General features: G+C 45.3%; 2 protein-coding genes across 2 annotated transcripts; both read left to right on the top strand.

Annotated features, from left to right (window-relative positions):
- The first annotated feature begins 778 nt into the window (after positions 1-778).
- On the top strand, positions 779-49,051 carry MTHFD1 (methylenetetrahydrofolate dehydrogenase, cyclohydrolase and formyltetrahydrofolate synthetase 1). Its single transcript, XM_074583760.1, has 28 exons — positions 779-1,063; positions 9,825-9,909; positions 12,108-12,167; positions 12,884-12,937; positions 13,306-13,442; positions 13,563-13,663; positions 13,996-14,132; positions 15,529-15,640; positions 21,157-21,284; positions 21,937-22,034; positions 22,749-22,922; positions 23,435-23,571; positions 27,077-27,123; positions 29,165-29,272; positions 29,374-29,448; positions 31,228-31,330; positions 32,520-32,596; positions 34,140-34,280; positions 37,262-37,330; positions 37,874-37,985; positions 38,179-38,318; positions 38,757-38,798; positions 39,861-39,961; positions 40,909-41,086; positions 42,240-42,347; positions 43,565-43,717; positions 47,829-47,937; positions 48,114-49,051. Exons 1-27 carry the CDS (start codon positions 1,023-1,025, stop codon positions 47,916-47,918), a joined length of 2,808 nt encoding a protein of 935 aa, XP_074439861.1. The 5' UTR covers positions 779-1,022; the 3' UTR covers positions 47,919-47,937; positions 48,114-49,051.
- Positions 49,052-52,099: 3,048 nt separating this feature from the next.
- On the top strand, positions 52,100-58,765 carry AKAP5 (A-kinase anchoring protein 5). Its single transcript, XM_074583761.1, has 2 exons — positions 52,100-52,221; positions 53,506-58,765. The coding sequence occupies exon 2, from the start codon at positions 54,160-54,162 to the stop codon at positions 55,555-55,557; it is 1,398 nt and encodes a 465-aa protein (XP_074439862.1). The 5' UTR covers positions 52,100-52,221; positions 53,506-54,159; the 3' UTR covers positions 55,558-58,765.
- The last annotated feature ends 6,566 nt before the right edge of the window (positions 58,766-65,331 follow it).

The raw sequence follows: 65,331 nt of genomic DNA on the forward strand, positions 1-65,331 counted from the left end.
ATCTCTAGCTCTGGCTGGACCCTGATCACTTATTTGACATACGTGTGAGAAGAACACTGAAAGCTGGCTCCCTCTGTCCTAAAACATCTGTGCTGGTCTGCGCAGGAAGGAACAGCCACGGTTATGTAAATAATAGTACACGTGGAGGACTGCATGGGCCTGAGCAGCTGCCCGACAGCAAACGACACCTTCATCAGTCCTAACACGATTACTTACTTCCTTACTTCAAGTACATCCCTCGGAAGCGACCATTAGGAAGCTGTTTCTCACCCTTGATGACTCCTATGACCTTTAGGCCACAATCCTGCCCTCTTCTTCACCGCTCTTTTTCCACACTGGCTAGCCATTGGTTTGGTGACTTTACGTTGGATAAACACCTTGAAATCCTGAAGAGTAAGAATTACTCTTAGCATAACCTCTCAAGAGTACCAAAGTACTACCCCAGGGCATGAAACACAGAGATTACTCTTACACAGATTTGCAATTTTCGCAAAGATACAGCCAGGAATTCCACATGCAGAGCCCACCACCAGCAGACCTGCGCTGCCAGCCTCTCGAGACTGGCGGGCAGCGTCCCAACAGGCCGCATTCCTCAGCCCGCGGAGGCAACTTTCCCTCTCCCCTGCCTGCCCAGGGCCCTTCTCGGCAGAGCGGGGTACCAGGAAAGGCCGGGGCCGGCGGCGGCGCTTCTGAGGCGTTTTGGCGGCCATTTCGCCGCGCGGCTCAGCCCCGCTCCCCTCGGCGGGCGGGTGCCAGGCGCCTCGGGTCGGCGGGAGGGACAGAGGAGGAGGAGGAGGAGGAGACACGGCACCACCACCGCCGGGAAAGGAGCCCACGGCCGCCCCTGGGTGCCCTTCTCCTCCCTCCTCCGGGGCGGGGAGAGCGCTTGCGCGGTGGGTCCGGCGGCCGCCGAAAGTTTGGGGGACACGTGGGGCGCGGAGTAGGGCAGCGGCGGGGGCGGCCCATCTCGCAGACGCTTCGGGAGCCCTGCCGTGCTCGGCCGCTACCTCCCCGCCCTCGCCATGGCCCCCGCCGAGATCCTCAGCGGCAAGATAGTCTCCGCGTACGTACCCCGGGGCCGGCCGCCCGCCCGCCCGCCCGCCCGCCCGCCCTTCCCGCCATGCGCCCAGAGCTGCCCTGGGCGGGGGTTTCTGCGGGCGGGGAGAGTCTGTGGGGAGCCCCGGGGGTTTTAACCTTCGGGATGGCTGCGAAGGAAAGGAAGGAAACCGGTGTGGCTGGTGGGCTGAGGGGTGCCCTGGGGGAGCCAGCCCGGCTGGCCGGGGGAGTGGGGCTGTAGCGACCTTTGCCCTGTCTCGGCCCCTGGGACAAAACGGTTGGAAGACACCTTAAGGCTTTTTCAATGCTTTGTATTCAAAGCTTGCTTCTTTCTGGCTGAAAACTGTGGTCGTTGTTAAATGAAGGTAGTATTAAAGATCTTAAGCAGGAAGTAAAGTGTGGTCACGGGTGCGTTGCCCCCCAGACACCCGGCGGTGCATGTGCTTGGTTCTTGTTGTCAGCATCCAGCATGAGCCCTGCAGAGCGGCCTGGGAGCGCTCGGCGCCTCTGCCCTGAGATTAGTGCCCGGGCAGGTGTGAAATAGCCAGCTGGCGTACGGTTCTGGTGTGTTTGTGCCGCGCTCTGGGGATGCTTCGCGAGCAGGAGTTGGGAACCAGTGCTTTAGGCATGGTCTCTGTGTTCATATTGTACAGGGATTGGTCATTCCTTTTTAAAGCAAGGTAAATTAATCCACGTTTTGGATAACATGAGGATGAATGTTCTCAGGTGTCTGGCCAAAGCTATTTTCCTGAAGGAAAATTTTCCTGACTTTCTTGTGCTTTTCAGCTTTTACTTAGCTGGCCAGCCCTGAGTATAGGTGAGCCTGTGTTGTGTCTTCCAGTTGGCTTATTTTTCCTGCTGCCACTATACGTACACATCCAGTAAGAAAGCTAAATACGTTTCCATAATCCTAGAAAAATAGTGTTTAGCAAAGGGTAATGCTTCCGTTATTTCTGTGCAAAGTGGGTTTGGTTAGGTAGGTTTGTTGGGTACCTCCTGTCTATAACCAGGGAATTAGAACAGAAAATGTAAATTTGAAATGGTCTAAAGTAATCTCTGAAGAGTTGTTAGACCCAGTCTTAGGTATTGCGATGTAGAACACATCTACATCTAACTGACAGTGAAGCGTTTATGAAAAGTAGGCCTAAAATGTCTTGAATCTGAATATCCATGATGAAAGGCAGCTTGCATATTTTTTATGCAGTGATTTTGGGCCAGTACCACTGAGTATTGCAGTCTCAATCTTGTGTGCTTCCTTACACACATCATGTGCTCTATAGGAATGGGACTTAAGTAGTTTTGCTTTTTCCTCGTGTGGTACTTGAAGGAGTTATGAGGAAATGGGCTATTTGCCCTGCAGATACCTGTGCCTTTCTTCCAGAGGTTCTAGAGAAGTGCTGGTCCAGAGAATTCTCCTTTTCCAGAGTCCGTCCCCTGGCCAAGAGTCTGGCAGAAGCGATAGGCATGTGTTTTTTCTAGGAATTTTCAAATGAATTGTCTGTTTTAGAAAGGGTGTGTTTCTGACTACGTCAGCTGCAAAGTCTTTTCAGATAGTATCTTTTAAGGATCGTTTTTTGTTACTTTGTCCTTTAATCAGGAAAAGTGTTTGTTTGTAAGTCAGTCAAATATTAACAAATGGGGTGAATCAATCAAATAGTGTTCTGTGTCTGTTTTAAATCAAAACTCCTAAGTATTGTGAACTTTGTTCTCCTACTACCAAGCACCCCTTCTGCAAAGGGATGTGAAAAAAAACAAACCCAAACCAAACCTAATTCAGTCATGTCAATTATTTAAACAAAAATCAGGTAGATAGTGACACTCTTATTTTTGTGAGACACTTGAAGAGAATAAATGCTTTGTGAGAGAGAGAACTTCCTTGTCCCTATAAATAAGGAAAACTCGATGAGGAGATAAAGTTAATTCACACCTAGAAAGTCTTGGAAGACTCAGAAGAGGTACAATGGAAAATAGACATTTTCAGTGGCTTTGAATATTATCTGTGAGGATAGTAAGTGTGGTTATATTGTGCATGGGAAGGAGAACAGGGTGGCAGGCATCATCGTGTATGTAGGATTTTGATGTTCAAATTAAGGCTTCTCTCACTAAGGCTTCTTCTTTCAGTAGAAACAAACTCTTAGACCTAGACAGTCTGTGGAAGATATTGAATATTGGATTGGTTTTGCATCAATTTGAACTGGCTAGTTGTCTCTGCGTGGCTTTCCTCTACTTCTCTAAGTGGCTGTTTAATAATTCAGCCTTAGATTTTGCTGCAAGTTAATTTTGTCTCATTGGGAAATGAGCTGCAAAAGATGAGTTATCACGTAGCAGTACAGTAAACAAATACCTAGTAAGAGGCAGAGAAACAGTGCTTCAAGTATGCAGAATACAGAGGGAATAAAAAAAAAAATCAAAGGTATTCTCAACCTTTTTTCATTACTATTATTCCCTTATAATAAAAACACTCTGTTTCTGTATCTGAAAGAGATACTCAGAGCAAAACATTGTAGTGGCTTTTCTGTATAGCTTATGTCTGCTGCAGTGATCTGTGTGTTAATTTGTTACCACCTGAAGTAGTCCAGTTTTGAAAACTCCTGCCTTGGTTTGAATTGGTAGATAGCACCAGGAATGGAGCAACGTTCCTGGTCTGGACAAGTGGCTGATGAGTTGTGATGGCAGGGAGGACTCAACACCCCTTGCAGCCCGTAGGGATGTGTCAGGTAGTGCTTTGATTTTAAAGCACCATTAAAGTACTGGATATAGCGATGATTGGGCTAAACTTACAACTGGAGGTAACAGTGCAGTAAAGACAACTCTTCAGCTTTTTCAGACTGGGCCTCAAAAGTTTTTTGGAGTTCCTATTGAAACTCCAGCTAAATCTAGCCTGAACTGAAAAAAATCCCCTGTCTGTGAGATCTCATTTACGAGATCCTACCCAGAAATTTTTCAGGCGTGTACCGAAGGGTAACACACTGCAGATGTGCTAAATTAAAGTGAACTCTGTAATCTGGTACTGCCCAGTGCCGCTGAGCCAGCCCCAAATATGAGCAAGAAACCCTTGTGTAAGGTGCTGTACAGACACAGAATTTAAAAATGGGACCCTGTTCCAAAGATATTACAGGCTAGGAGAAAACACTGTCTGGTGGACAACAGGGCCAAGGGGCTGTCTTCTGTGCACATCAGCACCAGGTTACGTGGAAAGGAGGAGTCCTAAGGGAGAGAATATGTAGGGGACTGGCTTGAGGAAGAATGGCTGGAAAGCTGCCTAGCAGAAAAGGACCTGGGGGTGCTGGTTGACAGCCAGCTGAATATGAGCCAGCCAGCAGCATGCCCAGGTGGCCAAGAAGGCCAATAGCATCCTGACCTGTATCAGGAATAGTGTGGTAAGCAGGACTAGGGAAGTGATTGTCTGCCTGTACTCGGCACTGGTGAGGCTGCACCTCAAATACTGTGTTCAGTTTTTGGTCCCTCGCTAAAAGAAAGGCATTGAGGCTCTGGAGTGTGTCCAGAGAAGGGCAATGAAGCTGGTGAGGGGTCTGGAGAACAAGCCTTATGAGGAGCAGCTGAGGCAGCTGGGGTTGTTTAGCCTGGAGAAAAGGCGGCTCAGGGGATACCTTGTTTGTCACTCTCTACAGCTACCTGAAAGGAGGTTGTAGAGAGGTAGGGGTTGGTATCTTCTCCCAAGTAACAAGTGATAGGACAAGAAGAAACAGCCTCAAGTTATGCCAGGGGATGTTTAGGATGGATATTAGGAACAATTTCTTCACTGAAAAGGTTATTAAGCATTGGAACATGCTGCCCAGAGAAGCAGTTGAGTGACAATCCCTGGAGGTATTTAAAAGATTGGTAGACATGGTGCTTAGGGACATGGCGTAGTGGTGGTTTTGGCAGTGTTAGGTTGATGGTTGGACTCAATGATCTTAAAAGGTCCCTTCCAACCTAGGCAATTCTGTGATTCTATGACTGCCATGTCCCCTTTGTGGAAAGAAGAAAATCATGATATTGCTGTTTGTGCAGACAGACCATTGTAGTTATGGCCTAGATTATGGTCTGCTTTGCTTGCAGCCCCACAAATGTGGATTGAGTCCTTATCCGTTTCTCTTACCTTGTCCTCTGATTAAATCACTTGATAGTTGGGTGTCGTACATGGTATCTGTTTTGAGATGCAGACCTGATTGGTGTGATTGATGTTGCAGCATAGGAAGCCGGTTGTAACAGTTCATGGTATTGTAACTCATATTTGCAGCAAACTCTTATGTGTAAGTTTTAAAGACTCAGCTTTATGTGAAGCTTAAACTCTGTCATTCTGTTGGCAGCCAGCCACATTTGAGAAGTTCCTTAAATGCTACCTCTCCCATCCTCTACAGGTGATTGCTTCTTCAGCTCAGCCATTTTGTGTCCCTCCTTGGATTAATGTTCTGGACATGATGAAACAACATCTGAAAAAGAAAAAGCACTGTCATATATTTATCTGTCCTGAAGAGTGCTCATGCAAGTATTTGAGCTGACACAACCAAAAGAATGGTTAAAAACCTTGTGAGTGTGGAAGTGGTAGAAAGTAACAGGCAGTTTTCCTAGGAGATAATGACAGTGTGCCAGGATCCTGCAGTGGTGGAGCATGAGACAAAGAAGGCAGGAAGGAGACTTGTGAACTCCTTCCAGCTCTGTTGTCTAAATGGTGTCTTCCCTCAACTGAAGACACCTGTTGAATTACCAGCAGCGTTCAGATAGATTTTCCCAAGGTATTTCCCATCCCAATGCGACTGGGGCAGCCAGCCTGTGATTCTCCATAGGAGAGACTCCTCTCTGTCTCTTCTTTGGGGTACCAGTAGGATATTTTGTGGCGTGCTTGCTTGTAGCTGCTTCACAGTATTTGAAGACAATGCAGTTGTCCTGCTAGCAAGGTCATGGTGCCATGGTGGTTTGGAAAAGGGGAAGCTTGTCTCTCCACACTGCAGTTGTTTGTTTGTCATGTGGGCAACAGAAAGTAAGCAGTGTCAGGGCTGCGGGCTCTAAGGAGGAATGGCTATAGGGACAACAGCTCTGACCAGGCTGGTGCAAGACCGGCAGAGGACCATCAGCCTTAATACAGCCATTTCTGGCAGGATGTAGTGAGAGCATTTCTGATGCATGTGTCTGAAAACCTTTGGGGAATCTGTGATCCAGGCAGTAAGGCCAAACCCTCTTCTTTGGGGGGCAGGTCTCTTCTGGAGCGTCACTGTCTCTGAGGAGATACTTGCCAGGTTGTATGTTCGGCATTATTCACATGGACCCTGGACCCTCTTACTCACGGAAGGGACAGAAACACAGCCTGGTGTCATCTTCAGTATGGTGATGTGTATGCTTGCCACCCAAACCATTGCGTGTACGTAATCCCATAGCAGGATGTGTGTGTGGGGGTGTCTGCCTGAGGAAGCACGGACATGGGAGCTGTGCTTCTCTTGCCATTTACAGTAGAGCTGGAGGAGTGTGGTTTGTCCTTCGCTGTTCTGGAAAATTCACTTAATGAATTGAAATTCAGCTCACTGTTGCAGTCTAGAGAAAGAAAAGCTAATAAGTTCTTTAATCTTTGGAGATGCCTTTGGCTCTGTATGCTTAGAGACATGTGCTGTCCTTAACCTGTGTGGACCCTGGACCCTTGTTTGAAGTGTGAGTTTGTTTGTGGAAGAGCATGTGGGCACAGGAGGGGTCTTAGCGTCAGAGGGAAGGCTTTTGGAGAAGCACCTATGTACAACTGCAAATTTATGTTTGAAGACTTAAAAGCATTTTCATACAGCTAGTAAAAATGCTGTTCATGTATCAATATGAACTTCTATCTTTGTGAAGACCTGAAGTCCACAATACAATTTTGTAAACTGTATCACTAAATAGCTGCTGGCTTGTAAAGATTATTTTCTAATGTATTTGTAAGTCTGCAGAGTTAAAACAAGGGATTTTTTTTTTTTTCTTAATTTTCCTCTCAAACCTTTGCACCTATGGCTTTTGTGGTAACTAGAGAACAGTGGTACTTAACACTAGGTGGCAGTCTAACAAGTGATTTCTTGATTCAAGGCTGCTAAGGCAAACCAGCGCTGGCAGCACCACTTTGTGTGCATATTACCTTTCTTTTGTAGCTGAAGGGGAAGTGAGCTAGTGACCAATTCCAGAAAATGACAGAAATATAACGTGTGAACAGTCATGGCTGCTGGAGGTGAAAGCGTGCCACAGCCTTGCCTCTCAGAGGACAGAAGAAAACTAGACCCTCGTGTGGGCTTATTTCTCCTCCACTGAGAAGACTGCATTAAAAGTAAAACCCAGACATGGGTCCCTTTCCTGTTGACTGTCCCTATGAGGGCTTTATTGGGTCATAAATTATGATATATTTCACATTTGTTTGCATTTCTTTTTGTTTGCAGGCCACAAACCAGTGCTGTGCCTTCCTTAGTGGAGCACCAGAGGCTGTTCTCAGAGCTAGCTCCCTCGCAGAGCTTGTCCACAGCACACGCAGTGGGTTTCTGACACTTCTTGAGCTTGCTGCCTTGTTGTTAGTGGCGGCTTGTGAGCTCAGGCCCTGTTTGTCTGCAGCTATAGATTTGGTACTTTCTCTAGAGGCTCACAGCTGGAGTGTAGGGAGAGGCAATTGGTGATTTTGCTACCCAGAAGATGAACTTTTGTCACTCCAGCATGAAGAATTGCTAGGACAAGGCTTGCTATGACACTGTTTTTTGAACTTATCAGCCAGTCTTAGTGTCAAGTCTTTTACAGAGGTGATAGCTAAAGGAAGCCTGGGAACTACTATTTAAGTAAGGTTTGAAAACAACCTCTTTTACCAAAGCTTAAGAGACTTTGAACAGCTTGGCCAGACACAAACACCTGTAAATACTCTGAACCCACTCCTCAGGTGCAGCGGAACTCTGACTGTGTGATTCGGGATGCAGCAGAAGAGGTGCATGATTTGGGACAGAGCAGGAGGCTGTGTGATTCCCCCAAGATGGGACTTAGGACAGCCTCAAGGCTGCTTCTGGCTGGACCAGCTGCAACCATCCCCTGGGATCAGTGCTGCTGGGTTGCAGCAGAGCCATGCGAGGCTCCCATTTCCCTTCTTGCCTCTGGCATTTCTGATTTGGAGCTCATAGTTGCTGGGTAGAGTTGGCTTCACTGACTATCTGTCATGCTGGAATTTCCCTATATGGCATGAATCGCAGCTTCCCAGCTGTCATCAGCTACTTACTCTGTCCCCATACCCTTGCTGTTCACATTTTCAATGAGCTGGCACCAACAGCACCTCCTCCAGTCTGGGAAGTCTAGTTCCACTTGAAGTCGCAGACCTTGTGATACTGATTTGAAGGTAGATGAGCACAAAAAGACCATCTGTGTTTTAAACGGTAGGGTGTTTGGAGCAGGGGAGATTCGCAAAGTGTGATGGTAGCACCTTTTCATCTCTTTGATAATAGTGGGTGGGACGTGGGCTGGAGATCATGTGGAGGAGGACAGACCTGTCAAGCCTCTAGTGTCCTTTGAGGTTTACTTATCTGGCTTTTGCCTCTCAGTGAGTATCTCCTACGTTTGCAGTGAAGGGCCACAGCCTCCTTCCAGCGCCTTGAGCCCATCAGTTGGGCACAACTGATTAGCTCTGTCTGAATCCCAACAGCCTTTGTGAAGAGACAGAGCAGTAGTGCTGGCCTCCGCACCCAGGCTTTTGTCAGAATTTCAAATTCGAAAGAGCATATTGGGCCTGGCACCGGGACCTCTTCCCCATTACCTTCCCTGGTGAAGGGTCATGCACGTGGGGCCAAACAGTGGTTGAGAGAGCAGTGCAAGGCTGGGGAGGGTGGTGACAGTGGCTTTTGAGCTGTCTGCGGCTAATTTATCAGTGATGGTACCCATTATCTCTAAAACGTTACATAGTAAACTGGGTATGAGTTGACATCTGAGCTAGATTAACTAATCAGTGAATCCTCTCATGCTTCCATTTCAAAGTTGTGTTTTAATAATTGTATCCTTAAACTTGTTGAAGAGTTGAAATTCGCTGAAGAGTTGACCTGAGCGGTGTACCAGGGTTTAGCAGATTTTCCTTGCTTGCTTCACCTCTATTCACCTCCCATGGGAAAATCTTTGCCTTGTTTGGAAGCCCTCAGGCTGGGGGCATCTTCTCACGTGTGTGTTGGCAAGCACAGAAGCAGACTGGAGGTAGAAAGGTGGGTGTAGGACTGCTGTCTACTCAGCCTGGGTTAGACCAAGCAGGCAGGACATAGAGACACATAGTATTGACCAACTGTAGAAGAGGTGTATCTTTGGGTACCTCCTGTTTGTTTAGCTATTTTCCAGAGTTTTGCTATTGTAGGTTCATTATCCTTTACCAAGACAGCATGTGTGACAGTGTTGACCGGTGCCTGTGGAAGACAGGTAGATTTTGTATGGTCTATGTGGAAAGAGGATTTGCTTTTGAGTAGGGAGTTTGAAATCCCAAGAATTCCCATGCCAAATTTTGTACCTTTTTTCTTTTTTCACTCTTGTATCCTATGAGACTGTGAAGAGGAGGGTGAAGAAGCACAATGTGGACTTTCAAAAAAAAAAAATTAAAAAAATTAAAATAAGTTTGAATGAAACTTCCGAAGTGTCTTAATGATTTATGGACATAAATCTTATTTGGAGATTGCTGGGACTTGTGAACTCAAGGCCTAAGTACATGTTTGCTAGTCTGCCCATCTACTCCTGACTTATCACTGTATGAGAATTCAGTCCCTCGGTTAACTTCTACCTTGTTTGTTTCTTTGTTTTTCCCTCTTCAGACAAGTGAGAGAAAGACTAAAGCAGCAAGTTGCTGAGATGAAAGAGAAATTTCCAGGCTTCAGACCAGGACTTGCAATTTTGCAGGTATTGTTTTCTTTAGTGACAACTGCAGAAAATCTGGGTTGCTTTGCTATGGTAAGTGCACAGCTGATGAGCTCCATCGAAGCTGCCTTGCAATGGTAACATTTTATAAGGAACAGAAGAGCAGAGTTCCCTGTGATGGTAACACGGTTCTGTGATGATGTCTTTTCTCCAAGTGCTGGGTCCCTGAAACATTTGGGTGGTTTTGGATTGGTTTATTTTTTTTCTTTCATCAGACCCATGCAGTTCTCTAAGCATTATGTTTGTGAAATGGTGAAAGCAGGCTTCTTGCCTATTAAGAGGAAGCAGTGCTTGTAAAGTCTATTCCAAGTCTATGTATTTGTGTGAACTCCAAAGCCTGTCAGCTTTCGGAGATGTGTTTGTTCCAGAAATCTTTGAAATGGAGTGTTTATTAAGGAATTTGGCCTGCTGTTAAGTCAGAACATGGAGAGAGAAAGGGGATGAGGGGAAGAAACCCACAACCAAAACCACCTTTGGCCAAGGAGAGTTTGAGTGCAGGGGATGGAACAAAATCCCATTGCTGAATGTTATGTCTGTCAGAAGTGTGAATAAGTGCTAGTGTCTAGAGGTTTGGGCTATGTTTGGCAGAATTAAGGTGATTTTTTTTTTTCTTGCAGCTGTAAAATATGGAAACTCTTTGTGCTTAGATCAGAAGGTGACTAGCAGTAGCAAGTGTCATGTAACAGGAAGGAGCTGTGTGGCCACAAAGAACTGATGGACGGTAAATGGCTGCTTAGAGAAGTAGTTTCTGTCCTTATTCAGTATTTTGGGCTCAGATGTCTTCAGGTGTTCAGAAGAAAGGAGGAAGGTCTTTTATTTAAAATTTAGTAAGTGATGCTTTGATGGAAGTTGCTGAACTGCTGACCTTGTAAACTGTCTTCAAAAATTGATGTCTTGTAGTGTTGCTGGATTTTTTTCTTGGTTGGCCTGTGTTCCATCAATCCTGGATTGACACAGAGTCCTTTATGACCTATTTGCTCTTTGGCTTTCTGACAATTTTGTAAGCTACCAAACAGTCTGGGCTTGGAGTTCCGTCTCCTAATACTGATATTCTTAGCTGTCCATTTTTCAATTAATCTAATTTCAATTAAATTATCTGTTTCTGATATATAGCACCCCACGTGATATGTGCTGTTTTCTTAGGAGGTATCTGGTGTCCTCTGAGCTCAAAGAATAACTCAGTTAATCTTTATTTTTTGTCCTGTAGTCAGGAATGTCCTCTTTTGCACAATATATGTGGTCTGTTTGCTGACATCTCCTGATGCCTGCTCTCTTTCCTCTTTTCTGTCCTGTATGAAGCGTACCTTTTCCTAAACCCAGTAGTCTTTAAAGGGGTCTTTAAAGACAGACCCTTTATCAGCCTCTAGGGAAGAGGAACCAGTGTATGCGGGCTGATCAGGTAATGCAGACGCCCCTGCAGCTTGTAATCTGTGGGAGAACCAGGGATAGCTACCAAGTGCCGGGGAATGGCAAGCTTGCTTATCCGCTTTTCCTTATTTGTCCTTCATTTTCTTACGGTTACAAGGAGTGTCACCTTTAACAAAACATACTGGATGTTGCAAACAGTCTTCTGAAATGCAGTTGTACTGTAATCACCCAATGCTGCCAAAAACTTACAGGCATTTGTTCCACTTGCTGCTCTCGCTCTGTGCATCGCTTTGTTCTTGTTTTGTTGGTTTTTCTCCGTCAGGAAAATTTTCAAGGTACAGAACAGCCACGGAAGAAATCTCTCCATCAAGGCACACGTATGTGCATAAAGTTAAGGTTCCTGGGTGTCAAAGAGGCCCAGCTTTTCTGAAAGCCTTAATCAGATAATTGGATGTTATCAGCACCTGCTGATCATGTTAATTAGCTAGAGATTTAACTTTCTCAGATGAGATGGCAGGCAGTATTTTTTCCTTTGGAGAGCACTGTGTTTCTAAGGTTTTTCAACAGGTGTAAATAGCGGTCATGCAGGAGATAAGACAACTTGTCTTTAGCTGCCTTTTACTTGAAACAACGCTTCTCTGTTAGCTCCAGATACTTACAGCCTCTAGCAGTGTGTTTTACAGTTATTCAAGAATACCTCTGTCTCCTTGGTGTAGCTCAAAGGAAGCCAAGGAAGCTAAGGGTTAAGCCCATCTCAACTTCTGACTGGGTCTTTGTTGTGGAGTGTGACTCAACTGTCTTTTCATCCTTAGGTTGGAAATCGGGATGATTCGAACCTCTACATTAATATGAAGCTGAAGGCTGCTGCTGAGGTAATGCCCAAGCTCTTAATATTTCTTTCTACCCTCCTATAGTAGGTCAAATCTGAATATGAAAAAAAACAAATGCAAATCAAATAGTTTGTCTAAGCTCTGACCATATTGAAGAAACCAATGTTGGCCTGGATTCCTTGTTATAAGGAAGTAGTACAGGTGTGTAACCTGACATTTGCCAAGTGGGGTACTCCGGGAACAACGGTGTGTGTTTGTGCCACTTTTTGTGTGAGCATCTCCTAGATTACATCTCTGAATGCTGCTGCTCTGTCTTTCCTGACCTGTGGCCGTGCACTTGTCTTCCCTGAATGTCTTGCACCTGCAGTTGTCTTGCATCTGTCACTGAGTGCTACATTACATGCTACAGCAGGGCTGGGAGCGTAGGTGAGTTCCTGTTTCCCTAGGTGATAGCTGATATCTTCTCTGCTGGCATTTCAAGGCAGTATGCTGTCAAGCCAAGATGACGTTGTTCATGTCAAAAGCTGAATAGGACAGTTGAAGCATGGACCAATCTAAGTAGGCAAAGCACTAATCTTTCTTCTTCTCTGTCATTGATGGTATTTCCAAATAATAGGACCGTAGCCACAGGAACAGGAGATAGACCTGCGAAATGTGACAGAATGTAGCTGTGGCTGGGCTGGACTGGGAGAATAGCTGGATCAATCTTGGATGTCAATTCAGAAATCAGATAATTTTGTTGTTGTTCTCATCTGCAGATTGGGATCAGTGCCAATCACATAAAACTGCCAAACACAGCAACAGAAGCTGACGTAAGTAATACAGCCAATAGTTAATAAATACATAATTTTGGGTTTGAGCTTGAGAGATGAACTTACATTGGCCCTCTAATTTTATAAAAAAAGACTGCTTGCACATAGGATATTAACTCATGAAAAGAGAGCTGTAACCTGCTGGAATTTTTTTATTTTTGAAAGAAAACTAAACACTACAATGTAAAATTTAGAAACTTAAACAGGTATTTTTCTAAAAATAAAAATTTGAGTCACTTACATTCTTAAGTGGAAAAACTAAACATATTGTGTGTGTCTGTTAATCCAGATAGGATTGTGCTTTTTCCTTTGCATCAGTCATATTTCTGTTTATCACCCATTAGGGTTTTGGTCTTTACTTGTTGTAGGTCCTCAAGTGCATTGCCTCTTTGAATGGAGACCCTGCTGTTCATGGCTTTATCGTGCAGCTGCCGCTTGACTCTGATAAACCCATCAATACAGAAAAAATAACCAATGCTGTTGCACCTGAGAAGGATGTAGATGGGTAAACTGACTTCACCCCTGGAAAGCATGACAGCTACTCCAGAAAGAAACTTTTTTTTTCTTTTGAAAGGTGATCATGGGGTTGGGAATCTTACTTGGCCTTTATTCTTTCAAAATACAGCTTAAGTAGCATCAATGCTGGGAAGCTCTCTAGAGGGGACCTTGGAGACTGCTTTATCCCCTGTACGCCAAAAGGATGCATGGAACTTATCAGGCAGACAGGTAAGGAGGTTTTCATCCATTATTCATAAATGCAAGTCTTCAATAAGAGGAGAAATTATGCACTTTGCAAGGCTATACTTCGCATTGAAACTTTAGTTGAGATGCCACGCTTCAACTCTGCCTTTTCAGATAGGAAAAGAGTGAGTTTTAAAATGGTCCTTCCTCCCTCTCAACTCCAATTCCCTATTGCACACAACCCAGAAGAAAAATAGTATCCTGAAGTACCAGAGCCAGATGTAAACTGACCAAAAGACTCCAGAGCCGTTTGAGTTAGTTTGCACTAAAGTGCACAATGACCTATTTTTACTTTCTCCTAACTTTCTGTGGTGCAGGCATCCAGGTTGCAGGGAAAAGAGCTGTTGTGGTCGGTCGCAGTAAGATCGTTGGTGCTCCTATGCATGACCTGCTGCTCTGGAATCATGCAACAGTAACCACTTGCCATTCAAAGACCTCAACACTGGCTGAGGAGGTAAGGACAGGATAGATGCATGAGGCTGTAGTTGCCTGCTGGAAGCCAGTGCTGCCAGCTGCACATTGCTGCTCTGAGTCATCAGGTCTGGATTGTCTTTCATCTGAAACAGTTTCCCAGTCCTGTTCATTGGACGGTTGTGTAAATACTTCTGCTGGAATAGGATCCTCATTATTTTTTGCCCTTAATTAGAGGCTTTTAATTATAACAATAAAAATTTTTTGTTTGTTTTCTTTGGGCAAGAGCTGAGAATTTAATCATCCTTTCCTAATCTCCAAGTAGGGGCCGGCAAGACAGCATGTATTTTTGTTTTTTCCCGAAAAGGCCAAGTGGTCTTTTGCTCTAATGGCTGGGAAATGCTAGGCCAAATGTTTTCTCCAGGTTATATTTTTCCAGTCTGTTTCTATGACTGGGAGTTGGTACCATTTTCCTCTTTAGGAGTGAGAGTGACAGAAATAGTGTGTTGCTGTGCTGCCACCTACTTGGGTTTTGTAGAGCAATCGACACTGCCAGGCTCTGAGGCAAGTATTAAAGCTGAAAAGAGGGTGGGTGTATTTGAATATAACTCACAAGGAAGATCAGAAACACTGCAATGCTTCATGCCATTAAGTTGCTGCTCGATAAGACAGTCATTAGGTTGATTAACAATTGAAGTGCTAATTCTTAATGAAATCTTAAAAATAGTTTATTTCCCTTGAAGTTTAAAAGAAAAAATTCCAAGGGATAGCAGCTTCCTAAGCAAACGTGAATGAAACAGTGCAAGAACTGACAACACGTTTCAGTCAAGAGTCTCTAGCACCAGCTTTGTGACCAGATCTGTCAAATTTACTGAGCGCTGGTCTGAACAAATATTAGTGCTGAATTACAGTCAGCTTCCCCTAGAATTGCATGTTATACAGTCCTGGAGTTAAAAACCACAGGCAGTGCTGCTATAAGTGAGGTGCCTCTTGAAGTTCTGTGCAAGGGTTGTTCTTGGCTGCCATCCGATGACTACTGGGTATATTTCTAGCATTGAAAAGAGCAGCTGAATATGCAGGGATATTTGAAGGGAGGAAGATAAGAATATGCAGAAGGCTTTAATTTTATCTAAAAGTAGTCTGTGTGATCCACTTGGGAATCATGGAGGAGTTCAAAGGAGGTTGCGAAGTGTAGACTAGCAACAGTTCAGGACAGGAGTGTGAAAATAGGCCGTAATTTCTGGCTGCAGGAATTTATGCTTGACAAGGAACTGCTAGCTACCTTTAACTGCTGACAATGCCCTTCCATCCCTCCCATGGTAATGAGGGAACACACGGTTTCACTGCAATTGAAGCCGATCTAAGTTGCTGCTGAAGCAGCTCTGCGTTTTTCCACTGCTGGTGCAATACAGAGTTGTTTATTTGGCTTTTTTTTGTAGGTTGGTAAAGCTGATATCCTGGTGGTTGCAGCTGGTAAAGCTGAAATGGTAAAAGGTGAATGGATCAAACCTGGTGCAATCGTAATAGACTGTGGAATTAACCATGTGCCAGGTGCGTGGGTAATGTATAAAGAGTGGGGATGTGTGTATTTGTATATAAATGCAGTTGCTAAGTAAGTACATAGATACTGTTTCCTTGGTGTTTCTAGTCAATGCAGATTTCTTTAAGTCTGTCTTAAGTAATGATGGCAACCTCTGAAGATGGCAGAATAAAAAAAGGTTGGTCTGAAGTACTGTCCTAAAGCAGAACACTTGCGGTTTTGTTTCTGCCTTCAATGAGGCTGATGATCAGTAGGGGAAAGAGGAGGCCTAGGAAATATTACAACAAGTATCCATGTAATTTGCCGCAACTCCATAGTGAAGTTTTGCTGCTGTTGTCACTTGTGAGTGTGGAGCTTTGCTGTCATTGCTTTGCAGTTAGATCTGATTAAGCTGTTCTGTTTGAAATACATAAATGGCAAGCAGTCTCTTAAAGTAGCTGTGGATTTGTTGAATCACAACATTAACTTCTTAGGCTTGAATGGCTGTTTTGAAACAAAGCATCTTCTGCAAGAGTATTGGTGACAGGGCCTCTGGCATAGAATAAAGAGCTTGAACATAATGGATTTTAGGGTAGGGTTTCACTTAGCTACTCCTTTCTTATAAAGGAGGAAGAGACAGTCTGGCAATTTCTGTTTTCATCTCATTTTAAATCCAAATTACAGATATTGAATTATATGGAAAATTAGTCACCATCCAACTATCTCTGTGCTACGCCCACGAGGCTTTTAAAAGGTAGTTTTCATAATTAATCAGTCATTTTGTTGCCATTATTTAATGGAATGTAAAGAAATTTCTGTTCAGCAGTCTTGTTCCTCAAAGATGACACTGAGTTGCATTTTAAAACATTAGTCCTCTGTGTAATTAAAATTAAAAAGTCATCTGCTGTTGCTGTTTGTTGCTTCATGTATTTGTGCCAAGCTACGCAAACTTAGGCGATTTGCCAAAACCCGCAGGGTCACTGATGATTTGCATGAAGCAGAATGGCTTGGAGTCTTCCCCACTAACATGTTGCAAATAAAACTACTATTGTGTTTCTAACATATGATGCTGTGACCTTTTTTCAGGCTTGATGTGAACTGCATCTCTGAGGACACATCCCTGTTTCCTTGCCATTAGTCTGCCTCGGGCAGTGCACTGAGATCTGAGCTTCTTGCACACCCATCCTAGTCAGCGTTGCATGGCAATATGATTAGTGGCATTGTGAGACTCAGTAATCGGGGTTTGATAGAGTACCGTGAAGATTGTCAGATTTCAAAATGATGGATGCCACAGACTTGTTTGGTTTTTTTTCTATGTTTTTCTGAAGCTGCTGAGTTTTCCTCCCTCTCTCTTCCTTTCTGATAAGTTGTGAAAAAGTTTTCAGATTAATCTTTTGGGAAATCAGTGCCAGAATTGTGGCAATTGCAGTGCTACAGAAAGAACGGCAACTAGTTTGCCAGTTTCTCCGGCAACATCATCACTGTATAGATAGAACATTGCTGCTAGCTGTGATGGTGCTTTGAATGTGGCAGGGGGACAAATAGCACAGATGCCAAACATCTTACCATAGCTGTAAGTGCATGGTGGGTGCCTCCTAGGTGTAGATGTGAGTTGCAACTGGAGGACATGGCAATCTCTGGATATGCCTATACTTTGCACGTTGGGGTGCCCTGTACAGGCAAATCCCAATATGATTTGACATATCAGTCCATTAACTTCATGCAGACTTGCCAAGTTGGAGTTAAGTTATAGCTATGTAGCATCATGTAAATGCAGCTGTTGTGCAGCTTTTGAATGGTGAGTGGCCTGTATACTGCCAAAGCTGCCAGTTTGGAGGCTAGAGTGGGCAGTTCAGGCACATCTGGCTTTGTGCTCATGTGTACTACAGCTGAGCAGAATTTCTTCCAGGTCTCCAGGTAAAGAGAGAGGATCTTCTGAAACCTCTATTAAAGCAGACAAGTGTGTCTTATTCCCTTTCCAAACTGGATTGTATTTGTCTTCCCCACTGCTGCAGTTGGAGGGCTAGTCCAGCAAATGTTCTGAATGTCTTATTCCAGGCCTGTAGAAATTGTTCTACTACAGGAAGGGAGAGCAGTGCAGGCAGAGGATATTCCCAGAGATGGCATAGTCTCTGGAGTGTTCCTGCGTGTGTCCTGATGGAGGAAGATGGGAGTCCTCTGCTATGGGATTTTGCAGCCCTAGCTAACAGGGAGCCTTGAACAGTGGGTTATGAGAGCAGCAAAGCAGGATCAGCCTATGTGGATCTTGGCGCCGTACTCTTCAAACACCAGAGGAGCTAGAAAGATATAGAAAGCCTTGACTTGGTGCTCTGTTTATATCTTCATGTACTGGGGGTCAAGCTAGCATCACAGAGCTATAAGATCAGATTGGGTTTGATCCCTCATGAAACACCTTTCCAAATGATATCCAGAAAAAGACCAGACCGCAAGCAGGCGGTCTCCTGTTTATAGATAAGGGTCATGTATGGTCTTGTGTGCTTGCAGTCATAGATCGACCAGAAATGTGTTACGGTTTGGATGTGCACTGGCACAAGTTTGCTTGGAAGTCATATGGATAATCCCAGTGGTTGCCTGTGAATTAGCTCCAGCCCAGAAGCTTCTCTCATGCAACTGTCTCTGGAGACAGATGGAGGTCATCATGTCCAACTGGAAACCAATGACGAGACATTCCTCAGAGGTCGGTACTGGGTGGTGCGGTCGACACACTGGAGGGAAGGGATGCCATCCAGAGGGACCTTGACAGGCTGGAGAGGTAGGCCTGTGTGAACCTCATGAAGTTCAACCAGGCCAAGTGCAAGGTTCTGCACCTGGGTCACAGCAATCCCAAGCACAAATACAGGTTGAGCAGAGAATGGCTTGAGAGCAGCCCTGAGGAGAAGGACTTGGGGATGTTGGTGGATGAAACTTAACATGAGCCTGAAATGTGCACTCATAGCCCAGAAAGCCAACCGTATCCTGGGCTGCATTAAAAGCAGTGTGGCCAGCAGGTCAAGGGAGGTGATTCTGCCCCTCTGCTCCACTCTGGTGAGACCCCACATGGAGTGCTGTGTCCAGCTTTGGAGCCTTCGGCACAGGAAGGACATGGACCTGTTGGAACAGGTCCAGAGGAGGGCCACAAAGATGGTTGGAGGGCTGGAGCACCTCTGTTAGGAGGACAGGCTAAAAGAGTGAGTTGTGGTTGTTCATCCTGGAGAAGAGAAGGCTCTGGGGAGACCTTATAGTAGCCTCCCAGTACCTAAAAGGGGCCTACAGGAAGGAAAGATTGGGGGGGACTCTTTATCAGGCACTGTATTGATTGGAGAGAGGTAGTGGTTTTAAACTGGAAGAGGGTAGATGTGGATTAGATATTAGGAAGAAATTCTTCACTGTGAAGGTGGTGAGACAATGGAACAAGTTGCCCAGGGAAGCTGTGGATGCCCCATCCCTGGAGGTATTCACGGCCAGGCTGGATGCGGCTTTGGGCAACCTGGTCTAGTGAGAGGTGTCCCTGCCCATGTCAGGGGGGTTGGAACAAGATGATCTTTTAGGTCCCTTCCAACCCAAACCATTCTGTGATTCTATGATCATACCTGTTCATGTGTATAGGCATGGCCTTCAATTCTTTGATCTCAAAGTCCTTGGATGCTCTCTCTCATGTGTTCCAGTAGGCTAGACAACCTACTGGATCAAAGAAGACGGAGGCACTGGGAATGGTTGTAGTGTCACTAGAACTCTCTGTAACTAGTTCGTTTTTTTTAAGAGTGGGATGATGAATATTGAGAAGGTGAAATTACGGGGAGAGGCAGAAAGCGTTGTATGTGAGCTTTCCTTCCAAAGAATATTTTAAAGGTATTGAATAGCTCCTAGGTTGTGCTCAGCAGTGCTTGGCGTGAGGTGAGGATGCAGAGGCAGGGACTGGGGGTTTGTTTGGCTTGTGCTCATCACTGTGTCTGTGTAACAGATTACGCTGTTTGTGTTTGGAGTGCCTAATTCATCGCTTGTTTTCTTCATTCTTGGGCCTGGAGACTTCCTGGCCAGGGTGGGTGGTAAGCCTGCTCGGCATCCTTGGAAGAAAATATGATTATGTTATTTGCCTTTTGCAACCCTAATTAATCTGGTCTCTTGTCTGCAAGGCCAGACTGGTCTGCAGTTCAGGCAGGAAAGCTGACAGAGGCTGTAAAAGCACTGTTTAACAGCTGTGATGTTGTTCAAGCTTTGAACTTTAGGGGAAAGAAATGTTGCTTAAAACACAAACACAGCAAAACATCCAAGCTGCTAATTCTTTGTAACAATGCAGCTAAAAATTAGTGTTGGCAGGAGCTCCTTTTTTTTCCTCTTTGTTTTTACCGTAATCAGCTGTTCGGGAGTTTGGTTTCTCTTCCACTCCTCCCCCTTGCCAAATGTATGTTAAAGTTATCAGTTGTGTTCTGTTCAAACATATACTTACTGTATCCAATATAATATTTCAATGTAACAACATTAAAATCTATCTTCAGGGGTTTCATACTGCTTGAAAGTTCCCTGGAATCCTCATATCTGAAATGAGGATCTGCCACTCCAGGAGGAACTTTAGTTTGCTTTTTTTGGTTCTGTCTATAATCAGCGAGTTCCTAGATGACTGTGCTAGTTTACTAATGCATTTTGTCTTTTTCTCTCTCTTTATGGGTAAGATTAAAGGTCACCACTGAAAAAAAAGTGTTATATCTGCTTCTGAATTGTCAGGTCATGTCATGTAGCAGGATATAGCAATTTTTTTTTGCCAAGAGAAAGGAGATTATTCTTCAGGGGCTCTCTTAAGCCACCTGTGAGGTTTGTTTTAACAAGAGTCTGATCTTTGTAAACTGCAGTATTTACTGGTCCATCATTAGAATGGCAATGAATAATTGAAAAGATTAGCATTTTCTGTCTTCAGTTTCTGTAAAGGCAAGTGATTTTATTCATTAGTAAGGCCTAAATTTACTCCAAAATGGAACAGAGCAAATGTAAACCTGGAGTTTTGGAATAAGTCAACCATGTTTCTTCTCTCACTTCTTTTAGACCCTTGGTTTATATCTCCTTCAAATGGGAAACTGTACTAATCCTTCAGAGCAATACAGCAGGAACTGTGAGAGGATGGTTCAGGCGATAATGTCTATTGTGTGTCCTATTTGTGTTTTATTATTGCACAGACGTAAGACTTGGTCTGTATTTTGGTCCCTCTGCATTTGTTTTGGAGTCCTCTTCATTCAGGCTGCCCTGTGGACCACTTGCCACTGAGAAAATACTTGCATCCTCAAGGAAAGTGAGATCTATCTGGCTGAGGACAAATGGCACTTAATGGGAAGATACATTGCATGAGCTGTTGGCACTCTCTGAGTGAAGTGTGAAGAAAACAGCTTCATCTTGTGATTTTGTTTTAACTTTTTATCTTTCTTTACAGCTTCCTGGGTAGTCAGCTTCTGTTTTGTGTACTCCAACAGAGGAAAAGACTTCAGCTTCAGTCAGTGCTGCCTTCTCTGCTGTTTTGGTGAAACGTGATGTGTAACTTTCTTTTTTCTTAAATCCCCAGACAGCACAAAGGCCAGTGGGAAAAGAGTTGTAGGAGATGTGGCATACAATACAGCAAAGGAAAAAGCTTCCTACATCACCCCAGTTCCTGGTGGCGTTGGGCCTATGACTGTGGCCATGTTAATGCAGGTACGTGAGCAGACTGTGACTGCTGATCATCTCCTCTACGTTTGCCTCTGGGGTGTGTTGCTGCTGACCATCAGCACACTACCAAAGCAACTGGTACTTCCTTATTGCTCTTACAGAGGTCGAGTTAGGATTTCCAACTTCTAGTCCAGACAACTTGGATTCAGTTAACAGAAGAAGAAGATGGACCTTAAGGAAATGTTGTGACAGAGGGTTATTTTGGGGGGTTGTTTGGTTTTGGTTTTTTGAGTGTGGTCTCTCAAAACAGTGAGAAATGGGCTTGTCTTACAATGCTCTGGCTGTAATTCTAAAACTATCCATAGGGTGATTGGATAAAAAGCAGGATAGTAACAGTATAAGCCAGCTTTCTCTGTTTCCTGATTTGCATAAGGAACCCTGCTGGCACAGAACAAGCAAAAAAAAAAGCCAGTACATTGGAAGATAGATAGATAGATATGGTGAGGATTTTTTTTTTCTTTTTAAGAAAACTACAAGCAGAATCTCATTCTGGATTGTTAGCAAATGCTTTAATGAAAGCACTTTGTGTTAATCCCAAACTGAGACAGATGGGAGGGGGAAAGCTTTGAGTCTCTTTATTAACCAGCATGGTTCGTGCAGTGGTGGTTGCTGTAATGCATTCTCATGCTCATTTTAGAGCACAGTGGAGAGTGCGCAGCGTTTTCTGGAGAAGTTCCAGCCTGGAAAATGGAACATCCAATATACCCAGCTTACCCTAAAGACGCCTGTTCCAAGGTAACGCTTTCAAATGAAGCTACTGTCAATATTCATGCAGTATAGTATTCACTTCTGTTCCCAAGCTTTGCGTAATACGGGGCATACATGTATGTAGACTGTGGTTAGCATTGAAGTTTGGAGAGAAGTAGAGAGAAAGCACTCTGAGGCCTTCCTAAGGGAGCAGAGCTAACCCACAGTGGTGCTGTGACATATGTTGAAGTGTAGGCTTGGGTCATCCTGATAACATTGAGGTATAAACATGGACTTCCACAGACTCTCTAGGCCAGCTAGATAGTTGCTGGTTCAGCAAATAGCAAGACACTTGTATTTTGGAAAATTTTCAGTCTGACATGGCAAAAACCTAGCATCTTGAAATAGCAGTTGTTGATGTCAAGTCCCCAAGGAGCAGTTGAAAAATACACAAAATATCACAAAGGAGCATAACATGTTGCCTACAAAAAGGCAATTTTGGGTTGGAGGCTGGGGGTGTTGGTTGGGGGTTTTCTGTTGATTTATTTCTGTGTTGGTTTGTTTGTTTGTTTGTTTTTTCAAAAAGTAAACTCTGAGGATGTGTCTATTCTATGGTCAGTGTTGGTAGGATTGATTCGTTTAACTAGGATAGGTTAAAATATTTAAAACATAGATTGGCTGTTTGTAGCTGATGCCATCCAGAAGTGGGGGATTTGTGAAAAGTCTTTGACTTATAAATTGACTTTGCTCTCTTTCTTTAAGTGATATTGAAATATCGCAGTCTTGTATGCCCAAGCCCATTGATCAAGTTGCAAAAGAGGTTGGCCTGCTCCCTGATGAGGTGGAGCTCTACGGTCAAACTAAAGCCAAGGTTCATCTGTCAGCTCTGAAACGGCTGAAGAACCAGCCAGATGGCAAATACGTTGTTGTTACTGGGTAGGTACTTCCTTAACTGAGGCATCAGTTGCATGGTGTCCAGGTGAAAAGAATTTTTATTAGCTTGGCTTGTTGCTGTATTGCCTTTTGGTAAGGTGTCTGTATGGGGTCCTCTCGGTTTTAGTAAACCACACTGTGAAAATCTAGCGGTTTGGGAAATAGATTTCTCTGTTGTGGCAAATAGTAGGAATGTACTTTAACATTTCTCTCTTGGGATGAATTGTTTTGCTCTGCACATCAGGGTTATGAAGGGCTTGTATTGTGGTCAGAGTTCTCCTAGTCTAGTAGCCTGCCTTCAACAGTAACTAGCAAGTTGTTTCAGAAGAAAGTCTTCGGCAGTTATGTGATAATTTGCCAATCTCGTTCCAGTTTCAAACTGGTGAAGATTAGCCGAAGTCTGAGCCAATCCAGAATTTGAGTTGGCGTTAACTGCCATGACTGTTTTATTCTGGTGTTTTGAGTCTCACCCACTACAAGTGTTTCATTGTGTCTGTCCTGCTTTTTCACTGCAGGATAACTCCTACTCCCCTGGGAGAGGGGAAGAGCACCACTACTGTTGGTCTTGTTCAAGCCTTAGGAGCACACCTTCACCAGAATGTCTTTGCCTGTGTTCGGCAGCCTTCTCAGGGGCCAACCTTTGGTATAAAAGGTATGAGCTGTTCTGTTGCTTGCAGTTGGACTAACGGGGAAAGATGGCATTCAGAGATTTTATTCTGCTGCATTATAGTTTTACATAATTCCCAGTTACAGTTGCATTTCTTACAAGAATAAAAAACCTTGGGTAAGTTCTTCGGTGTTGTCTTCAAGTGCTGTGGTGGGATTTAAACCAGGCTGCTCAACAGTAGCTGCCTTGTTAAATCCATTAAGCAAACACATGCAATACGACTGTGGGCTATAGAGACCTGTATTTGCATGATTTGTGGCTCGCTAGTGAAGGCCCTCAACCTATTGCTCCGAGATGTGCTGGGTACGCTGCAGCACACTCGAAGTCTTACGGGAATGAGCCAGGGGCTCCTGAGGAGATGGGAACTGGGGAGTCACAGATAAAACGCCCCGGAAGAAGACCACCTGAAGAGCAGCATGAAGGAAAAGCAAATGCTCCAGCCAGTGAGACAGCTTCATTGGGCACCCAGCTGAAATGCCTTTACGCAAATGCACGCAGCATGGGAAATAAACAAGAAGAATCGAAGATGTGTGCACGCCTCCAGCGCTACAATCTCATTGGCATCACAGAGACATGGTGGGATGGCTTTTATGATTGGAGTGTTGGAATGGATGGATACCGACTCTTCAGGAAGGACAGGCTGGGAAGGCAAGGAGAGTGTGTTGCCCTCTATGTCAATGAACAGCTGGAATCCATGGAGCTCCACCTGGGCATGGATGAACACCCAATGGAGATCTTATGGGTTAAGATTAAAGGGAATGCAGGGTCAGGGGACGTTACGGTAGGGGTCTGCTACAGGCCACCTGACCAGCACGACAGAGCGGATGAGGCCTTCCATAGACAGATAGTAGCAGCATCGTGTTCGTAGACCCTGGTCATTGTGGTCGTCATGATGGTCATGATGACCCTGGTCATCATGGAGGACTTCAACCACCCCGATATCTGTTGGAAGGACAACACAGCGGGGCACAAGAAATCCAGGAAGTTCGTGGAATGTGTCAATGACAACTTTCTTCTTCAAATGGTAGAGGAGCCAACGAGGAGAGGAACTATGCTGGACCTAATCAGCTACCAAGATGATTAGGGGACTCGAACACCTCTCTTATGAAGAAAGGCTGAGGGATTTGGGTCTCTTCAGTCTGGAAAGAAGACGGCTGACAGGGGATCTTATCAACACTTACAAATACTTAAACGGTGGGTGTCAGGAGGATGGGGACAGGCTCTTTTCAGTGGTGCCTGGGGACAGGACAAGAGGTAACGGGCACAAACTTGAGCATAGGAAGTTCCACCTAAACATGAGGAGGAACTTCTTTCCTTTGAGGGTGGCAGAACACTGGAACAGGCTTCCCAGAGAGATGGTGGAGCCTCCAGCTCTGGAGGCATTCAAAACCCACCTGGATGCATTCCTATGCAACCTGCTGTGGGTGACCCTGCACTGGTGGGGGGTTGGAATAGGTGATCTCCAGAGATCACCAGCCCTTCTGGAAGATCCAGATCTTCCAACCCTAAGATTCTATGACCTTGTCCTTACCAACAAGGTGGCGAGTGTCAGGCTCAAGGGTAGCCTCGGCTGCAGTGATCATGAAATGGTGGAATTCAAGATCCTTCGGGCAGCGAGGAGAGCATGCAGCAAGCTCACTACCCTGGACTTCAAGGGAGCAGGCTTTGGCCTCTTGAGGGACCTGCTTGGCAGGGTAACGTGGGAAAAAGTACTGGAGGGAAGAGGGGCCCAAGAGAGCTGGTTAGTATTCAAGGATCACCTCCTCCAAGCTCAGCAGCGGTGCATCCCAAGAATGAAGAAGTCAGGCAAAAATGCCAGGAGGCCTGCGTGGATTAACAAAGAGCTCCTGGACAAGCTCAAAAGCAAAAAGGAGGCCTACAGAGGGTGGAAACAAGGATGGGTTGTCTGGATGGAGTACAGAGAAACTGTCCGAGCGACCAGGAACCAGATTAGGCAAACTAAAGCCCAGATAGAATGAAATCTGGCTAGGGGCATCAAGGATAACAAGAAAAACTTCTATAAGTATGTCAGGATATGATCGGAAAAAGGGAAACATAACCCCCATTTTCAAAAAGGGAAAAAAGGATGACCCAGGGAACAACAGACCAGTCACTCTCACCTCTGTGCCTGGCAAAATCATGGAGCAGATCCTCCTGGAAACTCTGCTAAGGCACATGGAAAATAAGGAGGTGGTTGGTGACAGCCAACAGGGCTTCACCAAAGGCAAATTGTGCCTGACAAATTTGGTGGCCTTCTATGATGCTGCCACAGCATTGGTAGATAAGGGGAGAGCAACCGACGTCATCTACCTGGAATTATGCAAAGCGTTTGATACTGTCCCACACAACATCCTGGTCTTTAAATTGGAAAAGCGTGGATTTGATGGATGGACCACTCGGTGGATAAGGAACTGGCTAGATGGCCGCACTCAAAGGGTTGCAGTCAAGGGCTCAATGTCCACGTGGAAGCTGGTGACGAGTGGCATTCCTCAGGGGTCAGTACTGGGACCAGTGCTGTTTAACATCTTTGTTGGTGACATGGACAGTGGGACTGAGTGCACCCTCAGCAAGTTTGCAGATGACATCAAGGTGTGTGGCACGGTTGACATGCTGGAGGGAAGAAACGCCATCCAAAGGGACGTTGACAGGCTGGAGAGGTGGGCCTGTGTGAACCTCATGAAGTTCAACCAGGCCAAGTGCAAGGTCCTGCACCTGGGTCATGGCAATCCCAGGCACAAATACAGGCTGGGCAGAGAATGGCTTGAGAGCAGCCCTGAGGAGAAGGACTTGGGGGTGTTGGTGGATGAAAAGCTCAACATGAGCAGGCGATGCGCACTTGCAGCCCAGAAAGCCAACCGTATCCTGGGCTGCATTAAAAGAAATGTGGCCATCAGGTTGAGGGAGGTGATTCTGCCCCTCTACTCTGCTCTGGTGAGACCCCACCTGGAGTACTGCATCCAGCTCTGGAGTCCTCAGCACAGGAAGGACAAGGACCTGTTGGAATGGGTCCAGTGGAGGAACGTGAATGTGATCCAAAGGGATGGAGCACCTCTGCTATGAGGACAGGCTGAGAGAGTTGTGGTTGTTCATCCTGGAGAAGAGAAGGCTCTGGGGAGACCTTATAGCAGCCTTCCAGTACCTAAAGGGGGCCTACAGGAAGGATGGGGAGGAACTTTTTATTAGGGGGTGTTATGAGAGAACATGGGGTAGCGGCCTGAAATTGAAAGAGGGTAGATTTAGATTGGATATCAGGAAGAAATTCTTTTTCTGTGAGGGTGGTGAGACACTGGAACAGGTTGCCCAGGGAAGCTGTTAATGCCCCATTCCTGGAGGTGTTCAAGGCCAGGCTGGATGGGGCTTTGAGCAGCCTGGTCTAGTGGGAGGTGTCCCTGCCCATGTCAGGGGGGTTGGAACTAGATGATCTTTAAGGTCCCTTCCAACCCAAACCATTCTGTGATTCTGTGATGATTTGACTATTGTTTCTCTGTAGGTGGAGCAGCAGGTGGTGGCTATTGTCAAGTTATCCCCATGGAAGAGGTAATTCAGACAACTTATGAAATCTTTTTTGTTTATGGCCCAGTGTAGCGCTCCCAGGAACTGGATGCTTGATTTCAGCAAACTGTTTTGTTTTTTTTTATTATTTTAGAAAAAAGAACAAACACAAACATCTTTGGTTTTTTCGGAAGGGTGCCTGCATGGTCAGGGAACTTGATAGAACTTGGAATTCCCAGTAGTTCTTCTCTACCTTTGAATTGCTGCATACCCTTGAGCAAAGTACATCCTGTGCCTCTTTTTCCCAGCACTGAAATGAAGATGATAATGACTTAATAAGTTTTGGAAGATTATTAAGTAGTTCTGTTAGCAGCAGTGGTCACCAACTCTTTCTGTGAGCTATTTTGGTGTACTTGTGTTTCAGATTACTAACATGAAATGGGAAAAGGGAAATTGGGAATCAGTAATGCCAAGACCTCAGCCTGTGGGGGACTGGCACTGCAGCATATTTCTAACGTGACTTGGCAACGAGTAAAATCCTGTGTCTGGGGGCAGGGAATTGAAAGGCACGTGTAGCACGTGCTCTCATGCTTCTCTCAATTCTCAAAGTAATTGCCTGTATAATTCTACCTTTGTCTTGTGCACTATAGATTGACACAGGGCAATTCTAGGAAGAAAAGCAGAAATGATCAAAAGGGCTGTTCGTTCCAATTGATGCAGCAAGTCCATAAAAGAGAAAAATGTTAAGGAGGCAGAATATTGATTTAGTCAGGTGCCAAGAACATGTGTGAATGATAGATGTGACAGAGAAAATAATCTCCTCCTGTTTGGGAGTGTTAATAAGAACCAAAATACTTGACTGTGTGCAGCAGTGGGAACCAGCCCCACCCTTGTAACCAAACTGGCTGGAAAAGGACTTTCTTTAAGTATGACCCATGGTGGTATAAATACACATAGTTTTGTGGGGGTGTTTTACTCGATGCATGTCTCCTAAAAATCTAAGTATCTGGAGTCACTATTTACAGTAATGATCTTGATACATCATTGGATATTTCTGCATGAAGCTTTCATCCTAGGAAAAGATTAGCAAGTGAAAAACTTTTGAATTCATACTGCAGAACCAAGGTGGTAATAATTGCTTGGTTTTGCATGTATGTAGAAGGAAGCAACAATTAGCATTTTCTAATTAGGATTTATAATCAGTATGTGACTAGCTCCATTCTGCTTTTAGCTATCTGGTTTTTAAGACCACAGTAGTAAGGCTCCAACGAAGTGATACCATATGAGGTGTTCTGTAATACCACCTTTTCTAATGTCCCCTTTTCATCTTCCTCCTTTGCTGCTCTGCTACAGAGGAAAAGGATTGTTTTAACCACATCTTTTACTCCCCTGCCATAATGCAAGTTTGTCACGTAAGCTATATATCCCAAGTCTTCTGTCAGTATAGCTACAGTGCAGCCAGATAACTCATGTAGACAAGCCCACTCAAACTATCTTTTAATGAGATAGAATCAAGAAAACTACTAGCAATGTCACTGTGTAGTACGAGGTCTACAAGTTCTGCCTACGATACTCTGTGTTTGAGTGGTTAGCTTATGCAGAGCTCTGTGCAACCACAGCTCTACTGCTAGCACTACACAAGGTTGCTAGTTTCAGTTTATCTCAGATACCTTTGTGGGAGCAGCAGCAGCTTCAGCTAATGTATGTGTGAAACCAGTTATGCAAATAATGAGAGTGGGTCAGAAGGTGAAGGAGGAGCAATGCAGATGTGCCATGTGGTGGTCTTCTCAGGTGTCAAGGAACCTGAGAGAACTGTTGTCCCGGAAAAAAAGAAAAAAACAAACCTTTTTATTTGGAAGCTTCATTCTGTAAGTTTGTAAAATGACGTAAATGTGGAGGAGGCATTTTTCTGTTTTAGAGAAATTCTTTCCTCTCTTTCACGTACTGCACTGAGCAATCTCTCCCCCTCCACCCTCACCCACTTTAACGTTGCTATTAATACTTCTCTTTCCATCTGTCTACAATGAATTGAAATAAATGAAAATTGCAGCAGGATGAGGTAACTGATATGTTTTGTGTCCTCTAGTTTAACCTTCACCTCACTGGTGACATCCATGCTATCACTGCAGCCAACAACCTGGTTGCTGCTGCTGTCGACGCGCGTATATTCCATGAGCTAACTCAGACTGACCAGGTATGATCCTTTCTTATGAGGTATTTGGGCCCAGCCTGCTTTGGACAGGATGTTTTAGGTGTGCCAGCAGTGCTAACTACCTACCTGTTTCATTCTGCAAGGCTCTCTACAACCGTTTGGTGCCTTCTGTCAATGGTGTTAGGAGGTTCTCGGACATTCAGATCCGAAGACTACAGGTAAGTTCACAGGTTTCACATAGGTTTCTGGTTCTGTTCCACTTATTCATCCCTTATGTAGGCAAAGATAGGTTACAGAAACCCTTGCGTTGTCCTGAAGGTCATTCTGCTGGCACTTATTTTTCACATAAAGTGTGCAGAAGTGTGTTAGCTCTTCATACAGCACGGAAAACGGTGAGATGCAGCCCTAAGGGGAAGAATCATTGATGTAATTCTCTTTATTATATGCTGTATGAGTAACACAGTGGGAAGAGGCAAAGGGATTAGTGCCCTTTATTAATAGTGTCAATTCAATGTCCTTAATGCAGTTTAAGAAAGGACCAGAATCAGTCTGTACCTTACACCCAGTTACATCTGGAGATGAGTAGTTCCCATATGATGGCTATATAGATAATGCAGCACAAAAAAGACAATTTATAAAATTCAGCAAAAAGAGTACATAAGAGAATTTTTCATCTTATCCGAATTGAGCAAACAGGGCAAAAAGGAAAAAAATACCTGTGCCCTGCATTGCCCACTCCTCCCCAGAAAAAGAATTTCCAGTTAAATGAGTGGCCCTGTCATTGAGTGGCAGTCCCTGAGCAGGCCACAGCTCATCTGATCCTCAGAAATTAATGTGAACTAGTATGTGTCCCTGGCCTCTGCAAAAACTAGGATTAACAGAGGAATAGTTTTGCACTGGGCTTGGACCTTCTGGCTAGGCGGACAGCCTGGGGCCTGGTAAGCTCAAAGGACGAATCTCTTTGTACAATATTCAGGCTGGATCAGTTGCCCATTTGGAGGTCAGAAACAATAGTCGGACTACTTAGGAAGCTAAAACTCTCCATTTATTAATTGTCTATAATGTCTCAACCATTAAAGAGTGTGTGGTTTGCTTCCACTGCTGAGCAAAGAAGCTATGTCATATTGCTTGGTGTTCCTGATGGACTGTTGAGGGAACTCTACCGTAACCGCTTTTCTGGTTATTAAATGTCGGGATGTGAACGGGATGCTAATATTCCAGAAAGAGTGTCTTTGTTTTTATTTTTTGTTTATGTATTTATTTTTCTAAATGATGTGCTTGAAGAGGAAGAAAACAGACTTTCTTCTTCCCTGCTGTTCTTCTGGAGAAAAATAAGACTTACCTGTCTAGTTAATTAAAAAAAGCTTGCTTGTTCATAGATCAACTCAATCGTTTTCCTCATTCCTAAGCTTGCGCTTGTATGAGGCTTCTTGAGATAATTCTTCTCTCAATTAAGCAACTTGGCAAACTGCCCATCCTCTCAGTATGTTCAGGATCGGCTTTCTGGGATGCTGACAGCCTTGTGACTGAATTGTTTAATTCCTCCTTTGTGCTGCTTAACCAGCATGCTGAAAGCAGTGTCTTTAAATACGTATGGCTGTGTGCAGTGACCCTAGGCAAACTAATGAGAAATGGATGTAAGCATGTGAGACTAATGATTAGAACAAGGCGTGTAAGAAACTGCAGAGCTTTCTCTCTAACTCTTTCCGTAGATGCCTTGTACAAAGCTTGGTGACAGCCTGCCCTAATGAGCGCTATTGTCTGCCTTGCCCTTTACTAGCTGGCCAGCAGCAGGCTCTGCTTCCAGGTACACACTGATAATGGATCATCTTATGTTGTTGTGGGGTCTAGGAGAAGGGGCACCAAAAAGGCAGCCCCTTCTTATTTCTGAATATGCAGCTGCTGCTGCCAAAGGCTCATTGCTCTAGTGAAAGGCTCATTTCTGTGAATCTTTTCATTATACCTTTTTTTCTTTTATTTGTCCTTTCCTCCCATAGAAATTGGGCATTAACAAAACTGATCCTACGGCTTTGACAAAGGAAGAAATAAACTTATTTGTGAGATTGGACATTGACCCAGGCACCATAACGTGGCAAAGAGGTACAAGAGCCATTAAATGAAAGAATTATTAAGAAACAAAATATGTGTCAAAAGAGGGGTTTGCGAGTGCAGCAGGAACTGTGTTTCCTGGGAAAGGGGGCAGGGCTGGCCTCTCCTGAGAGTTCGGTGCGATAGATACCTGCAGCTGGGATCCCATTTCTGAAAGGTCTGATGGAGGGCCTTGAATCTGCTCTAAATTCGCAAAGATTAAGACTTCACTAATTGGTGCAAGTTTGTTTTTCTGGATTTGTCAGTCACTGAGAGAGTTGAGTTTGGCAACTGTAGCCAACAGCCTTTTTACCTGGCTGAGAAAGCTCTGTGAGCAAGGAGAGGGTTCTGCTCTGGGATTAAACTCCGTTTTAATCTGCCCATTTGATCTGTTGGGGACTGACAGCAATTAAAGACTGGATTTTTAGAAGGTTTTTAGAGATACCCGAAGGCAAGATCAGTCTCTGGTCTGGTAGATTTAATATTTCACTAGTAAAAGAAATTTCAAATAAAGACTACTTTTTTTTTTTCTGATTTAGACCCCACGAGTATTACTTTTCCTTCTTTTTATTAAAATACAGTGTGAAATGTATTCTCCAAAATTTGTTTCATAACTTGTAATGAGGGTAAGTAGTCTGCCTCATGGGAAATATTTTATAAAATACTTAAAATTTTTAAAGCAGATAGTAAGAAACAGCAAGTTTAAGCCAGTATTCGATAGTTTGTGTTTCCAAGGTAATTTGAGTTAATGGAGCTGTGTAAAACTACTCTCACTAAGTGATAGAATCTGACCATTTTATCACTTAACCTATAAGGTGATAATTTTATTTCTTTTTGGCTGTAATAATTCCCTGATTTCACATTGACTAATGATGGTGAAAAAGCAGTTGGGATAATACTAGCAGCTCTGCTTTTCAGAGAGGCTTTGGGCTTGTGGTTAATGCACTCAGAAGGAGGTAGGCTCCCTGTGGATGCAGTGCAAGGTCTGCATGTAACTGTCGGCATCTTAACTTTGTTGCAGTTCAGTTTTGGGGGAGAATCCCATTGAGTAGCACTTGCCATTCTTTAGGAGAGGATGGTATCTCAAACTGCCACCGTCTCTTCATAGGTGATCTAGCTGAGTGTTTGTAATGGAGCATAGGTGTGACTTATGACTTGCAACGTGACTTCTCTCTCATCTTTCTCTCTGTATTCGTTGCAGTACTGGATACAAATGACAGGTTCCTTAGGAAAATTACTATTGGACAGTCTCCAACAGAAAAAGGCTTCTCACGAACGGTAATTGTTTCCTTTTCTTGCATGTTTTAAAAAGTACTTTGAAAAATGTGGTCCTAAAGCAAGTTTCTGTAACGCCAGATATTTCCATCTTTGGCCAGTGCCTCATTAAAGAGAAAGCAGAAAGTCCCTTCAACCGAGCAGTTAAATTTTCAACCAGTGCAGTGTTTAGTTTTATGTCTGTTTCCTCCTTCCCTGTTCTTTCCTGAATGTTGACTTCCCAAACTGGGATGACTGTGGCCAGTAGGTCGAGGGAGGTCATTCTCCCCCTCTACTCTGCACTGGTGAGGCCACAACTGGAGTACTGTGTCCAGTTTTGGGCTCCCCAGTTCAAGAGGGACAGGGAACTACTGGAGCGAGTCCAGCGTAGGGCAACCAAGATGATTATGGGACTGGAGCACCTCCCTTATGAGGAAAGGCTGAAAGAGCTGGGACTCTTTAGCCTGGAGAAGAGAAGGTTGAGGGGGGACCTGATTAATGTTTACAAGTATCTAAAGGGTGGGTTTAAGGAGGACGGAGCCAGGCTCTTTTCAATGGTTCCCAGTGACAGGACAAGGGGCAATGGGCACAAGCTAGAACATAGGAAGTTCCGTTCAAATACACGGAAAAACTTCTTTATGGTGAGGGTGACAGAGCACTGGAACAGGCTGCTCAGGGAGGTTGTGGAGTCCCCTTCTCTGGAGACTTTCAAGACCCGCCTGGATGCAGCCCTGAGGGATGTGGTTTAGGCAGTCCTGCTCTAGCAGGGGAGTTGGACTAGGTGATCTCTAGAGGTCCCTTCCAACTCTGAAGATTCCGTGATTCCGTGACTGTGGCATAATAACAGTGGTACACAAATGCCCTCTGTAAATATGATGCATGGCAATGGCTAATCTTCACCATTGCAGATGTTTTGGGTGGGATGTATGTGGCCAAAACTAGACTCAGTATCTGAGCTTGTTGTCTATATTTATTATATAATCAATAGAGTAAAATAGGCAATCTGGGCTGTGACTCCTCTCCTCCCTTAAGTAACTGTCAAATTAATACTTCAAATTAATTGTTCTCAGAAAAGCTTCTTTCCATTGACTTGAAATGTCCCTAGGCTTCTTAGCTTTGATGGAAGTGTCTGTGTTATGTCAGATGAATTCTGTCCTTCATTTCCTATAAAATCTGATTTTTTTTTTTTTTTTTGGTCATTTACTCTACTGTTTAGTGATAGTCAGATGAGTTAGAAAAGTCAGTCTTCAAAAATAGAATTAGTTAGTGTTAAGCATTATTACATGAATCACTAAAGTATGTGCCAGGAGAGAGTCATGTAATAGCAATGGAATGAGTAGTTTTTACTTAATTTTGCAGAAAAAAAAATTCAGTTTTAAATGGCCAAATGAAATGAAGTATGTTCTGAGAGTAATGTTTTGGATTTCTTTTATATCTGTATGTCTGTATCTTTAAATTTTTTTTTGTTATGATGGTGATGATTGGCCTTGTTTCAAGAATTTAACAGAGGTAAGAATTACTTTTAGGGAATCTTGATGAGTTCATGTTCTTTATTCATCTCTTGCAGGCTCAGTTTGACATCACGGTGAGCAGTGAAATCATGGCAGTTCTAGCGCTCTCTGATGGGTTGGATGATATGAAAAAGCGACTGGGCAGAATGGTAGTAGCTTCCAGCAAGAGAGGAGAACCAATTACAACAGACGACCTTGTAAGACAGTCATTCAATTCTTTTTCCTATAACTCCTGAAAGTCCTTGGATTGAAAAGCATAGAGACAGTTCTGTACAGTAAAGAGCTTAGCATATAGAAGATTAAAGATGAAATCTTATCCCCTGGAGTTAATGAAGGTTTTTTACTTCCTTGTGGCTAGCACCTTACCCAGAGAGTGAGGGTGTATATGCATGTGACCTGGGCAGGGACAAATGGTCCTGTGTGATGTGCCGTGTGTCAAGTTGAAGCTAGCGCCATAGGAATTGATGGGGAAATACATGGTGGCTTCTAGATAAAAAGCTTATTTACAAATAGGAAATACTTAAAACACATCCTGCTGGCCATCCTGTTTCTCAGGTTCCCTTGAGTAGGGAAAATACTGAGCAGGAAAAAAGCCTCATGCAAATTTAATTACAGAGGATGAAATGCCTTATTCTGGGAGACTACGAATGCTGTAAAAGCCAAACCCTTTGTAAAAAGTGCAAGGTCTCCATAAGGCAGCCTTTGGCAAGGGACACAAATGCTCTGTTTCCGCTGCATTAAATACTGAATGTACTAGCGCTGGTGATGCGTATGTAAAGTACAGTATGTAAAGCAGTCCTAAGCAGCAGTTGCAAGGGGCAGCGCTGTCTTGCACCCGTCCATACAATAGTTATTGGTGTGTTTGTGGAGTATGTCAAATGGCACTCTCCCGAATGATGCTTCAGTGTGGTTTCAGGAGAATAACCTGTGCCCCAGACACTTCTTCCAATAAATGCTTTGAAGATGGCAATGCTGTTTGGAGAAGGAAAGGGGAATTGAGCCCTGTACTTGAACTGTGTCCTGCCACTTGTCCTCAAGACAGAGAACAGGCTCAGGACTGTTGCTGGTGCTTACTGCTGTCTTGTATAGTAGATTTTTCACAGCCTGCTTTGCAAAAGAGAAGAGTATTGCAAATTCACATGATGTGGTATTAATGAGGTTTGTCTTGCATTTTCTGAATGAACCTTTCCAGCAGGATGTAAGAATCCACAGGGAGGATATCCTGGCCAGGTGGAATACAGCACTAAGGCTTACCTGTCTCTTGCTATGGGGTTTTTTTTGTTTTCTTGTGTGTTTGGGTTGGTGTTTTTTTTTTTACTTCCTCCCAGGGTAAGCCTTAGAAACAGTAGATTATAGCAATGTGGCCTGACTCTGGCCTTGCAGGAAAAGGGCTAGGCTGGGAACCAATTATCTGTAAATTTCCTTATGTGAGACATTTGTTGGGAATGAGGGAGGGCATTTGACAAAGCTCTGTAGGCAGCTTTGAGATTTTAATTCCTACTGTTAGCATGCTGCCAGTTCAACCTTAAGTACCTGAGTTAAGCCCTGTTCTGGAAAACGGGAGTCTCTCCTGCTGCCCATCAGCAGTGGAGGCAAATGGTGCTTGGTAGGGAGTTGCTTTTGTTTTTTGTAGAGTCCAGGTGATAGAAGTCTTTCATCTCAAGATTTTTTAACTTTTTTATTTTAAAACTAGTTATATTTAATTTTTTCCATTGCAACTGTGGAATGGGGGATGGTATCAGACCTGTCCAACAGGTTCTCTTGAATGTTGTTTTTTTTTTTGTCCTGATGGTGGCCATTGGCTTGCATTGTTAGGACTGTGTTACATACTCCTCATGCAGGCAGAAACGTGGTGATTGCAGAGACCAGACTGCCACAATAAGATGTCTGGGTCCTTCTGCTGTGATATGACCAGTGTCATGAGCGTGCTACCAGGAAGCGCAAAGAAACTGGGAAGAAATGTGGAATCAAAAAACAACTACAGGTTTTTAGAGATGGGATTTATTCATATGCCACTGAGTGACATCGTGGAAATCTTGCTCTGTAGTTTTCATTATTCTGGAGACGACTGAAATTTAAAGCTTATCCGTTAAATGTTAAATAAGCTTTCATGTGGCAAGATTGAAACTAATGAAACAAAGCAGTGAATGTCTCTTAAAAAACCTTTCGTATAATTGAGTGCTGCAATCCAATTGAAATTAAAAAGGAAGAAAAAGAAATCATGGTTCAAGGTTTTCATGACTGTTGTGAACATTTGGCTCAGTACCTATGATAGCAATTCTCACTATTTTTTGCAAGTGCTGGGTAACAGCCAATTTTGGTTTCTACTGGACTGTGTCAGTCACAAGGATGACCAGACCCCCATTTTCTTTTCCCAAAGCAGATGAGGATAAAATGCAAGCCTTCACTTTGCGGGAAGCAGAATTGGAGCAGCGTATATTGCTGCACCTTAGGGGAAACCTGGGCTCCAGTTTTTGCCTTTCACGATGTCAGCCTGGTCTTTCTCACGAGCACAGAGGTTCACTTTAAAAGTTATTTCTACACAAATCACTTGGCCAGAAGGTAGCAGCTTGTTATGGTGTTTTTAAGGCCAGTATGTAGAGCCTAGTTGCTGAAATGAGGAAGGCAAAAGTCCAAGACAGATCTACCTGCAAAACCCAAAAACATGGACATAGGCATAACTTTAAACTCTTTAGTATGTTTAGATACCGCAAAAGAAAGACAGTAATGCTACAGTTGAGTTATCAGGGTGATGAGTGTGGTCCAGTATTTGAACATGTGTAACGACTGTCCTCAAAAACTCCCTGCTTTGCGCCACTGAATGGTCTACAGTAAACCACACGTACCTAAGAGTTACTCTGTCACTGCGGTTGTTTACTAACCTTGTTACAGCATTGAAACAGCAATTTGTTTTTTATGCCTTCTACCAATTACAAACACACTACAAAGTGATGGCCAAGCAAGGTCCCAACCAAGAGGCTGCACCAAGCAGAAACCGTAGATCCTCTTTCGAGCATGTAAAGGTCATATTCTGCCTCACTAGGGTTAGTTATATCTGGAGCAACTGCTGGTTCTGGTCCTGAAAGCTCACCAGGACAAAAGCAGTGCCTCGACACTGCATAGGAACTGTCTCAAAGTCTCGGTACGTCTGGAAACTAATTGCCCTTTTTTCTTTTAGGGAGTGACTGGTGCTCTGGCTGTCTTGATGAAAGATACTGTTAAGCCAAACCTCATGCAAACACTAGAGGTGAGTACGGATGACTTGCTATATGTGTGTTCTCAGAGCCAAGAATCAACCGGTACAGTTTGTTCATCACAATTAGTGTGGGGTTACTTGGTTTAGAGTTGGAGATTTCCTGTGGTTTCCTACCTAAGGTTCAGGGCTAGGGAAGAAGGCTAGCTTCTTTCTAGGTCTGCCATTGGCATGTGGGATGACCCCGAGGAAATGCACTAAACTCTGCTGTGTCTCTGTTCTGTTGTCTTTAGTGCAGGAAGCGTTTTGGGAGTGTAAATGTGGATGCAGGAGAATGGCAAAGAGTTGCTGGGATTTAGCCATCCTTTTCTTAAGCGGATTAATATCTCCACTTGTGCAGATTATTATAATCCTGTTTGCCCTGTAGTCCGTATTACTGATAACAAATATTTGATCAGAAGACTTTAAGATCTGTCTTCTAAAGGCATTTTTCTTTACCTTCAGGTACCGTAGTACTTAGCTCTGGAAATGCTACAGATTTGCTAAATTGTACCCTCTGATTTTCTCTTCCTCTCTCCCACATCCCCCCTTTTCTAGGGAACACCAGTGTTTGTTCATGCTGGACCTTTTGCCAATATTGCACATGGGAATTCTTCAGTGTTGGCAGACAAAATAGCACTGAAGCTTGTGGGTAAAGAGGGATTTGTTGGTAAGTGTGTAGGGTGGGTTTTTTCTTTGTTTTTTGTTTGTTTGTTTTGCAGGGAGGGATCTGTCTTTTTTCTATCATCACTGTCTTTGGAATTTTTTTGTCTTGGAAGAAGCTTCTGATTTATATAATCAGAGCATGATTTCTCCACCCAGCAACCTCTCACAAGCTTCTTTTCTTTTAATTCCTACTCTAGTTACAGAAGCAGGATTTGGTGCAGATATAGGCATGGAGAAATTCTTTAATATTAAGTGCCGCTATTCTGGTCTCCGACCTCATGTGGTGGTGTTGGTTGCTACTGTCCGAGCTCTGAAAATGCATGGAGGAGGGCCTGCAGTAAGTACTAGGCGAGGTTTTCTTTAGGCATGAGGGGCTGTTATTGTTATTCTGTTCCAGTCACTTAAAGCCCTGTAATATTTGATCTGCTTGTAACTGTTTTGAGATTTGCAGTTGTAAAAGGAATCCATATGTCCCAGTTGCTTGTAAGCTGCTTCATTGTAGTATGTTATAGGTACATACCTGATTGTTTTACTGTCCTAATGAAGTGCTTGTATGCTGGGGCATTCGTGATATTACCACAGTAACTCATTTGTTGTATTGTGAGCGCATCTTGCAGTCTTTTATTTTTCCTTTTATTTTTTTCTTAGAAAAAATATCAGCCTGGAATAGAATGTTGTATCTTGACACCATTTAATAAGAATCAAGTACGAATTGGTGCCATGGATAAAAATCTTATGGTGTTCCATCTTTTTTCTTTTTTCCTTTTTTTCCCAGGTCACTGCTGGAGTACCTTTACCAAAGGAGTACACAGAAGAGGTAACCTTTAACTCTTGTGACAGTTGACCAACTAACTGCAGTCATGGCATGATATTGTCATGCAGCGCGTGCCTGGATATAGCTAGTGTGTGTCATTTCTTTAACTGCCAGGGAAATGCTTCCTCATACAAGCTGTAAAGTTCTTCTTGCCTTTTTTTTTTTAATGATGTTACTTTGGCTCTGCTCTCTCAAGCATTTGTTGTATTTGACCTAGCCAGTGTTCACAGCCTTTTTGTTTCTCCTAAGCTCACGCAATTGTCTGTGCGCTCAATTTTTCATAGTAATAGCTATTCTGTGTCCCCAGACCTTCTCAGTATGGAGTAATTTCTTGGCTGAAATACAGTCTCTGAAAACATTCAGAGTGCCTCTCTAATTACTCTCTTATTCTTAGCAGCAGTTTCTGGTTTTATTTCCCTCTCCTCCTTTGCAAGCAGAGAGGAAAGTGAACGAAGATCTCAGCTTCTATCCTTATGCCTTGAATGGTTATGTACGCTTGGACAATCGGTCTGTTTACTTTGCTGCAGCTTTTTAACTTGTGGAGCTTCTGCATGGATTATTCTTTGCATAGGAAAGGATGAAATGTCTGGATTTCCATGAATAGTCTCTGACGCTGCAAAATGTAAATGTGTGTAAACCAAAAGCTTTTGCCACAGGACTTCAAACAAGTTTCATGAAATTCACTGCTAATGATATTTAATACATAAAGAGGAATGTGTCAGAGAGGAAAACGAGGCTTTACTGTGGGGAGTTAATGAGTATTAACTTACTAAGAATAACAAAAAAAACCTGTAAAAAGTGACTTATCTTACCTTGGCTTGGCAGCTGAAACCAGCGATCATTAGAAGTAGTCATTCCTTTTCCTGTCTTCCATCCAAGACCATACACTGGTCTGGATGCAGTCTGGGCTGCATCCAAGACTGTGCACTGATCTGGCCTGTTCAGAAAGCAGCCTTTGTGGTTTCATTCTCATTTGGACATTTTTATCATTAGCTGTGGAAGTAGTGGATTTGGAACAAAATTTTCATTGCCCCTGATAAAATGTGCTTCCTGTCTTCTTTACAGAATCTTCAGCTGTTGGCAAAAGGCTGTAGTAACCTCAACAAGCAAATCCAAAATGCACGGATGTTTGGTGTCCCAGTAGTAGTGGCTGTCAATGCTTTCAAGTAAGTGAGCTGGGACACGTAAGTGATGCAAGGGAATAAAATTGTGGCACTTTATATGCTATGTTTAACACAAACTCTTGTTTTTGGTACTGTTGATGCATTGTTTGTGGCATTTTGCATTGCTGGAAGATGCTGAATAAATAGGGGAGCTCTGCTTAGTGATTTCAAATGCATTCCTTAGTTTAAATTAGCTTAGGATTTTATGATCAGTGACTATTACCTGCCATCACTGACACCCTGACTGGCCAAATTACTGTGGACAAAAGGTGCCTGTGATGATGTGGAATCTAAGCTCTCAATAGATGGTGAGGTGCCTGTGCTGTCGATAGCATTATGTTCAGTGGTCTCCTGCATGGAATAACTATATCCCGCTAAGAAGCTTTTTGGGCTCTACACGTTGTACTGCCCAGGAAACAGAATCTGTGTGGGGTCTTTTTATGCAAGCAGAAGGGCTTTGAACAGGTGTGTTAAAGCTGATGCCAGTTGAAGCAGAGTAGCCAGCTAAAGATTCTGCATCTGAAATAAATGCATGTTGGCTGATTTAGAGCAGTTATGGTTTTTTAGCTTGTTGTGCGCACATGATATAGCACCTCTAAATCAGCAATACTAATGCCTTTTTGAGTTTGCTTATGAAGACAGGAGTTGTATTGCTGATACAGGACAGATACAGCATAAAGCCTGAAAAGCGGCTCTGTCGTTAGTCGTGGGTTTCTGCACGTTGTGCCAGAGCTACCTGTTGCTCTGTGTTCCTCTATGGAGTAGCTTCCTTCACCAAGGTGGAGCAGGCTGTGGTGGATAGCCCCTCCGCAGCTTCCTGACGGCTGGATTCTGTGGTTTCTTTAGACAGTTTTTGGATGTTGTCAACAAGAGTGAAAAATGGTTAGAACAAACAGTTCATTTACTATGTCTGCATTCTGGTACAAATGCACGAACTTTTCTCCTTACAGAACAGATACAAAGGCTGAACTGGCCCTTGTAGTACAACTGGCAAAGGAAGCAGGAGCGTTCGATGCTGTGGAGTGCACTCACTGGGCAGAGGGAGGTAAAGGAGCAGTTGCACTGGCCAAAGCTGTTCAGAGAGCATCACAGACCCCCAGCAACTTCAGGTTCCTCTATAATGTGGAGGTAAGAACTTGCAGTATTACAGAGGTATTTTGTAAGGTGGAGATCAGTTGGTTTCACGAGCTTAAGTTGCTGAAGGCTGTCTGAAGGGCTGCTCTGGGAATCCGAGAAGAAATTTGCTTTTAGAACGTGACGTTTATTCCACCGGTCTCAAAGACCTAGTTGGTCATTTCTTGTTGTTTTGACTATCCAAGTGAAATACTGATTACTTTTGACCCTGGAAGATGCTGCTGTGACTCTGCTGGAAATCACAAACAGGTTTCTGCTGTGGCAGCCATGTTCCAGGGTAGGGGAGAGTTTGCTTCTTGAGCTTGACACGTGCATTCCTATTGGAGCATGGACTGGAACAAGCCTGACCAAACCTGTTATCTTACTGCAGAGCTTCTGGATGCACTTGTTGCTCAGGATGGGAATCTGTACAACGGACTATGGAACAGAATTTGTCCATTTTTAACTTTTTTTTTCTTTTCTTTACAAGTAAGGCTTATGGAGTCACGCTACAGGTCAGGGTGGAAGAGAGAGTTTGTGTATGTGTGTGTATTTCTAATGACTTTTTACTTAAGCAAATTCGACAGATGACTTGGAGGTAATGAAGTCACTGTCACCCAGGTTATGGCCAGAACCCTCCTTTAATAGCAAGCACCTATTCAAGAACTTAATGAGGTACAGAGCTATGTTGTTATATCTATTTTAGCTCTTTAACAGATGCTTTCAATTTTTCTTCTTTAACCTGTTTTATTTGTGCTTTTATTTAACCATTAACTTGTATTCCCTCCAGTTATTTTTGTACGCTTTTTCACTTTGAATTCAGAAAAAATAAAGATGTCCCTCTTGCAGCATGGGTAATTAACATGCAAGCACAGCTTGTAAGAAATACTGTTGTGTATCTTTTTGTTTCTGACTGTAGTAAACTAGTTTTGCCCTCTTACCCTGAGAAACACCTGCAACAAGATAAATATAACCTGTTCTGAAAACCCTCAAATTACTGTATAGCTTTGTTCTATAGCAAGTGGGAATAGCTGTTGTATCTGCAGATGGGCATTGTGCAACACATATGAAGGATTGTGAAGCTGCTGTGATGTTATGGCTCTTTGTAGTTTGGCCACACTTCTTGCCTCTCTCTTTTTTTTTCTTTTTTTTTTTTTTTTTTTAATAGCTCCCTGTTATAGATAAGATCAGGCTGATTGCACAGCAGATCTACGGGGCAAGTGACATTGAGCTACTTCCAGAAGCACAGGAGAAAGTCACCTTGTACACTAAGCAAGTGAGTTTTCCCACATCACCTGATACCAGTGGTGCTTTTTATTTGCAATGTTCATATTGAGCCGTGGTGTTCAAACTGCGTGTGAAGGGAATCATGACTCAAATCATCTCCTTGTCCAGGACTCATTGGATGCTGCTATGGCAGAGGAGGAAGAGGAGGTGGTATGGGGAGGGAGAAACTGGCCCTGGCTTCTAGTGGAGAAGACAGAACTCATCTGGCCCAGTAGCATATCTACGATAGCATATGGGGAGAGAAGAGCCGGGGGGATTCAGTGATCTTTCTGTACTGTACTCTCCAATCCTTCAGCAATTTGGGAATTAGGGAACTAGAAGTGGTCAGACTGGTGCTAAATAGTCTCTCATGATTTATTTTTTTTTAATCTTTGAATCCATATGGATTTTTGACAGTTGTAATTATGTTGAGGAAAGGGTTTCACAGGTGATAACAATACTTCTTGTGGAAAAAACGTCTACTTTTATAAGTTTTGAACCTGGCATCTGGTTATTGAATTAGATACTCTCTGGTTTTTGCATTGCTTTTACTCTTCTCTAGCAAGGTGCTCTTGTGAATTTACTTGTTTCTGCATTAATGAAGGTCTCTGTAAAGGGCTTTGAAGAGAAGAGCAATGTGAGAACTAGCTATTCTTTGTTTAGTGTGCTGGAACAATTTTGCTTTTGCAGTCTGTTTACTACTGGTATATATAGTTTCTCACTTTTGTGGTTCTTGTATATTCCTTTACATGTCTATCAAAATACCATAGCTACGTAATTGCTACTTCCTTGTGACCTGCAATTATATTGATCAAACATTTCTAAATAACTGACCTCAGCTGAACAAGAACTTTAGTTCTGATGTGTTTAAATTAACATTTTGGGAAGAGGGTAGAAAGTGAGTTAGCTATCAAGGTTGTATGTGTAACACTTCCATATCGTTAATTTTTTTTCGTCGGTTGGATGTGCTGGGGGCCATGGTAGTTCTTTCTTTAATAGGTAGTGGGGGCAGAGAAAGAGTTTGAGAGAGAAGGAATGGGGATGCAGAATGGTCGACGGATCCGACAGGCTGTGGGTGAGGCAGTTGTTGAGGAATAAAATGTCCTGATAAAATGTCTGATGTCTGCAGAGAATGGCAGAATAGAGCAATTAGATTTGTGTACATAAAAAGTTACTGGTTTTTCACTTGTTTCTCTCCTCTTTCTCTCTCTTCATTGCCTTCCCCAGGGATTTGGAAACCTGCCAATCTGCATGGCTAAAACTCACTTATCGTTGTCTCATGACCCTGAACAAAAAGGAGCACCTACAGGTTTTATTCTGCCGATCCGAGACATTCGGGCCAGTGTTGGTGCTGGATTCCTGTATCCGCTAGTAGGAACGGTATGTGATTGAGTGAAACCCTCCACTGTGGGGCAAGGAAAAAAACTTCATGCACATTCCAGTAAGCAGTTACAAAAGGTATCTTTAATTAGGAGAGTCCTTGTCATTTACAGTTGGTGTTTTAACAGTCTAGTGTATTAGATGCCCTTAATAGATTATTTTTTTTCAGGGGGAAAAGCGAAGCTAAAATAGACCATCAGACCATTTGAATACTTAGCAAGCTCTCCAGTGTACTCCTCAGGTCCCACGTATCTGTCTTTCTGAATTTTGAGAAAAGGGTGAGCTCTGTAGCTTATGAATTCTGGGAACTGCAGTCTGGTAGAGGGCATGGGAGAAATCCGTGGCCCACCTAATTGCCCTTGTGACTTTACATTCCTGATGAAAGCACTTTGCAGTATTGCAGGTGGACAGAGCAAGACAACTTCTCCAAAACTTACAAAGCAAACAGCTTTTGATGAGACACCTCCAAAATGAAGCTGACCTGTACTATTAATCATTTGTCAGTCTCCCCTCCCATTTGATTCTAATGGTTTTGCTGACCATCTGTTTGCTGTTCAGCCTGCATCAGTTCCAGCAATTCATTTCACTATGCCCTTGAGTTTTTAGTTTCTGTTCTTTGACGTGATTGGCATAATGTCAGCTGAGAGGAGAGAGTATAGCTACAGTGGAAACAGGATCCTGGAATAGCTTTGATATGAATTGCCTGGCAGAAAGAGGAGGTACCTGCAAAACGAACTAACGTTCAGGTTTGCATCTAAAGGAAGAATGTTAGGGTGAAAGGATCCACTGGAAATCCTAACTGGAGAATCTCCTCTGGGCAGATGTTAAGTAACTTGTTAGATTATTTTAGGGGATGGAGCAGTTGGAGTGAGCAGCTCTGTCTTTTTCTTATTTTTTGGGCCTGAACCTTTTTCTGAAGTCTTCATGGCAACAAGTTTGTTTTAAGCAGCTTTCAAAAGCATTAGGAGTCCATGGCTCAGACAATGAAATTTGCTAATTTGAGTTGGATCCCTTCTTTCTTCAAATGCTAGCTAGAGACAAATATTTGGATATCTTTTTCTTTTAATTCTTTAACAAAACAAAGAAGAGGTAGGTAAGGGTTTCCAGATTACCCAACATAAATAAAATAACCACATCCTGATTAAAGTCTGGCTCATCCATCTTTTTAAAAAATAATGTGTGTTTTGGGATAAAATGAAAGATAGCATGCTTGTTCCTTTTATTATTGGCATTTTTTTGCAAGCCAAGATTTAATCCAAACAATGATTTATTTTATTGTTTTGATAAGCACTGGAGAAGGAAAGGGTACACAGCATTAATGAGCTACACAAGAGAAATGTTTTCAGACAGTAAAACTAATATTTTGGCTCTTATTTTGATGCCTTCAGTTTCTGTGAAGTTGGACTCTTCTGCTCCCTTCCCACATTCCTAACGTTTTCTTGGACATGTAGTAAGTCATGGTATTGATTCTGCCAGAATTAACAGTAAGTCTTCTGGTTAGGGACATGAAGATCACTCTTCTGTGGTGTCCACAAAGCCAGGGAAGGGTTGTCCTTTTGAGAAGCAATCCAGGGCACTTTGAATCAGATCACGATTTTAAACCCATTCAGCAGGAGATGTGTTAGCCTCAGAATAAACTTTTGGCAGCAACCATTGAACTGTGAGCTGAAAATGCAGCAAATATGTAGCTCTATGCAGAAGCTTTTATGAAAAATTTGAGGTGAAATTAATTACCGGTGCATGTGTATTCTTGCTGTCTGAAGTTAATCATAAAGGTATGTCACTTTCTTTTTTCCTCAGCTTCTGAGTTCTGAATTTTTCACTTTCTGCCTCAAAGTTGAAGCTGTTGTACTTTAATGAAGTACTTCGAGATTTTAACGGAAATATAATTTCAAAGATTATCTAGATTTAACTTTGAGCATGGAAGATAATGAAAATGAAATAAATCGTTGGACTCAAATTGGTTTGGTTTCTTTTCTGGTTCTGCTGATGAATTGCAAAAAAACAAATTATTTATTCGGCTCTGTTTTTTTAGTTCCTAAATGGTGGTTTTTTTGGAAGTTCCACAAGTGTGACAAATAATACATGCTTAGTTGGTATTGGTTTTATTTCAAATCTTGCAAGGGGATTGTTGATACCCATGTGGTCTCATTTTTTCATGTAAGTAAATAGTGTGAATTGCCCTGTGTTCTTTTTCAGCATGTGGTATTGAAGGGGAGGAGGACAATGGAGGAAAAGTTCATTCCTTCATCTCTGAAAATGATGGAGTGCATTAAGCATTGGAGACACTTGTACAGAAAATTAGTAGCCTGGATGGAAATTATCCTGTACCGCATAGAAATTCAGGGTTTGAGCAGACTGCTTTTAAGTAATAGATAGCAGAGTTGCCACTGTGGGCTGCCCTATGGATAGGAAGGGAGGAAAATTGACTGTTCCTGTCAAAATAGAAAGTGCAGGAAATAGTAAAGTCAGGCCCATCTTCAGCAATATGGCACCTCCTACTCTCTTCAGTGTCACTGTCTCAGCTCCTGCTGTGGCCCTCTGAATCTGTAGGTGGAGATCTGCAAAGCTCTATGATTCTTCAGTGACACGTAAATAAATAGGAAGTTTCTTGCTCTGCATGACCAGAGGCTGGCAGTGACTATGGTGAGAACAGGAAAACACCTCCAGGCACTTTGGATCTCTTAAAACCTCGGCTCTTGAGGGCAAAATATTCATGCAGATAAACACAAAGACTGGGGGTCTTCCCTGTAGCCCCCCCCTGTTCTCTGTCTGGGAAAGCAGCGGCTCTGACAAAAAGCTAGTACAATCCTAGAATTCATTATAAAGAGTAGACTTGAAGTGATTTTTACCTCCACGTAAGCCATGCAAGACCTGCAGTGGTATGGTACATACGGGACTGGTGTTAGCACTTGTAAACGGCTTAGGAAAATGGGATGGGACTCCGAAAGCTCCCTGAACAGTTTTGAGAACTGCAGAAAACGCCTAACCAATAGAGCTTTGCCTCCTTGCTGCTTAGCTTATTATCAAAAGGAAGATTGGGAGGTAATTTGATTAGTGTGCAAACTCCTTGCTCAGGGAGAAAATACCAGGTTGCCAAAGAGATCTTTAATCTAACGGAGACAGGCATAACAATACTGACTGTGAAAGCTGAGGCTCGATGATGCAGATAGAAAATTAGACCTTGAGTTTTTTTATTAAAGGGGCTAATGACCACTGCACACACTACCAAGCATGGTCACGAGTTGCCCACCTTTGCAGAGTGTCCGTGTCAGCCTACCTGTGTTGCTGGGCTAAACGCTGAGTTAGGGAAGGGCACATACTGTCAGTACTGTCCGTTGCATTAGTAAATCAGGCCAAGTCTAGTCCCTGCTGGGCTTGTGTTCAGCGGCTCTGAAACAGGGTGCTCAGCAGTGGGATAAGTGGAGAGGACTGGCCCAAGGCAGGTGTAGTGCTGGCAGCTGTTTGGCTAGCTTCAGTTCTGCCACTGCACGGCCCTTCTGACTTGAACGCCTCAGGAATGTTCCAGTTGGGAGAACTGACCTCTCCATCTCTGTTTAGGCTTTATTCCAGTTAAAAACAAAACCCCAAACTATTTAAACTCTCTTCTAAACAATAATTATTCGTAATTACTTAACACTTCAAGTTCTAGACTTTTCAAGAACTATAATCAGCTGCGACTTTACAGTCAGCAAAGTTGTATTAAAACGTGTATCCTCATTTTAATAACCAGGAAACTGCCACAAGTAATTATTGTCTTGCCGCAGCAAAGTCCGTCAGCACTCACCTAGCAGTTAACTGGTCAGCTGGATATTTAAGTACTTTGCCAAATCTTGGGGTCAGTCCCTGACGTTGGGGTCAGGCAGAGGCAGAAGCCAAACTAAATCCTCATCATAAACCCCAAAACCCCTAGATCTGTCTACTGAGCAAGGAGTTCCTGATTCTTGCAGTATTCTTCAAAATGATACGTGACCATCATCCAACTAGTATGTACATGTGCAAGGAGCTGCATTGGCTGTTGCCATCGTAGTCTTCAGCAGTGATTTGATATTCTATCTTCTGCACGAAACTATGCTGCTTCCATTTTAACATTTTATCTTTTGTTGTCCAGATGAGCACTATGCCAGGACTTCCTACAAGACCCTGTTTCTATGATATAGACTTGGACCCAGTGTCAGGAGAAGTAAATGGGCTCTTTTGAAAGGAATTACTAACCAAAGGTAGGTGCCTTCTTGAAGGCTTTCAATATTTGGGCTTTATTTCTCATCTTGAGATAATGGAGTTAAGCCAATCTCATATTATGCCATATGTTTCCAAATGACATTTGATTTATAATTCAGCATGAAAGTTGCCTGCAGTACTATATAATAATAATTAAATTTATTTTTCTTTTTAGCTCCCAGAAGAACACCTGATGAGTCATGTAAACAGAACGATGCCCTGATTATTTTTTTGTTTTAAGTCGAAACAAGATATGACTGATAATATAGTGCAAGAAGTGACTTGGAAGGAGGAGTGCTGAAGAATCAACCCCTTACTTTTAATCTGTAATAATTTTTAAACTGCTGTATTCCAAGCTAGTTGACACTGACCATATAAAGCAGACTTCCTCTACAAACCTCCTGCTTCATAATTGTAGCTGAAGCAGAATACAGAAGCTTGGGTTTAGTGACCTCTTTTGATTCAGTGACATGATTTTAATAATTAAAAATCCTAAAGCTGGAGCTGTTTGAAACAGTCTTGGGACTTAATTGTCTTAACCGTAGGGTTTTTGTAGCATGTATTATCTTTGAAAGTCTTGTACACTGCATAGTCGTATTTTCCGTACTGAATGCACTTCTCGCACTATGGGAGAAACTGCTGTGCTCTGAAACTGCACCGATGCCCCTTTTAAAGAGGGAGCAAGGAGGAATCCCCTTTGCTTCTCATCTCTCCAGAAATGCTTACCCTGGCTTCTGCTGTGAATTATTCCTGCAGGCACCTGAGCCACATCAAATTTCCCTTTTGGAAAGCCCAGCTTTCTATTAAAAAATTCTACTGTTAATGGAAATCCAACCTCTGGATATCAGATCTATGGAGACTGGATCTCTGGCCTGTATCTGTGGCTTTTACCAAAGGTGTCTTTTGCACCATTTTATGCCCAATGATAAGTATAGTTACACCGTTGATGAGTCTTGTTTCCTAAAGTACCTTTTAGGTGAACAGAGACAACGTGAGTAATGATCAAGTAATCTGTATCAGCTTTTGCCAGCAGGCCAAAAATCATTTTGTAACACAAAAATATAGTTCCCATCAATTTTTTAACTAATACAAATAAACTGGTAAATACTCAAAGTGCTTTTGGGGTTTTAATGCATGCACTGAGATTACTGAAGTAGAACTTATTTCTGTAATTAAGTGTACAGAGCAGCAATCCTAGTATTGACAACTAGAAGTGATTATTGCAGTAACAAGTTGCCTGCAATGCACCACTGTGTGTGTGTGTTTAATCTTGTTTCCTTTCCTGGATGATGTATGTCATCTATAGGAAATAAACTACCTGAATTGTTCCATGGATTTGAGATACTTGCAGCTGATTGCAAAAGATTGGAATTAAGACTCGCACGGCCCATCTGCTTGCATCAGAACTGAATCTAAAACATTCCGATTTTGGTGAGAACTGTGAGAGTCAGGATCTAGGTGTGCACCAATGTAAGGGCGCATTGGTAGTACACACATACTGGGTATATATATGGAGAGAGAGAGATCTGTATCTCTGAAGTTATTCAGGATGGGAGAATAATTATACAAAAATTACCTGGTTGTCACAGAAGCAAAGACAGAATAGCTTAAATTGGCGTAAGAGCATTTGAGATGCATTCACAGCCTCCTAAAATTATTTTTTTTTTTTCCGATGGTATTCAGCTGAGGAGTTATTGGCAGCCAGGTTTGCCAGAGCACACAGAGGCCCCTTGCAGGGGGTCGGAAGGGCTGTTCCCCGGTTTGGGGCTACCCTCTGCCTGGCTGAAAGTGCCTCTTCACATGCAGCACCTTGGCCAAGCCTTCCCTTGAAGCAGGTTGCCAGAGCTGATGCTGCCAAGTCTGCTGTCAGTTCCTACATTTAATCTTCCCTGCCACACTGCTTTCCTGCGAGTGCTCTGTGTTCCACCTTCATTTTATGCTTATGAAAGATGGGATAAGTGCAAATTTATGCTAAGATTAGCCTCCTTTTAGTTTAGCATGAGATCATAGACATGTGCTTGAGAGAGACGGTTCAAGAGGTTGCTAGTCCACCTCCTGCAGTGAGGCTCAGGCATGCAACTGTTTAAGGGTTTGGTACGCACGGCAGGACTGCTGGCAACAAAGCAGAAGGGCCAAAAAATAACCCCAAGCACCTCTAGAGGTTAATGGGGAATGCTTTTCTAACCCGCACTGTTGGGACGCGAGCGCTCCCGTGTCCCTACTCTAGGTCTTGCAGGACTGATACATAAATAGGTTGTTTTTTCTTAACACTCTACTTTGCAACTAAGTATGCTGGCTAGTCCTTGCCCTGTCAAATAGGACACAAAGGACACTTAATTTCTTCTAACTTAATATTGGAAGGTTGTCTTCCTGTTGCCTAGAGAAAAAACTAATTACATACAAATTTGTTCTGTGTGGGCTATTTGTGGGCCCAGAGCCCTGAGCTGGTGTTATGGCCATCCGTTCCCTGAGCTCTGCTGTAATGAGGGTCCTGCGTCACGTCATGTAAGAAATAACACAGGTGGGGTTTTTTTGACTAGTGATAAGGTCAAAAGAAAAAGGAGAAGGTGTTGCTTGGCTGGCTTTTTGCACATCACCAGCACTTCAGTGTGGGCCCAGAAAGAAAACCAGAGCCTACAACCAGGTGGGATCTCCTTTCAAGCTTATCCATTCTGCTTGCCTGCAGACCCTGTTATTTCTTTCCCTTGCACCATAGCCTGTGGTGCTGCCATCTTCCCCTGGAGCGGCAGGAATAATTGAATTCCATGTGAGGTGTTTCTGAATGGGATTGATGAGAACCTGCCACCCCCCAGGCAGCACTTGCCCGTTATCCGTCTTTAGGTTAGCCACTCTCATTACCGCTGCCTGCCTTCCTCCCTCACGCCTCCCGCTGCAACGAGGGGAAACCTCCTCGCGCTGAGGAGCCTTGCTTGGCTTTAATGCAGAAGTCGGTCATAATTAGAGCCCCACCATCCCCCCCGGGGAGACACGGTCTTTCCAAATGAAGATTATTATCCTGAGTGAATGCGAGCAAACACATCTCATAGGGGAGTTTTTACAAAGGCAATTCCTTGTGGTTGCTTGATCCACATTTCTGCCCTGCGGGCTGACATTTCAGCCCAACAAACCCATTTTGTCCCTTTTTTCCCATGAAGAAGCTAGGGAGGGGGAAGGCCACCTGTATTTTTCTAAGGCTGGCCTCCGCTGGAAGCCACTTGCACGTTCAGTGTGGTGCTTTGCCTGGTTTCTTATGTGCAAACATGCTGTGAAGTAGTTAACGTCCTTAAAACAGTTGTGGGCGTCAGTCAGCTCCCCGTGGAGCTGAACGGGGCCATTCAAGCATCTCAAACTGTAGTTTCATGTAGTTCCTCAGCTGCACTTGGTAGTCCTTTTTCTGGAGCCCCTCCCATCAATCATAACAGCTGGAGATGCAATTTTTTCTACATCAGATCTCAGCTGCTTTGGAGAAAAAAGGCTCATATGAAAGGCGAGGATTTCAGGCAAGGATTAGTTTAAACCCAAGAACTGGCTGTCCTTCCCACCACCTCTGAAGGTGTAGCTCCTGCAGTGACCCAAAGTGTGTGCTTAAAGCTGCAAAGGTTTCAGGTGGGACAAAAAAAAAACAGCTGCCAAGAGCGAGACCCCCTTCCTTCGCACAGGGCCAGGCAAACGCTGGATCCGCAAATGCCAGTGGTCCCATCCTCCCGGGCATGTGTCGGGATCCAAACTGCAAACCACAGCTCAGTCCCTAGGAAGAACCTTTGCCTCGTGTGCAGTTTTGGCGTGTTTGCTGCTGTGCTCAGCCTGGGAGGAGCAGGAAAGGTTACTCTGCAAGAGGGAGGGGGATGCTGCCCCACAAGGAGGGATGCTGCCCCACAAGAAGGGAGGGTGCTATGCCCTAAGAGGGAGGGATGCTTTCCCGGAGGAGGAGGGATACTGCCCCGCCAGAGGAGGGGGTGCTATTCCCCAAGAGGGCGGGATGCTGATCTGTAAACAGGGAGGGATGCTTTCCTGGAGGAGGAGGGATGCTGCCCCGCACGCAGGGCTGGGCCGGGCTCCCGGAGCCCCCTCCCCAGCACCGCGCTCACCGAGCAGGTGCCCGCAGAGCCGCCCCGGTGCCTGGGGGCGGGCCGGGGGCTGGCGGCGGCCGCCTCGGCGGGGGGCGGGGGGCTGCCGGCAGCGCCCTCCCCGCCGGCCCGGGGGGGCGCGGCTGCGGCGGGAGGCGGCGGCGGCGGCGCGGAGCGGCGCGGAGCGGTGCGGGGCCGGGCCGGGCCGGGCCGCAGGTGAGGGCGCGGGGGGCGCGGGCGGGGGCGGGCACCGCCTCGGAGGGTTCCGCGGGGGAGGCGACACGCGTGGGGCTCCTGGCTCGGCCTCTGCAGCCGCGGTCGCTGCCCGAGGAGCCCCCTCCCATCCCCTCGGAGGGGTTCGGCTTCCGGGGGTCCCCCCACGGCCCGGGACGGGGGGCCGAGGGGTGACTCGGGGCGGGGGTGGGGGGCGGCGGTGCCGGGCGGCTCCTGCTGCCGCCGGCGGCGTCCGCGAACGCCCCCAAAACTTCTCGGGCTGCGGGGGCTGCGGCGGCGGCGGGCTGCGGGCTGCGCTCCGGGCACCGGCAGCCGCGGGCGGCTCTCGCTCACACGCCCCTCTGTCAGCTTAGCTCGTTTTCCCCTTTAAAAAAAAAAAAAAAAAAAAAAAAAATTAAAAAAACAATATTTAAAAAAAAATAATACCCAAATCTGCTCCGCGGAGGAGCATGCCCCGCCGCCGGACCCCCCGTTTTAAATCATCTTACTACTTAAAAGCAGAGCACAAAATCCCGTGTAGAGGATTGCCTAGAGTCACTGAGCCAGTCCCAGAGAAGTTGGTCTGTTTGCGGTAACACGCTTGTGCATCTTGATATCAAAAAATGTCCTGATGATGTCTTGGGGCAGCGCTTTTTTTTTTTTTTTTTTTTTTAAGGGTGACATGTATCTTACAATATCATGTATTTGATGAACACATGCGGTGTTAATTGAGGTTGCTATGGAAGGCATGCACGTAGTATAAATAAACTCCCTTCTTGCCATGTGATTTCGCTTTTGTATTCCACCAGCCTCCTTTTTGTATTCTGTGTTTTTGCATATTGTCATATGGTGCATTAAAGATAAAAATATCTGCTGTCTCAGGGTGTAATTTCCCTAGCTGGAACTATGAGTGCATATGGAGCAGTGGGGAAAAGATTTAGCTAACCGTAGGAGAAGAAAATATACATGTGTGCATGCGTAATATCTATTTGCCATTATATGGGCAATTAAAAAAAAAATGGTAAAACAGACAAAATGGCAAAATAGTATTTTCTGTGGTGGAACATCACTAGGTTGACAGCTTGGTGGCCTTATTTTGCCTTTGGATATGCGATGCTAATTAGTGGAAAAAACTGCTGTGGTGCATCCAGAGGCAGAACTGCTTTTCCAGCCCTGGTCTGCCTCCCAAAATGAAATATCCTTTTTAAAAAAATATATATTTTTAATACTTAAAAAAAAAAAAAGAAAAAGCTCCACAGGTCTCATCGTTTGTTTGTTGTGTTACAGATGAAAGACGGAAGCGTTGGCCATGCTTCGCAGCAAACCTCATGTAACCTGCGAGGGGAACTGAAGCAGAAAGAAAAGCTGAGACTAAGCAGCGTCTGACCTTGTCACTGGGGGGCAGAAAACAGCCACTGGCTGCCGCTGGTTGTACTGGTGCTTCAATCAAGCTCCCTGAGCAATGTGGAATTGCAGATAGCTCAGAAAGTGCAAGTTCTTTCCAGGTCCGTGGGGTGAATAAAAATTATTAACTCTTGGCTTGATTTGTCATCCTTTGGGGGAAAAAAAAATGTAATGTCAGACTGGCAATGAAATAGTCGTGCCGTGAGACTGAGCACAACTTGAAGTGGGTTGTCCTGGAGGTGAGAGCGACTCCAGCCAGCGAAGCCAAGGAGGAGCCTGTTGAACTTCACATCTACCCGGGATTCCTTGGAGAGGTGATAGAGTGAGTAATAAGACAAAGTGGGAGTTATAAAGCGGATGCGATAGCTTCAGCAGAACTTCTCTTCACTGCCACATCCACTTGTTAAAAAGCATCTAATATTATTTTGAAAACAATTTGAGGAAAAAAAATGCACTTTGAGCATCTCTGTAGTTCCTGTCTGATGCATTAATCAAGAAAAATCAATAATATAATACAAACGGAGGAGAGGAGTGAATATGGCGAAGGCAGCTAAGGAAATTCAAATGGAGAACCCAAGAGAGGTAGAGACTCACAGCACAGGGGCGACGTGCTCCCCGTCGGAGGAACAGGCAGAAAAACCCTCCATGCTCTGTTTTAAGAAGCGGAAGAAGTCCTGTAAGAAGGGACTGACTGTGAAGGGTGTGTGTGAAGGAGACTTGGAGGAGAAAAGCCAATGTGTCAGCGCCGACCATGAGGAGGCAAAAGTTTCTAATCAATCGCGATCCTCCAGAGGAGCCTGGGCAGCCATCAAAAACCTCGCAAGACCTCGGAGAAGGCAAAAATCCTCCTCACGGAAGAAGGCGCCCTCTGATTCCCAAGTGCAGCTGGAGACGGATGCTGAGGAGAGCTGCACGCAAAGTTTCCCGAAGAAACGGGGGAGCTCCGGGGTGAAGATGCCCTGTGTACGGTTTTCCAGAGGCAAGAAAAAACCCAGCCCCTCTGAAGCAGTGGAGGAGTCGGAGGGCAGCGTTCAAGCAAACGAAGTGATGGGTGCTTTGAATAAAGCTAGTGAGGAGCCGGAGGATTTGGCCCCGAAGGACAAGGCTGAATCCTTCAGCCCGGTCTCTGCAGAGGAGGACCAGGATACAGTGAAGGAAAGCACCGACTCTGTTGGGAAGAGCGAGCCCTTGCCAGAGCCCACACCTGACACAGATGAACATAGGGAGTGCACCGCCCAGTCGGAGATAACCGATTTGGAGACAGTTAATGAAACAGCCCAGGAAAAACCGCAGGAGGGGAGCCTACCCCAAACCACAGTCCATGTGGAAGGTGGGGAAGTTGCTCCCGAAGCGCCCGTTTCCAAGGATCAACCCGACAGCGCCCCTGAGACTACTGAGCTGCAGGAAATCCCTAATATCTGCAAAGAGCTGCCTGAAGGGGATGAATCAGAAAAGAGCATAAATCCTCCTGAGGAGCGCAAAGCCGAAGAGACTGTAATGGATTTCAGTCAGTCGGCATTTAAAGATGATGCCGCGAGCGTGCAGGGCTGCTCCAGCCATCAGGTGACATTAGAAGCAAACACGGGGGCCGGTGTCAGCATTGTCATCACCGTCACCGAAGCTGAGGACTCTGACAACACCGACTCTGACCAGGCCTACGAGCCGTCCCCGGTTTTGCACCGAAATAAGCAGAAAGGGAATAAAAAGTCAAGCGGGAGCTTTGATTTTGGTAAAAAAGAGGGCCCTGAGGTTGGTGGTGGTCCCCAGGTGGAGGAAAAAGGTCCAGGTGACCAGGAGCACAGAACTGGGGAGCAGTACGAATTGCTCCTCATAGAAACCGCATCTTCCCTCGTGAAGGCAGCCATTCAGTCGTCCATAGAGCAGCTGGTCAATGAAATGGCTCTGGAACAGAATAAACACAACAATTTTCTGTGATGGCAGCAGTGCCCCCAAAATAAAGAGTACAGGGAGTGATTTGGCCTGGGGGAGGGAAGCTTGAAGGGCTCCCAGGGCCGAGGTGTAGTTAATTCTGCATGCCTGTTCAGTTGTGTGTCTATGTGAAATGGATCCTGGGACGTGGGGCAGACCCTACTACGTACAGCGTGTCCCCTGGGGCTGGGGCTTCAGGCAGTGCCACCGGCCACAGCTGCAGAAAAATGAAGGTGCTGCCGTGACTGTGTTTTCATTTATTGGCATCTTTATGTCAAGGCCACGTTTCTGCCATCATCCATGCCAGGTTTCCCTGCTGTTCACGCTGTAGATCTGTGTGTACCATGCGTTTAGCTAAAGGTGCCGAGAGGCAACGAGTGCCCGATCCACTGCTGGGCTGGATTTGGGATGCGTTGGACATGGCTGGAGGTTTGCCCTGGGGTTTGGCGGAGTCGAGGGAGGGTGAAGTGACTGCTATGTTAACACGAAGACGTCAACGCCAGACAGGCTTAGGCCGGTGTTTGGTATTGCAAACGGGTACAGATGCCATCAGCCGTGGTCACCCCTGCTGTCGCGTCGCATGAAGCCGGATGGTTGCAGCGAGCGGGGTTTTTCATTCGCCCTCTTCCCCTGTCACGAGCAGCCTGTGCATTTCCAGACATGTTAAAGCACGGCATCAGCCGCTCGCCTTGCTGACCCCAGGCTGCGCGAATGCCAAGAAAACGACATAGCTTCATTTGCCGGGGGCCCGTTCTCGCACCATTAAGCTCAACGGGAAAAATTCCCAGCAGCACCGGCGGCGCGGGCTGGGTAGGAGCGTGCCCGCTGCGGGGAGCCCCTCTCCTTCCTTCACCTTGCTTCGCCCCAGTCACCACGTCACGGTGAAGCTGTCCTCGGATGTAGCATATTTTTGATAGATGGCATGTGATATAAATAGCAGTGAGCTGCATGCGTGTTAGCGGTCAACTATTGCCTCGGTGTTGACATAGTCCGGGGAGACGCGACGTGCTGCCGGCGCTGGAATCTCTTGAAGTGGGGAGGAGGTTTGGTCTGGGCGCTGCCGGCATCCGCGGGTGGCGGCGGCAGCCTGTCCCGCACCGCTCCCCCCTCGCTGCAAAGCCTGCCTGGCTCCAGCGAGCCCGACCGTCCCCTGGGAAATGCGCATTACGCCCGACTCGCTGCTGCCGGGCTCTGGCTGGCTCCGGCACGCCACGTAGCTTGCTCTGAAACACGCAGGGAAATGCCGGAGCGATCTTACCAAAGTCCTCAGGGAAAAAAAAAAAATCTAGCCGTGAGGGCCTGGGGACACGGCTGTAAAATGCCCAGACAGGCCGATTGCCGTCAAAGCCCACAAACTGCCCTGCTCCGAGGGATTTTGCGCCAGCGTAGCGTGTGTGCGCGAGCATCGCCTCTTGACTGCCAGCTCTCCAAGAGAAAGGGGCCTTTTAATAATTTGGGATTGCATCTGGGCGGCTGGGATTTACGCACAGCTGCGGGCAAGGCAGCCTGTTCTGCTGAGAAAATTCTCTTGCGTATTTCTCAGCCGATACAGAAATAGCAGCCTCGCTTGGCGATTGCTCACTGCCCATGGGCGGTACGCTGAGATTTCCCTTCCCAGCGTAGGGCTTGGGTTCCTGTTAAAATACAAGGGCTGTAAACTTTCCTAGTACCTGGTGCGCAACCACATTTTAAACTTTGATAGGGCATCTCCTCTGCCATGGGAGGACTGTGAGCAGTGAGCGCCGCAGCTTGTTTCTGTGCAAGTAAAACTTAGGAAAAATCAGAGGATGTTAAAGAGAGAAGTGTCTTCTTTTTCTGTGAATTTATTTAGTAAGTTATCAGATAGTGATAATTCCGTGTGTGCAATTTTAATGGCTTTGTACTTCATACTGGTCCTTCCAGGTATTTTGCCATAGTTTTGAAAGGGACTTTTTAAGGACTTTTATATGTACCTTTGGAGCTGCTGCGGGGCCCTGAGGAGAGCCGCACTGATGCTGGAGGTTGCTCGTGGGATTGCACTGGGCTCCGCGGCCGGTCGGTGCTGAGCAAAGGGCGGCAGCATCTCTGTGGGGCCCCGCTGGTGTCGGCTGTGGAGGAGGATGGCTGGGCTCAAGTAAAGAAACACTAAAAGAGCCCGCAGGGCCAGGCTGTCATCTCCTGTCGGCCCGCTAAGCAGTATCGGGAGAATTTCAGGTATTTCAGTATTGCCTTTTGGGTGAAACACATCTTCAAAAGAGGAGGAGAATGGCAGAAATGCTTTGGTCCAGCCTGGCCCCCTGAGACTGTTTCGCCGCGTCCAGGGTTTGCATCCTTTCTTTAGATGGTTTTTCCCTTGGTTATAGCTGTACGTATAACTGATGATTATTTCATTAAAGTTGAATGTACCTGTTGTTTTCTTGCCTCGTGGTTGAGTGGGCAGCTATGGAGAGATTTTATACCTGAACAGTGGTGCTCCGTTGGGTCCAGCTTTCGCAGGCAGCTGTACAGCGAGCAGAGAAAGAAATCTTAAAGTTGGTAGCAGACCTGAAATCTTTGGAGGCCTGCTCCTCCTGGGCTCTTTTTGCAAGATTTCCGTTCTCTTGCTGGCCAGTCATTTCCATTCGCAGAGTCCTGGCTGCCCAGGGACTCCCGTAAGGTATTTGTGAAGGATCACAAATCTCCAGTGGCTAAGAAAAGCCATCCTGCTGCCTGACAGTTCAGTTCCCTGTGGGATGCCCTGTAGCGCCAGAAGAAAATGTTTGAGGGTCTGCAGACGGACTGGGGTCAAACCCCGCGGTGCGTGGAGTGGCACGGCTCTGGCCACTCCCAGGCGGGTGATTTCGTTTTTCCCTGGGAGCTGCTGGTTGATGGTTTCCGCTCCCAGGGCTCCGGGTGGCTATTTTGAGGCACAGTTTGGTGCTGGCGGGGTCCGTGGCAGGGCCAGCACCTCAGGAGGGGGACCTGCAAGTTTGGTGCTTCGGCACTTTCTGTTACGGCTGAAATGGGCCCCAGACCCTAATTTATTAATTTTTTCTTTGCATAACATCTTTCGTGTAATTTCTTGAGACACTTCATACCATAAAGAAGATACAGAAAAATGTTATACATTTTTAATGGTATTAATACTATTTATTCTTTCAGGTTTACAGAACTTGCAACAATTGCTAATGACTTAATTAAGACTCTCTACTCCTTCATTATGATTAGAGAGTTGAACATTAATAAACATTTATTCTTTTGGAGAAGGAATGATAAATTTACTATTGTGAAGGTGTACCGGGCCAGGGAAGCTCTGAGGACGCGACTGCCTGGTTGTGCCAGAGCACCAAAGGGTGGCCTGGCTTTAGGACAGCTGAAATAAACTGGGGTAATACATCACCTTGGTTGCTTGTAGCCCCATTCAGATTGCTTTTGGGCCATCTGGCTCTTTGTCCAGGAGTCCGTTGCTTGCTGCCCCTCTGAATTACGGAAGTGGTTGCTTTGTAGCAGCATCTTCATGAATTATTTGGTTCTCCTGCTCACCCCATGGCCTGTGCCGCTGTGTTTCTCCCAGATGTTTCCGGTGCTCTCCTCGCCAGGGACAATTTGGCTTTATATTCAACAAGTCCCCTATCCCTGCTTTGCTGTGCCATTTTGAATATTTTCATTTCCCTCAGCTTTTTTTATATTATCTGCTGAGGGATATAAGCTGAGGGATTTGGGTCTCGTCAGTCTGGAAAAAAGACGGCTGAGGGGGGACCTTATCAACACTTATAAATACTTAAAGGGTGGTGTCAGGAGGATGGGGCCAGGCTCTTTTCAGTGGTGCCCGGGGACAGGACAAGAGGTAACGGGCACAAACTTGAGCATAGGAAGTTCCACCTAAACATGAGGAGGAACTTCTTTACCCTGAGGGTGGCAGAGCACTGGAACAGGCTGCCAGAGATGTGGTGGAGTCTCCGTCCCTGGAGACATTCAAAACCCACCTGGACGCGTTCCTGTGCAACCTGCTCTAGGTGACCCTGCTCTGGCAGGGGGTTGGACTAGATGATCTCCAGAGGTCCCTTCCAATTCTATGATTCTATGATCAGCAAAAAAAAGAGTGTTTAAATAGTATAACTTACGCCCAGGAAGGCTTCCAGGAGGATAAAAAGCTTTTCTGTTAGGTCAACGCTGAGCCCAGCAGAAAACAAGTGTATCCGCTGAAAAGTTCCTTGTGGAAGTTGCTGGTAGACAATGATGGCACGAACAATTATTGCATTTTCTTTCCTGCCCTGGTACACCAAAAGCGCACTGGAAATGCACAGGCTGCTGAGGGCCAGATCTCCATTCGCTGAAGGTCTCTGCAGCTCCATACGCTTCAAAGGACCAAATCTACAGCAGCCAGGAATCTAGTATTTGAATTGAAGATGATGACCCTGCATAAATGATGGGCATTTTCGTATGCGTGCTTCTGTATAAAAATGAAAATCCAAGAGCTGTTTTCACAAATGCATGTAAGAAATTGAGTAAACTCATGAAATACATGTGAATCCTGGTCTGTGCTTGGGATGGATAGATGGATGGATGGATGGATGGATGGATGGATGGATGGGAGCCAGATCCTGCTGATGGACCCACCTGTTAGGGGCAGCAAAGCTCTAATATTGCCTGTCTTACAGATACAGGGTTTCAACATGAGTAACTCGGAACGATTACATGCTCCAAGAGAACAGATTGATTTAAATAATTTGCTTTAATATTATTTTACGTCTGCAGTTGTATTCCCAGAGAAATGGTTCCTGTTAGCTCTTGCTGGGTGGTATTAAAAAAATTAAATACTTCCATTTGCAACCAGATAAAACCTTTACATTAAATGTGATTTTTTTTTAAACTAATCAGAGGATGTTCTTTCTTATACAGTTCTTTAAGCAACAATATAGGTTACCATTTTTTAGGAAGCGCGACTTTCACATTTCTTCCTTTTTGCAGAGAATTGTGAAAGGCACAGTTCTTCTGTGCTAAATAATGGGATTTTCCTGCAGTGGGGTGGAAGTCCATTTAGCTGGAAAGTGGATTTCAGCTAAAATACCCAAACCCAGCATTTTAAAATAGGTTTTGTTACATAAAAAATGACAAACATGCTGCATACAAAACGGGGGGGGAGACGTTAAGAAAACATGTTTTGCAATTCAAATTGGTAAGATGAAAGTATCATCTGTCGCTAGAGCTGACTGGCAGTCACACCGTAAGTTAGACTGATATTATCAGAGATTATCCTTTCAAGCCTCTTTATTCTGGAAGAGGAGACCCTTCTCCCCCGCCACAGTGGATGCCCCAGCAGGGTCCCTTCTGCAGGTACTGGTGTCCTTTCAGGTGGTGCCTTTCCAGCACCAAATCCTGTATTAGGTTTGTGTGGCAAGGTTTTGGTAGCCAGGGGCTACAGGGGTGGCATCTGTGAGAAGCTGCTCGAAGCTTCCCCCAGGTCCAATACAGCCAATGCCTGATGGCTCCAAGACGGACCCTCTGGCCAAGGCCGAGGCCATCAGCGACAGTGACAATGCCTCTGTGATAACGCATTTAAGAAGGGGAATAACAGCAACCAGGAGAAAGCAGTGAGAGAAACAACTCTGCAGACACCAAGGTCAGTGAAGAAGGAGGGGGAGGAGGTGCTCCAGGTGCCGGAGCAGAGGTTTCCCTGCAGCCTGTGGTGAACACCACGGTGAGGCAGGCTGACCCCTGCAGCCCATGGAGGTTCATGGTGGAGCACATATCCACCTGCAGCCCGTGGAGGACCCCACGCCAGAGCAGGTGGATGCCTGAAGGAGGCTCCAGCAGGACCTGTGGACCCACGGAGAGAAGAGCCCACACTGGAGCAGGTTTGCTGGCAGGACTTGTGACCCCGCGGGGGACCCAGGCTGGAGCAGTCTGTTCCTGAAGGACTGCACCCCGTGGAAGGGACCCACACTGCAGCAGTTCATGAATCACTAAAGCCCCTGGGAAGGACTCACATTGGAGAAGTTCATGGAGGACTGCCTCCTGTGGGAGGGACCCCATGCTGCAGCATGGGGAGCGTGTGAGGAGTCCTCCCGCTGAGAAGGAAGGAGCAGCAGAGACAATGTGAGATGAACTGACTGCAATCCCCATTCCCCATGCCCCTGGGACACTCCGGGGGAAGGAGGTAGAGAAATCGGGAGTACAGTTGAGCCTGGGACAAAGGGAGGAGCACGGGAAAGGTGTTTTAAGATTTGGGTTTTATTTCTCATTACCCTACTCTTGACTTCTAATTGGCAATAAATTAATTTCCCCGAGTTGACTCTGTTTCACCCATGATGGTAATTGCTGAGTGTCCTTATCTCGACCCACAAGCATCCTGTTTTATTTTCTCTCCCCTGTCCAGCTGAGGAGGGGAGTGACAGAGCGGCTTCGGTGGGCACCTGGTGTCCAGCCAGGGTCAACCCACCACAGGCCCTTACCAGTGCAGGGGCACACCAAGCACCACTTTGCCATTGTCCCAGAGAGCAAATTTTAATCTTGAGAGGGATGTCACCTCTGCGATCTACCGGCAGTCGTTCGTGTCACGTTTGCTCTCACTGTTTGCCATTTTAATGAAGACACGAGGCTGAGGGTGCTGATGCGTCAAGGCTCAGTGCCGTGACAGCTCCGTGTGATGAGAGACGGGCGAGATGGCAGCTGGGTGGGAAGTGCATGTACTCCGACTCCTACGGTGCTTTGGAGCATCCCCACCGGGGAGGAGGAGGAGCCATGCATCCCCTTTCTCCTGCCAGCAGCCTCAGCCGCTTGCTTTCTGCCTGCCAGAAGCTCCCCCGGGCTGACGCTGCACCAAGGCGTCGGGCGCCGGCATTGCTGCGCGGGCGGATGCTGCGCCGCGCTTCGTCGCAGCCCAGACAGCCCGCAACTGAATTTGCATTTGGTTTGCTCGCCGGAGCAAGGCAGGGAAGGCCCAAGCGCTGCGAGCCTCTCGTTCCGAATCTCCCCGAAGTTTTTGTAGAGCAGCTGCGAGCCTGCGGGCACGCTGCAGCGGGCTGGGGGACGGGCTGGCTCGCCAGCGCGGGGCCGGCAGGCATGTGCAACAGGCACAACAGGAATGCACACCTGCACCCTGCTCATTAAAGCGATGAGTAAGTGGCTCACAACCACAACGCTGGGATAAACAGAGGCTGGTAGGAGATGCTCGGCCCTTAATGACAGGCTTCGGCGCCTGCTCTGCTGGGTCCGGCATTGCTGCGGGATGGCGGAGGCGACCGCTGCTGGAGCGGGTCCCTCCCGGGATGGCTGCGGGGAAAGAGGGGTGACGCTGAGCATCAGCCTCCACCCCCGGCACGGCGGCGCTTTCGGCTGGAGCTTGGCGGGGCTGCACGCCTGGCGCTGGCGCCGACACCTGGGTGGATGGTTGATGCCGTGCTTCTGCCTACCATGAGGTTTCTCCCCCTGCATCACCCCCGATGGTTCACGGCTCTGGTTTCCCTCCCCAGTGCCTATAGCTGGGTTTACATCCTGCAAACGGTGGGTTGCAAAGCCAGTACCTGGAGGGACAGAGGGCTTTACACCTTGTTTTCTTACACCATTTGTCCCAGAAACAGGAAGGTTGACATGGACTAAAATTTGCCCGACTGCCAGTGGAAGCCTTTGGCAGCATTGCCCTGGTGCGTCTGCTGTGCTGCCCCAAGCCCTGCAAAGCTTCCCAGGGGCATCTCAGCTCAGGTGAAAACCAGCCTCATTCAGCAGACAAGGTTTTGAGCTTTGCTGCGCCTTTGTTCTGAGGGTACAGCGTCTGGTTTAGGATAGTTACTGGAAACATTTCCTCTCTTAGGCTGCTTTTGAAGTTGTGGCATTACTTCTTCTTAATGAAACATGCAAATTCTGTAAATGCTGTGATTGCATCTCGGGGAATTCAGTCCTGACACAGCTCTGGTTGTAAATATCTAACTGGCACATAATTTAGGGCAGATCCATCCTCATTACCTTTTTCCTCCCTATTTCTTACTGCTCAGAAGATATTTTCCTGGCGCTGGACTTCTGGGAAGCCCACTCAGTTGCAGTCCTTTTTGGCAAACCATGGCAAGATGGGGAAGGAAAAGGATGGGGTTTATTAAACAGCAAAGCTGAAGGTGATTGCAGTGGTATGACATGAACTGATGTTGGCAGATTGCCGTGGGAGGGTTTTAACAAGCCAAGAAGAAACCTCCTGCCTTGGCCACTGATAGCCCATGGTCCCACTCAATGATGCTGAATTGCATACACTGAGATCGCTTTTCACCGCACTTCTGAAGGCTTTGCTTACACGGGATTTATACCTTCTGCCTCCAAAATAGCAGAAAATTATTGGGTATCAGCATCGCACTCTTTGTAGAAAGCTTGTGCTAGCTTTCTGTCATGGTTTTGTTTTTAACTGCAATGCTCACTGCTTCAGGTTTACATCTTGACAGCAAATTTCCCTTTTTAACCTTCTCACTGTGCGCAAATGCCCCAAACCCCTCTGGTGAGGGGCACTGCACCCACAGCCAGGCTGTCGGCCCCTGCGCAGCCCTGCGTGCTGCTGCCACCCGATTTTGCAGTGATTTGACAGATGAGATGCAAACGAAGAGCCTGCCCGAATAGCTGGTGTAGCCAGATGGCTGAAGACACATGTTGTAATGCCAGTCTGTGCCCAAGGTAAAGTGAGCTGAAGGGTTTTTTATCCTGCGTGGAGACGGGGCGAGCATGGCCCGGCCATCAGCATCACCTCCTGGGCAGCCAGCGGGCAAGTGCTGGCATCGCTCTGCCCCAGCCGCCCAAAAATTCAAGGTGGAAGAGGTAAAATCCAAACGTTTGCAGGTGAACGTTGCGAGAGGATGGGTTACCTTTTAAGAACGACTTGTGCAAGTAGCAGGCATTGAGATCTCCCTCCTCTGGCACTGGTAAAGCAGGAGAAGTTTGGCCTAACTTTTTTGTTGCACAAGTGCTACCAAATGGCACCTCCAGCCAGCACTGCAGGTGGTGAAAAGCAAGTTTCTCGGTAAAATAACTACACCCCATGCTGCAAGGGGGGATAAACACCCTTTCCTCCACATCCTTTACTACACCCTAAGCAGCCCCAAGAAACATGGCCCCTGTTGGACCCGGCCTGTTCAGCATCAGAGCACTAAAAATATTTCAAAATACTGATCTTGAAATTGTTTAGCGTGCTTTGGTCATTAAGCCACCTAACCTACAGGTGGCACGCTCAGGCCAGTGCCCGGATACATGTGAAAGTGATGGTAGCCACTGCAGCACTTACTGGCACATCAGAGGTTAACTTGAGCTGGGCAAGGAGTCTGCTCACGCCACAGGGCTTTGGGGTCTGAGCCCCTGTCTTCCCCTGTTTTCATAAAACATGAGCTGCAGAGCCCACAGACAAGGCACCTCAATGCCTGTGGTTCGTCAGCTCTGCACCCTTGACTCTGGGACCCCTTTGCGGCGCAGGGCAAAGCTCTGGGCATCCCCTGGAGCTTTTAGACTGCCAGCCTTCAAGTGTCACCACCCTGGGGCTTTCCTTCCCCAAACCCATGTGCATTTATCAACCAATCGGATATCTGGAAGGAATCACCAGTATCATTATCCTGCACACTGTGACAAATTCTGTTACGTTTTAACGAAAAAAAAAAACCCACAAGAAATGAATATTCACCGGGCGCAGCTGTGCAAGTCAGGCAGATTTTCGAGCACGCACTGGCATAAAGGTTAAGCACTCGGTAATTCAAGTGTCTTCTACACACAGTAATAAAACCTCTTCTGATGTATCCAGGAGCAGCTGCTGCCCTTGCTTAGCGAACATAACTGTCTTCTAAAATTATTTTCTAT

Source organism: Larus michahellis, chromosome 4, assembly GCF_964199755.1.
Source record: "Larus michahellis chromosome 4, bLarMic1.1, whole genome shotgun sequence".
Lineage (NCBI taxonomy): Eukaryota > Metazoa > Chordata > Aves > Charadriiformes > Laridae > Larus > Larus michahellis.

Coding starts and splice junctions, on each gene's coding strand:
- MTHFD1 (XM_074583760.1), top strand. CDS start 1,023: ATGGCCCCCGCCGAGATCCTCAGCGGCAAGATAGTCTCCGC. Junction 12,938..13,305: donor ACACAGCAACAGAAGCTGAC/GTAAGTAATACA, acceptor TACTTGTTGTAG/GTCCTCAAGTGCATTGCCTC. Junction 22,923..23,434: donor AAATACGTTGTTGTTACTGG/GTAGGTACTTCC, acceptor TTTTCACTGCAG/GATAACTCCTACTCCCCTGG.
- AKAP5 (XM_074583761.1), top strand. CDS start 54,160: ATGGCGAAGGCAGCTAAGGAAATTCAAATGGAGAACCCAAGAGAGGTA.